This window comes from Papaver somniferum, chromosome 8 (assembly GCF_003573695.1).
Source record: "Papaver somniferum cultivar HN1 chromosome 8, ASM357369v1, whole genome shotgun sequence".
In the NCBI taxonomy this organism is placed as follows: domain Eukaryota; kingdom Viridiplantae; phylum Streptophyta; class Magnoliopsida; order Ranunculales; family Papaveraceae; genus Papaver; species Papaver somniferum.
Window position 1 is genome coordinate 92,772,325 of NC_039365.1, and position 72,089 is coordinate 92,844,413.

The 72,089-nt window shown below is 36.3% G+C and overlaps 2 protein-coding genes and 2 long non-coding RNA genes across 13 annotated transcripts in view; 3 read left to right on the forward strand and 1 right to left on the reverse strand.

Moving 5' to 3' along the window:
• Positions 1 to 2,133, forward strand: part of LOC113302075 — a 3,602-nt gene extending 1,469 nt beyond the window's left edge. For 3 of the 4 annotated variants that reach the window (XR_003336643.1, XR_003336642.1, XR_003336641.1), the window contains 8 exons: position 1; positions 96 to 194; positions 338 to 400; positions 669 to 740; positions 993 to 1,263; positions 1,433 to 1,489; positions 1,627 to 1,683; positions 1,911 to 2,133. The exon at position 1 is cut by the window's left edge and continues 95 nt beyond it. This is a non-coding gene — a long non-coding RNA (uncharacterized LOC113302075). Of the gene's footprint in view, positions 2 to 95; positions 195 to 337; positions 401 to 668; positions 741 to 768; positions 886 to 992; positions 1,264 to 1,432; positions 1,490 to 1,626; positions 1,684 to 1,910 lie in introns of all 4 variants that reach the window. The other variant, XR_003336644.1, reaches the window with a different exon arrangement.
• A 23,833-nt stretch (positions 2,134 to 25,966) lies between these two features.
• LOC113303804 lies at positions 25,967 to 27,132 on the forward strand. The gene is made up of 3 exons (XR_003337774.1): positions 25,967 to 26,106; positions 26,222 to 26,296; positions 26,827 to 27,132. It is a non-coding gene; the product is annotated as an uncharacterized LOC113303804 (long non-coding RNA).
• Positions 27,133 to 28,026: 894 nt separating this feature from the next.
• LOC113302076 (two-component response regulator-like APRR2) lies at positions 28,027 to 33,222 on the reverse strand. 7 transcript variants are annotated; one of them, XM_026550920.1, is made up of 13 exons: positions 32,956 to 33,222; positions 32,764 to 32,806; positions 32,042 to 32,257; positions 31,584 to 31,663; positions 31,246 to 31,312; positions 31,023 to 31,069; positions 30,843 to 30,938; positions 30,131 to 30,688; positions 29,882 to 30,022; positions 29,450 to 29,719; positions 29,247 to 29,315; positions 29,074 to 29,166; positions 28,027 to 28,806 (listed from the first exon to the last, which is right to left on the reverse strand). In XM_026550920.1, exons 3-13 carry the CDS (start codon positions 32,169 to 32,171, stop codon positions 28,642 to 28,644), a joined length of 1,716 nt encoding a protein of 571 aa, XP_026406705.1. In that variant the 5' UTR covers positions 32,172 to 32,257; positions 32,764 to 32,806; positions 32,956 to 33,222; the 3' UTR covers positions 28,027 to 28,641. The 7 variants fall into 7 exon arrangements, with proteins under 7 accessions (XP_026406705.1, XP_026406703.1, XP_026406706.1 ...); XM_026550918.1 differs by lacking the exon at positions 32,764 to 32,806; XM_026550921.1 differs by lacking the exon at positions 32,764 to 32,806 and having other exon boundaries at positions 30,843 to 30,920; positions 32,956 to 33,220.
• Positions 33,223 to 52,741: 19,519 nt separating this feature from the next.
• LOC113303756 (glutathione S-transferase T3-like) lies at positions 52,742 to 53,330 on the forward strand. Its single transcript, XM_026552833.1, has 2 exons — positions 52,742 to 53,078; positions 53,163 to 53,330. Exons 1-2 carry the CDS (start codon positions 52,803 to 52,805, stop codon positions 53,313 to 53,315), a joined length of 429 nt encoding a protein of 142 aa, XP_026408618.1. The 5' UTR covers positions 52,742 to 52,802; the 3' UTR covers positions 53,316 to 53,330.
• The last annotated feature ends 18,759 nt before the right edge of the window (positions 53,331 to 72,089 follow it).

A 72,089-nucleotide genomic window follows, 5' to 3' on the forward strand; every position in this document is an offset into this window, starting at 1 on the left:
GGTCGGTCACTTCTCCTTGCGTTTTTAAATCTAAATTCAATGTTGTTTGTATTATTAACATATATACTTACAGATGAATTACTTTTGTTGTGCAGAAGGGGAAACTAACTGACATGTTAGGACCCGAGTGGAGCAAGGAAGAGCTTAAATGCTTCTACGAACCATTTCGAAAGTATGGGAAAGACTGGAAAAAGGTTTGTTGGATTCTAAAAGTTGTATATATACAGTCTAATGAATTTCTTAAAATATTTGTATTCTTAACTTTTGCCTTTTTGCCAGCTTGTTCTATGTTTTTGATCATTATGTCTTACTGATTACGGTTCATTGGGGTTTTTAGGTAGCTGGTGTGGTGGGTAACATATCCACAAAAATGGTGGAAGCACTTTACGATATAAACAGGGTAAGCTTGATTCTTTACCGTAACTTGAACAATAGTCTGGTATCCTTCAATTTTGTGTTTTATAGGTTCCGGTTTTCATGAATGGCTTAAGGTGTGCTTGATTTTACATTGATTCAACTAGGATCATGTACCATTGTTTTCCTAGTAGGACACATAATACTACTCTCACTCAATCATGCTTCTTATTTCATCAGTCCAAAGTTTCATTGATTCAAATAAAATCCCATGGTCTCCTGCTATCTAATTTACTTAATTGTTGTGCTCGCAGTTGAAAAGTTTACTATTGATGGTGTTAATAAGATTGGAGTTATGGAGCTATTTTTGATTTAACTAAGCTAAGGTAAACTTACCCCTGCTTCTCTCTGCAGCTTGCTGAAGTTCCCTTTCATGCTTGTTAGAGCAACTGTTTTGTGATCCTCTCATCGCCGCATCTGCCACAAAGCAGTTTAAAGTTCAAACTTTCTTGTTTGAGTCACCATGGCATGGTGATTAACCAGTGTTTGTTTGCTGAAGTATACATTATAGATTGTGGCTCGGATGTCTTCTTTGAACTGAATCTCTATAGGTAGCTCATTGGTGTTGTTTTCTGCAGGGGGTATAACCATGCATCTCACTCCGGTTGCATCAGTCGTGGATTCACCAAGTTTATACATTTGGACTTGCTGGGATATATAGTCGAGGATTTTGGAATCTTTTCTTAAAAATTGTTTTTGTACAACAAGTTCGTTCTTATATCTGAATTATTTTTCTGTTTGTTTGTCTCAGTTTAGGTACATTATTCAAATGTTGCGTTTGTCTCGTGCAATGATGTTGCAACTTAGTGGTCAGGGAGTGAAACTTGTCCTTACTCTCGGCTCTGTAAGGTAAAATTCTGAAAATTCAAAATTCTAGTTTTTGTCCTATCCTACTCTGTCGCATGGATGATAATTTATCTCTGTGTGTTCTTTTGGCTTTGCATATATACATTGTTATAACTACCGAGTCTGATATAATTTATCAATCTAATCTGCAAACCTTTGTCCTTGGATACAGGTTATGAAAGGTACTCATCCAACAATCCAGTCAGCAGCACAAACATCACATCAGCAGGTGATTGTTTTTGATATCATAGTACAGAACCAATATAGTCTGGTGAATCTTAGAAAATCACCTTGCTTGTTTTGTTCTTCCTTCATTTTTCATATTCATCAAAACTTGGGTTAAGCCAATCATTTATCCTTGTGCAGTATGCAAAGAGATGCATACTACTGGTCTGGGCAAATGCAGTACAATGGAGCTCTAAGGTCTGTTTTATTTTTATGAACTAAACACACTTCATAACGTTAAAGTTAGATCTGTCCCAGGACTTATAACGATTACTTGCATTAATTTATGACGCAATCCAAATTTCTGAATTAACTGAACCTGCTCAGCTAATATAGTCTACATGCTTATCGTTTACATGCTTTTTGGTTTACATGCTTCTTGGTTTTATAGTGGTTGTGATGTTAAGAACTTATTTTTGCTGCAGGTACACCATTCTAAAAGTATGGCTTAAGTTCATCATCATCCGGAAGTTTATTGTTTTGCTGTTTAATCAATCGATTATTAGTTTATCATTTTGTAACCGAGTCTTAGAACTTAATTACTTTTCTGGTTGTAAGAACTTAAATTGGTCTGAAGTTAAGATTTTATACCTTTTATGTGTAATTTGAACCTATTGAATGTTGAATTGAAAGACCATTTGTGTGCAATTTGAATTTGGTTCTCATTTGATTTAGATTTGGCTTCTCATTTGAATTTAATTTGGTTTCATTTGACCAGTCAGATTCAGTCAGCCAATCTGAATCCTTTTTTTTTTAATTATATTGAAAGTATATTATGACCGATGAGGATCAGTCCTAATCTATTGACCGTTGGAATCGGTCATTGATATAAGTGATTCAGCGACCCGCATAGCCACGTCATAGATGAAAAAGACGCTCAAACAAACGACCCTTTCCCGGACCGCCAAAGCGAGTCTTTATCTCGTATCTCTGACTTGCTTTGACGGTCGCGAAACTGCTATTTTCCACTAGTGCAACCGAGCTAGCTCTAACATTTTTACACTGTAATTGGGTCAGGCAACTGTGGTACATGTTTATCAGCTCATTGCAGGTGTCATTTTTTATGATGAGGGTTGTCAACGAGTTATGACTAAGTTGGAATGTCAGCAGTGTAACAAGAAGAAGGAAAATAGCGTGGCAACTTCTGACTTTCTCGATCTTCTGGGTGGTTTGGTTGGAGAGAAATAAAAGAGTTCATGGAGGAATATATAAATCTAAAGACGAATTGGAACACACGGTAAAGTTGAATATCTGTTTGTGGAGTATGGATACGCAGATTTTACGTGACTTTTCAAAGAATCAAATCCTTCACAACTGGGCTGGAGTTATTTTATGTAATTGAGGTTTTTTCTTTTTCTTTTCTGGGTTAGATCTTCTGATCATGTTGAATGGTCACCTGTAAATACACTTTTTTCTTTTTAATATATCCTTTTTTCCTCAAAAAAAAAAATCTCTGTTTGTTGATATATAGGTGACTAACTGCTCAATGCCCTTTGCAGTTAGTTGATTCATGACGGTCGCAGTTGATATTTTCAATTGTTAACCAGATCGGCTTGGTTGGATCAAAACAAACTAAAAAGACGAGGGTACCCAAATATACCTCAATCTAAAACTTTTCTTACCTATAAGTTCTTTCTTCGAAAGTGATTGTCTATGGACTGAGTCGAGACAATACAACTGATCGTCTATGGATACGAGATCGAGACAATATAACAACGAAGTATGTTTACTTGATAAAAATGTTCGGACTTAACCAAACACAATAGGAATTAACGTTTGTGTGATTTACTTTAATTATAATAAGACAATTATAATGCGGAAAATAAAAGTAAATGACACAACAAGATTTTGTTAACGAGGAAACCGTAAATGCAGAAAAACCCGAGGACCTTGTCCAGAATTGAATAGTCTCAGGATTAAGCCGCTACACAAAATTACACCAACTTCGTATAGTTGAGTCCAAGCAACCAAACCTATAGTTCACCTAGTTCCGTCTGTATTCCCACGCCTCCAACTTATAAATAAGTCACGTACTTGGATCAATTCCTTAGGTTCGTATTCCAAACAGTAAAGGAACAACAAATATGTTTGGTATCAACTCTCTTCAACCAAGTGGTATGAGTCGGACAAAGGCTCTTCTGTTTATCTTAACATGAACTCCTTCGTCAGGTCCTTAGATCTATCTTATGTTCAATTACCAAAGTAATCGTTAAGATTTTGCGATCAACACTCCTAATCCAAAGAATTGTGTTGATGCCGATCTACTCAATTAATCAATCCAATTCTATCACAAGGATAAAACCGATTATTAATTGGATGCTCTTTTTACCGAAACAAGTATTGTGCACACCAAAGATTATGAACTCACAAATAAGAAATCTTCAATATCTTCTTCGTCTTCAAATCTTCTTAAATCTTCAGTAAACACCTACAGACAATCACTTGAATCTCTTTTGATCAATCACGCATAAAACGGAGTCTATTAACAATGGATTATCACTAGATCGTCTTTAGAACTAACAACAGTCTAAAGATCACTATCGAAACTCTGAACTAGTTTGAGTGAATCTTATATCATAAGAGAGGATTCTCAAGCATAAACAAACTAGGTGCAATCAAAGTTCAACCACCATTAGTCAATCAAATCAATGAAAACAAAAGATAAACCGCAATTATCTACTTTCCCACCAACGGTACTGACTAGAGCTTCTCAATCCCAGAGAATACTTTAAACCGAGCGGCCATAAGAGATTTTTCCTAATTAGGTTACTCTCCTCTCCGAATAGGAGGGTTCATCAGTAGCAGCACAACAAGAGGTAGTTTGCTGTTAAGAATGATTAGTTTGCTAGAAATGCAAACTTCAGTATTCATAGACTAGGAAGTTTGGACACCAAGGAATTTCCAAAACCGAAAATATTCTCAAGATATTCAGTAAAGCACAAATTCGGTTTCCATAATTCCTGGAAATGCTCTGTCCAAAAATAATGATCGAAATCTCTCAAAAAATATTTAATTAGTAAATGCACATTACTAATTCTTATTTTCCTAAAATGAAATTAATAACCTTAATTAAAAGATTCTTAACTTATTTATGTTTCGATCCTGGGATTCTCTTCCCTTAACTATTAAGGAATAACTTTGAACAATTAAATAATAAACATTCACAGCACGTGTTCAAAGTATGTTGACATCCTAACTTTGTAAGTTCTCTTTCATACTTACAACCTTGAAACCGATTTGCCACACTTCCAAACAAGTTTACAATTGGTTCATCTAACTTTCAAGAACTATGCGATTGATCAAATAACATTCAATCATAAATCATGGTTTTAACGGTTCTACCAAAAAAAAAATTCAGTTCTACTTCCATGTGAGTACTGTGCATAGTTACACTAGCTTTCCAAAATTCGGTTGACTAGGTACTAGGATCGGTTCGCCACATATATATGGTATCTAACTTGAATGTGTTGCAAATGTCCATATGATCGGTTCCCCTTTTCCTAAAAACGTGTTGCACATTCCATAGGATCGGTTCCCCTTTGCTATAAACTTGCTGCACATCATACAAGGATCGGTTCCCTTTGTGATTTACTGCACCTCTTACTAGCATCGACTCCCTTTTCCTAGTTTTGGTCAGACATAAAATCATAAACCCGATCATACTATCTCAGGTGATTACTTAAGATCAGTTTCACTAATAAAAGTCATACCAATACATAAGTCAGGCCTTTGTGAATAGTTTTACCAAGAACACAAACAAGTTATGAACGGTTCTACTAAATCACACATATTAGATGTTCACAAGATATGCAATGTTTAACAATCCCAATAACGCCTGGCAATTTCCTTTTCGATTCACAAACAAGTTTATGAACTTAGTTCCTTAAAACACATGTAAACATTGTTCCTTAGGATGAAATCCTCACCTCATACCCATACATAATCACAATAGCATTCAAATGATTATGGCGATGTCTTATCTACAAAGTTTAATGGTTAAGAAATAAACCTCGTATTATATTCCTTAATACTATGTCTATCTAGAGTTCAAATATGCTTCGCAGTTTTGTTTTTAATATGCACGACTTGAAAGATACGTCAGTGAATGAAACAATTCAAGTCAAATATCACTAACCTCAAGTGGAAGGATGATTGTTGTCTTTGTAGCTCCTTGCTTATTTATATCTTCAAGTCTTCGCAACATTTGTAATGTCTCATATCCTAATACTTTCAAACTAACCTATACGAAGTTGACTCTAGTACATAATCAAACGACTTTTAACATGAGTTTTGATTCACTAAAATATGACAACCAAACTTGACATACCAACGCTTGGTGTGTTCAACCGATCTATACTCTAACACAAACTTAGTAAATTCAAAAGATATTTTGCAAAGCATATCACGACACTCATAGTCGCCTACCTTCAGCTATGGAAATAAGGAACGTGCTTTGATGATGCTTATTTATTAATTAATGCTATTTTCTTTTCATGTTATTTGGTGTGCTAACCCGCTTAATTAGTCATATGTATCTACATATAGCGTCTGTTGTTATTCTAAATGAAGAGTTATATGTGCATGCGTCTATAAATAAAGGTCTTAGTAGGGTGGTTTTTTTTTTTACTTCTATAAATTTTATCCCTCTTCGTAGCACAAACCCTGGGAATACTGTTAGAGCACTGCTCGGTCGAACTCAGAAGTATTGCTATCTCAAGCTTGTTGTCTTATTTAGTTGACAAAACTATATCTTAATTTCTAGTCTACAATTAGTTAAGTCTTGGTCTAGGATAGTGTAGTTGAGAAACAAACCAGTCATCATTTGCATTCTACCGTTTGAAGGCGAAGATCAACCGAAGATTTTGGAGAACTTCATCAACAAAAGGTAAGTGAAGACTGAACCACCTATTTCTCAAGTTATATTTACTTTTCTATCCTTGAGACGTTTGTCGCATAACTAACTAGACTAGCTTGCATAGATAAGAATTTCGAGTCGAGAACTAATTATTTAGTTTACGAATTTCTCGGAATATAATGACTAAGCTTAATGAACATTTATTCATACTTGATCAATTTCGGTTGAGAACAATTTATTTGTTCAGAACCAAATATTGATTCAAGTTTATCATTCGAAAATAGCCTGGAACAGTGATATGTGGCATTGATCTTATTCAGGAATGTTTCGAATTAATTTAGAGAAATATAGAACTACTATATTCGCAATACAACATAGTGTTATCAGTCTTATGAACTGAGAAATCTGTTATATGTCTGAAGCCGTATCACATGTACTCGTACACGTAGCGGAGTAGCTATATATCGACTTTCAGATTTGTGTGATACGAATATTCGTATGCATATCATGGGAAAATCTGTTTGTTTCGTGATACATATAGGTATCCATATTCCTATGCAAACCATTTTGGAACTGTGGTAAGGGAACCAGGTTAAAGTGTGAATACCAGTATTCTGTGGAGCACGTGTGGCGGTTTCAGTGGTCGCATACAAGATAATTGTATAACCCTCGCTATAGAGAGAAATCTGAGTAGTAGAAGAGACCTTCGCGCATCTATTGTATCTTATCCCAAGAACAGATACCTCGACGGCCAAGATAGAAAAGTAAAGCCTAGTCTAGAGAGAGGCATCTGGCGAAGGGACATAGGTGGATGACATATGATCATCATGGTCCAATCAAATACGATCAGGATTCGGCAAGAAGATCTTGGCAGAGTAAGGGATGACGGTTAACCCATCCTTGTCAATCTCCTCCAGCAAACGAAGGCTATTGTGTTCCCTGATCTGCATAGCAGTAACATGAATGCGGCGCGGACCAACATTCTAAGGAAGAAGATTACTTTTCTGCATGACGTCAGCATAGGTAGCATTGAAGTTGGCAGGGGTGTAATCCTCCTGCTTAGACCTCCCAGCAGCAAAGGAGTCATAAGAATTCAGGGTAGTCTTACCCTTTCTACAGTACCAGCGCTCACGAATAACGCCAAAAGTTACCAGTGTATTGCATGATCCCTCGGACCTGAGTCTTGGTCACCGGGCCATCCCTAGTAGACAAAACATCATAGTAGAAAGGATCATTTCTACTAAACAAAGGCAGGAGCATACCTGCGGCCAACTAGCCAACACTAATCAAGAGGTTGTTCTCATCGTAAGGAAAGTCCCGGATTAGGGATTCAGTGAGAACATCAGGGCCATTGACGAAATAGATATCAAACTTATGCAGACGGAAGGACTTGGATATCTCAGCCAAAGACAAGTTAGTATAACTATCTTTGTCACTCAACTGCAACCTTTGGAGCTCATAATGAGGTGAATGAGGAAGATCTTAGACATCAACCTTTTCTACCTCAGCATTCACAGCCATTTCAGGGCCCACAACCATCTCAGTTTCCATAGGTACCTCAGTATCTTCAGGAGGTGGAGAAGGTGTAGCATCGGGATGATCCATCCGCGGAGGTGGCTATGTAGACGATCTAAGCTTCGGATCTCTACGCACAGGCTTTTTCGGGAGTCTCATGATTCCTAACATCAGCAAGAAGAACAGTCCATCAACAATGGCGGAACAAAATTACAGTCGACTCAACAACAGTCGACAGAAGAGAAAACGAAAAGTCTCAGAGACGGGGATGGAAAGCGACAGTTCGAGAGGAAAAAATGAAGTTAGTAAGATTCTTTATTCTATTTTCTCTTATAGGCGGCTAGAGAATCCAAAAATTTGGATGTCCCGAAATTCAATGGGAAGTTATTGCATGAAAGAACATTTGGGGACCACCCAACCGGTACGTGCAAAAATGACAACATTACGAAGTTTTTTTCCTCCAATCCTACCACACGGTAGAATATGAAAAAAAAAAAGGGCAAACTGTGAATACCAATATTCTGTGGAGCACGTGTCGCGGTTTCAGTGGTCGCATACAAGATAACTGTATAACCCTCGTTATACAGATAAACCTGAGTAGCAGAAGATACCTTCACATATTTACTGTATCTTATCCCAAGAAGAGATACCTCGACGGCCAAGATAGAAAAGTATAGCCTAGTCTAGAGAGAGGCAGCTGGCAAAGGGACATATGTGGATGACATATCTAATCAGCGTTAAATGCACAAATCTCTTATCTACACGCATAATCAAAGCACATGGAGAGAGATGATGTGGAAGAGTTTGACTGGCAAAGGTTAGCGGTGAACAAACGTATAATCTGTACTGAGGCTGGGAAGTTCCCGAAGGAACGTGGGCCAGCTGAGGTGGCAGAGTCCGACTGGAGAAAGCATGCGGTGAACGAAGGGACAATTTTTACGGAAGGTATATCAGGGAACTATGGACCCAAAGACAGCGAACAGTTTAAGGTTAATCCACTGTTAGAGAAGATTATGAGTGTAACAAAGAGAGAATTGTAATCGTTTTCTTGTTCATAATCTAGAGAAGATATATTTCTTCGGATCTGGTTTCTAGTGTGTTCTGTTTTCTAGTTTTCGTCTATTATTATTTTGAATTCACCTTTATAGTAATAGTTACCAAGGTACAGAGATCAATATGTATCAAGTTGGTATCAGAGCAAGGTTAGTTTTTAGGGTAAATCCATGTGGTTTATGGTTTTCACTTGATCTCTCTACATAAAGCTTGGTGAGGTACTCGAGAAGCTAGAAGACGTTAAGAAAACAAGGGGATCAAGGATGACAAAGTCAGATGATGATCCTAAAGAAGGCGAACCACAAACTATGGAAGAAAAGGTGGCTACGCTGCAAATAGAAATGAAGTCAATTCAAGTTACCCTTCAGGAGCTGAGTGAATGTATTCGTTTTCATACACCCAAGACGAAGACGAAGAAAAATATTACACCTTCACCTGAAGCTTCGGAAAAAGACGATTCGGAAGAAGAAGAAGAAGAAGAGGATGGAGAAAAGAAGAAAAGTGAGTTTCTTAAAAGTCCTACATCAACTAAACCTCATGGTAAGAATCTGAAAATTGATTTTCGTGTTGATATTCCACTTTACGATGGGAGTGTCGATGTAGAAAAATTGGATGATTGGATTGAACATCTAGAGACGTATTTTTCTTTCTTTGAATATGGTTCAAAGGAAAATATTGCTTTCGCTGCACTGAAGCTACAAAAGCATGCTTTAACCTGGTGGAAAGCTTATCGACAAAACCTAGGTAAGGGAGTATTGTCGTGGAAAACATTCAAGGCAGTTGTAAGGAAACAATTTTATTCGGTTGGCTACCTTGAGGAGAAACGGTTCAAGTGGTACAACTTGAAGCAGACCTACAACCAAACCGTGCAAGAATATACTTCGAAATTTCAGAATCAAGCTATGGTTTTGAATTTGGACTTGGAAAATCATGTTATCTATATGAAGTATATATCCGGGTTCCATGAGTATATACGGAAGGAGTTGAAGATATTTCGGTGGATACTATCTCCGAAGCAAGCATAAAATCTAATGCCATTGAAGGCAGGCTGAAGAAAACTGATGTTGAGGGAAACGTCAAGGGAAAGTCTGGAAGTTTCGTCGCTAAAGGAGATGAAAGGAGCAAAGAGAAAGGGAAGTCTAACGACCAAGAAGGTTTAGTTTGTAAACATTGCAAACAAAGAGGTCATGTTGTTGATAAGTGTTGGATGAAGTATCCTAATCTAAAACCAAAAGGGTTGCAGAAGGAAGAAGCCATGATGGCAACACTAGTCGCACATGTTCCAAAAGAAGTCAAGGGACTAACAGACACTACAACAAAACATGGCTTTTCCAACAAAGAACAATGTCACAAATATTTGATTTTGTGTCACAAATATTTGATTTTGTGTCACAAATATATATTTTTGACACTTATTCATTGTCGTCCAATACATCATAAAAAGAAGTGTTGCAAATAATTCTTCCAATGCCGAAAACATCATTTATGCCAAGTGGCTTTTATAGCATAATTTTATATCACAATCTTATTTGTGGCGTCACAAATAAGTTATCAAGGCAACAAAGATTTTTTCCATAATTAATAAAATTATTTATTTATTTTTGGAATTATTCGACAATATTTTTGTATAGTAATAATGCATTCCGATAATTTATTGATATTTACAGAAATTTTTAGTTCCTGCAAAAACAATTGAGAAATCTTCAATAAAAAAAAATTGAGTAATTTTTTTATTCCAATAATTATTGTTAAGGTCATGAGCAGACACTATATGTGGAACATTAATAAGAAACGAATCATATTATTTCCAATAAACATATATTACAATTTAAAAATTACAAACAAAGCAATAGAGTTTGTACAAATTCCATCGAAAATAAAATGATACAAGGAATACCAAATACATCCAAATGTTGTTGTTAGAGCATTGCTCAGTCGAACTCGCATGCGTCGCTATCTCAAGCATGTTTGTCAATGTTAGTGATAAAAACCATAAGTCTTGATTTCTAGTCTACTATAGCTAAGTCTCGGACTAGGATAGAAAGTGTAGTTGAGCTCAAGAACTCCATGGCGGATCATCATACAAGACGAAGAACTACTCAAGGAACTGGTGGAACTTCATCGACAAATATAGAGACTTGAACTTATCTATCACTCAAAAGTCTATCTACTCTCTCTTCTATCTTGAGAAAAAAGTTGTTTTGCTATATAGACTTTGATTATACACATTTGGTATTTCGAGCCGAGTTTAACTCGCTTATCTATTTTTCGAAATGTGTGTTGGTAAGCGTTCGCTTTGGCCAAGTTCATCTTTACCTAGTGACGAAAATCATGTTATGTTTCAATCACCTTGAAAATTGCTCTGACGAAAAATGGTTTGTGAATAACAACTATATAACGTCCTCTGAGAATGTTTCAATGATTGAAACGAGAGTTTAGATTATATAACCAATGATGGATATAAGCATTATCGTGGAAACACATATATGTATAAGTCCTTATTCCTTGACATAAGTTTGCGAACTTTGTTGATCAAGAGAACCGGAACAAGAGCCGTGAACTAAGTCCGCGAACTGGCGAAAGTTCTCGACCCGAGAAAATCTGGTGGAGTTTGAGAACTCCTTCCGGGAACTTAAGTCCGCGAACTTGAGTTAGGTTATATGTAAAGACGGTTATTTGTGAACTCATGATTATATAAACTAAGGAATGCTAATTGAAAACCGAGGCAATAAAGTTCATAAACCGATTCGAGTGAATCAAATCTTTTTTGCTTCGATTGTGTCTTGTGTAGTTACATAAGATTTCCTTGCAATTGAACAACTCTCTGACTAGTTCATTTGAGTCAATTGAACTAGTTATGGTGAAGAAGAATATGGTTGATATGACAATGCTCATATGGCTAACCATTTGGTTAACTATTGTTGAACTAACAAATGTACAAGTTTGGGTACGGTTACACAAACCTAAAACATGCATTTCATTTGTGTGTAACAAGCTAAGTTTTCGATCCAACGGTTGAAAGATATTAGATTGAATCTAATCAGTTTTTCATCTAACGATGAATATTGAATGCTTTGTTACCAAGCTAACATTGCTTGCAAACCCTAATTTGAAAGACTATACAAGGGAGAATTCTAGCAACTGGGAAACGCAATCCCCACACCTTACGCGTGATACTAGTTGTGTAAGCTAGAGTCGATTCTCCTTTAACCTTTGGTTTCTTCTTATAAACCAGGTTAACGATTTAAAGACTTCATTGGGATTGTGAAGCCAGTCTGATACTACTTTCTCGTAGTTGTGTGATCTGATCTTGCATATTCTATCGTACGAGTACAATCGCAAAGATTGGCTTGAGATTGATATCTCCGATAGGCAAGATATAAAAGTATTCACAAACATCTTCGTCTCATCGTTTTTTATTCCAGAATATCTTCTTTCGCTGCGTCGATTAAGATTATTGTGAGGTGATTGATAATACTAGGTTGTTCTTCGGGAAAATAAGTCCAGGTTATCAATTGGTTCCTGTTCACCTTGATTTATCAAAATACGGAACAAAACTTGTAGGTATATCTGTGGGAGACGGATTTATATATCATCATATACTTTTCTGTGTGATACATATTTGTTTATTAAAGTCTTCGACTTTGGGTCGTAGCAACTCTTAGTTGTGGGTGAGATCAGCTGAGGGAATAAAGTGTGTAGCATCCTGCTGGGATCAGAGACGTAGAAGCATAACTGTACCTTGGATCAGTGTGGGATTGATTGGGGTTCAACTACAGTCCAGACCGAAGTTAGTTTGTAGTAGGCTAGTGTCTGTAGCGGCTTAATACAGTGTGTGTTCAATCTGGACTAGGTCCCGGGGTTTTCTGCATTTGCGGTTTCCTCGTTAACAAAATTCTGGTGTCTGTGTTATTTCTATTTCAGCATTATATTGTTTATCTTTATAATTAAAATATCACAGGTTATGCGTTAGGTTCAATCAATTAGAATATCCGACCTTTTGGTTGTTGATTTAAATTGATTGACACTTGGATATTGGTCTTTAGTACCATCCAAGTTATCTCTCTAGTATTTGATAAAGACTCGCAGATTTCTATTTGCTTGAGTACATATCAAATCGAGAGACTGAGATATAAACTCTTTGATATACTTTTTATGTAGATTGATGAGTCTGACTGTCTAGTTGATTCTCTAGAAAGTATATTGGAGTCTGTCCATACAGATTGCTAAGCGAAATATTGGGTATGGTTGTTGTACCCCCGCTTTTTCAGTTTCATTTTAAATCTAGTGATTTCTCAGTAATTAAAGCGTATTAGCCTGGGACGACCAAATTTTTGATATCATCCTCACACTAGTGATGCTCCTCTGAATATGGAATCGGTTCTTCAGGTTGAAATTATTGCTCTTGGACAATTAGAGGATTAGTAGCCTTTGCTTACCAGTTAAAAGAAATTCCACCTACTGAAAGTAAAAGAAAACAAAATCCCATACAAATAAGTAATGATTTTGATAGATTTAAAGTAACAGATAGAGGGAACATCTACTTGAACATCAATTAGACCTTTAATTTCTTACCCATGAGAGTATTTTTATGTTTAATCCCTTGACTATTTCAGAGATCCAAAAACAAAAACTAAGAAAAATCCCAAAATCGAAAGACTAAATAACAGAGAAACTTAAAAAAGAAAAATCCCTAAACGTATAGAAAAGTTTAAGTAATTGTATCTCTAACTTACCGTGTTGTGTGCTCGTAGTGGCGGCTGATTTTGATTAAATGCCGGATGAGGTTTAGAAGAAGGAAAACCAGATGAAATGAAAAAAAAGAGAAGAAGATGATAAGCCAGTTTTAGGGTTACTCCATATATGAACAGCCAAAAATCTTTTCCTAAACAAATATATGGAAACAACTTTTGAGGGAAGGATTTTTGTTGACCAAAAATTAAAAACGGGACTTTGGAAAGAAAAGTTAAACGTGTAAAGTGTAAACCTATAAATTCACCAAGTCCCTTTGCCAAGTTAAGACGGTTACACACGTTTGTGAGGGATTAGTGGATTTTAAGAAAAGATATCTTATTCGGTGAATTAAAAGGTTACACGGTAACCTTGTGATAAGTTAAGACGGTTGCATAAAAAAAAGAATAGTTTTAACATTATTTTTTTTACTTTTATTTATTTTAATTTTTTTTATTATTTTTTTTTTTTTGAAGGAACATGAGCAAATGCTCCCAATTTCATATATTCATAAAGATTCTTACAAGCATCAAATACATCTTAGTTGAAATACATAGACAAATACAAAATCTATGTATTCTGAAATACAACAAAAGTACTAAATTCATTAGTTCGTCGAGGAAATCGATGCTAATTGAGGGATAGTGTGAAGTTTCTGATTCCACCATTTAAATTGTTGTTCTTCATTGGGAACAAATTTATCTTCTTCTTTAAGATTTGATGCTCCACGTCAAGCCAATGTGAATCGTCCTCGAAGATGTATTTGAAACGATTGTAATAATCGATTGAACTGTCGTGAAGGCTTTATGAAATTGTTATACAAACATATAATAAGAAATTAAGATTGCATACATAATCCATGTGATTGATAAGAAATAAATAAAATAAAAAATCCTAGAAAATTGTTGGAACAACAATTTGTTTTATTAAAATCTATACAAACTAGGGAGACTAACATTGATCTGCCTAGAAGATCCGAAAAATCAGATCAAATCCAGGCAAATCAAGATATAAAACGAAGAAGATGGGAATTTTCCCCCCTCTTTTTTCGGTTTCTGGAGAGGGGAGAGAGAAGAGAGAATTTTATTAATTTTTTTTAACACAAGTGATAACATTGGAAGAGAATTTATTTGTTTTAATTTTTTTCTTTAATTTGAATTCTATTTACCATGCCAACACGAGTATCACAAATTAATATATTAACACTATTCTTGTACTTACCTAACAATATATATGCGCAACACAGAGAATGTCACATATGCATAATATTTACAACACATTTTCAGGTGTTGAAAGTATAATGTCACGAATGCTACTCTTTGTTAATCAAAAGATATCTCTAATGGCAGGAGGCGTAGAAGAACTTATGGAGGACGATCCTAGGAAACGACTCTTCACAGTTAAGATGCAGGTTAAGACAACACTTATAGATGCTGACATAAAACAATAAGGTAAGAATCACTTACTGAGAACAGTGAAAGACGAGAAAGGAAATCAACATAGGTGTCCATGAAGGCCTCCATCTCTTGGATGCTACCCCTGCGGATTTCACCAAAGCTCTAGATAGAGCGAAGGTAGTCTGGGTCAAAGAATAGATCCTTGGTCACACGATACTGAGCAGACAAAACATCTAACTGTGAAGCAACCTCCAAAGAACCATCCAGTTGGTGACGATCAGCCTCAGCAGAAAAGGGACCCTTTGAATCCCGCAGTATGGCTTCAAGTATGGCATCATCAGAACTCCCAAGGCTTAAGTTCTCAGGAAGCTTACCCTTCTCGGATCAGTAACAACCCCACCAATCGCTTGAGGACGAGCATAGGGCACAAGTACTGAACCATCACCACGACGAAGAGACAGCATGGTGGACGAGCTGGTAACCGAAGAAAAAGATTGACTAGGAGCACCACCTAAGTCCATATCACCAACGGAATGAAGATTGCCCAATACGGTCCAATATGGTGACGAAGGTGGAGGTCCAACAACCTTGCTAACACGGGCAGTAGAAACAGACCGAGCGCTCCCTAATGAGGTGGGAGTAGCATTGAAGAATAATCTGGCCAGTGAAATCACAACCTTCTTCTTCGGCTGAGAGTCTGAGCTACTAACCCAAGCCACCGGAGTAACATCCTTCGGCAGGAGATGATGGAAGACTCTTGGAAGATATCACTACAGCATTGGTAGTAGCCGAGATAACAGGTTGCATATCACCAGGAGCAGAAAACGAAGGTACCTTTGGAAACGAAGAAGGAGTTGCAGCTTGAACACTAACTGGGCTCACCAACGAAGTATCACCGCCAACTGGGAGATTTTCACCCTCCACAGAGCCAGCACGGATAAGACTGGGACTATTCTTGGAAAATCTTCCTCAATATCATCCAAATGAGGACTAAGGGCAGTTTCCTCGACATCCTCCATGTCTTCTTCATATGGCTCCTCCTCACCAGCTTTGGGTTCCTCATCAGACTCTTCAACATCGATTACAGCCTTTAACTTTCCTTTGGAAGACTGTATAAAAGCACATGTGCAAGCTAAGTATTAGGGGCAAAATACTAAGGAATACACAAACACTAAGCAGATGTATAATCCTTACCTCCGCAAGTGCAAATTTAGTTGCTTCAATCGAAGCTTTTCTTTTCCTTGTCCGAGCAGCCACGGAGTTACCAGCAGATCCCGGAGCAGTCCCAGCAGAAGAAGTAGGGGCAAGCTACAAAGGAGGTATCGAAAAAACTTAGCATGGTCCAAGAACAAATATGGCCGAAAATAAAAATATGAAGCTTACAACAGACGAATCCTACCTTATGAGAAACAACAGGGTGGAAAACCCAAGGTTGATATCCATCATACTTAGCAGGTAGAGACAAAGCGGGACGAGGAATATTGGGATCTGCGGTAGTAAACCAGCGGGCCCATGGACCCAGAACACGAAGAAGTGTATGCGCCCAACGATCATCATGGTCCGATCGAATACGATCAGGCTTCGGCAAGAAGATCTTGGCAGAGTAATGGATGACGGCTAACCCAGTATTGATAATCTCCTCCAGCAAATGAAGGCTATTTTCTTCCCTGATCTGCATAGCAGTAACATGAATGCGGCGCGGACCAACACTCCAAGGAAAAAGATTACTTTTCTGCATGGCGTCAGCATAGGTAGCATTGAAGTTGGCAGGGGTGTAATCCTTCTGCTTAGACCTCCCAGCAGCAAAGGGGTCATAAGAATTCAGGGTAGTCTTACCCTTGCTACGGTACCAGCACTCACGAAGGGAGGCCAAAAGTTACCAGTGTATTGCATGATCACTCGGACCTGAGTCTTGTTCATCGGGTCATCCCTGGTAGACAAAAAATCATAGCAGAAAGGATCGTTTCTACTAAACAAAAGAAGGAGCATACCTGTGGCCAACTGGCCAACACTAATCAAGAAGTTGTTCTCATCGTAAGAAAAGTCCCGGATTAGGGATTCAGTGAGAACATCAGGGCCATTGACGAAAGAGATGTCAAACTTATGCAGACGGAAGGGCTTGGAGATCTCATCCAAAGACAAGTTAGTATAACTATCTTTGTCACGCATCCACAACCTTTGGAGCTCATAATGAGGTGGAGGAGGAGGAAGATCTTCGACAGCAACCTCTTCTACCTCAGCATCCACAGCCATCTCAGGGCCCACAACCATCTCAGTTTCCAGAGGTACCTCAGTATCTTCAGGAGGTGGATAAGGTGTAGCATAGGGATGATCCATCCGCGGAGGTGGCTCAGTAGACGACCTAGGCTTCGGATCTCTACGCACAGACTTCTTCGGGAATCTCATGATTCCTAAAATCAGCAGGAAGAATAGTCCATCAACAATGGCGGACCAAAATTACAGTCGACTCAAAAAAAATTGGGGCAAAAATAAACACACTTTGGGCATGGGTTTTCCTAAAATAACCAAAGGAAACAACATAATTCGTCTATGGAACGAAACGGAGGATCATTGACCATAATGATCAAAATAGCAGACAATGAAGAATCATAACATATACATGGTGAAATCACGAAATTGAGAGTAACCCATGCTTTCAAATAACATAAGGGAGCATAAAAAACAGAAATCGATGCATGCAGAGATGAGAGTAACATCAACAGCCAAAAAAAAAACCTAAGCATGGAGAATACGAAAAGCAACAGTAAAAGGGAAACCAATGTTTACTAACTTGTTGATGGCGAACGAGCAAGAGATTTTGGGAGTCAACGGAATATCAAAAACAGTCGACAAAAGATGAGACGAAAAATCTCAGAGAAGGGGATGGAGAGCGACAGTTCGAGAGGAAAAGAGGAAGTTAGTAAGATTCTTTATTCTATTTTCTATTATAGGCGGCTAGAGAATCCAAAAATTTGGATGTCCCGAAATTTAATGGGAAGTTATTGCATGAAAGAACATTTGGGGACCACCCAACCGGTACGTGTAAAAATGACAGCATTACGAAGTTTTTTTCCTCCAATCCTACCACACGGTAGAATATGAAAGAAAAGGGGCAAACTGTGAATACCAATATTCTGTGGAGCACGTGTCGCGGTTTCAGTGGTCGCATACAAGATAACTGTATAACCCTCGTTATACAGATAAACCTGAGTAGCAGAAGATACCTTCACATATCTACGGTATCTTATCCCAAGAAGAGATACCTCGACCACCAAGATAGAAAAGTAAAGCCTAGTCTAGAGAGAGGCAGCTGGCAAAGGGACAGATGTGGATGACATATCTAATCAACATTAAATGCACAAATCTCTTATCTACACGCATAATCAAAGCACCTGGAGAGAGATGATGTGGCATATTTTGACTGGCAAAGGTTAGCGGTAAACAAACGTACAATATGTACTGAGGCTGGGAAGTTCCTGAAGGAACGTGGGTCAGCTGAGGTGGCAGAGTCCGACTGGAGAAAGCATGCGGTGAATGAAGGTACCATTTGTACGGAAGGTATATCAGGGAACGATGGATCCAAAGACAGCAAAGATATACCTGGAGCATAAGGGGCTATAAATACCAAGCTTCACCAAAAAATCAAGGGCATTCAATACCTAGGAGAAGATGATCTAGTCTTAAGCTTATACCTCTTTAATATTTAGAACTTAAGTATTTACTTCAACTTGAGTTCTCTTTATTACTTTGGGAAGCATTTAAGATCTTCTGTAACCACCAAAACTTAATACAAACAATCACTCATTACCCCGTGGACGTAAACGAAAGTCGAACCACGTAACCTCTTGTGTCTCATGATAACTTAGTTCCATTTACATTATATTTTTGTTCTTCATTATTATTGTGATCTTGAATACCTTTTATAACTTAACATTATCAGTTCAACAGAGGTATTAATACTACATAGTATCCGATTCTCCGGGTTGTATACATTACGTAGACTATGGGAAAATTAATAGTCACATAAAGTATTCAAACCAGTATGCGAACCAATATACTTTTATATTCTAGAACCAGTTTAGTACCCAAACCGTTATGCAAGCTGAAAAGGTTCTGTGAACTCCGGAACCGGTAAAAGTCTTAAGTTTGCAAACCGGTACGTGAACTGAAAAAGTTCTGTCAACTCCGGAACTTAGTGTTGCACATAAGTTTGCAAACCGGTACGTGAAATTAAAATTTTCTGTAAACTCCGGAACTCGGATTTGCTTATAAGTTTGCAAACCGGTTCGCGTACCTTGACTCGGGCGTTTCACGAACTACTCAAGTATTTGTACTTTGTACATTTACCAACTATGTCGATTATGGTTCAATTTCGATTAAATTATTTCTCTGAGATAACTTGCATTTGATCAATTTTCTATAATACACTAGACTTATTTGATCACATGATTGTAACTCAAGAACAGTGTGTTTGTATTCATGAAAATGATTGTTAAGCTTTTAAGTTCAAACCGGCTAGTTTCGGCTAACCATGTTGGATATAGTATTTGTACACGGTTCGGTTACGGTTTACCTAACCAAAGTGTACATCTTGTTTATATTAATAAGATTCAAAGTTTTCATCTAAGGTGAATATTGTTTGCTTGGTTCCAAAGCTATCTTAGCTTAAACCTAAAGCAACCTATGCTTTGAATGTCTATATAAGGGGAACTCTTGGCAACTGGGATCTTTGAATTTTGACACTACTTTTTGGTGTGTCCTAGTTGTATCTAGAGTCGTTCTCTCCAGAAACCCTTTTAGGGTTTAGCGACTATCAAAGACTTCATTGGGATTCGTGAAGCCAAGTCCAGTTATCTTTTATCTTGATAACTTGAGTATCCTGATCTAGTTCGATAGTTGATTTATCACTTGAACAAGATACATAGAAATCACAGAGTTCTCTTCGTCTCAACCTTTGTGATTTCGCAAGTTTTATACTTGTGGGGTGAATAATAATCTAGGCTGCACTTCGGGTTGCATAAGTTCGGATTTTGAGGATAGCCAGATTTTTTCAAGTTGCTATCGATTTCCACCACCTTGATCCTACGTTTGATCTGATCATTCGTTTCGTTCGTAAATCAGGAAATCAATTATAGGCTTAATCTGTGGGAGGCAGATTTGGTTTAAAGTCTTCAATTGAGTTGAAGCAACTCTTAGTTGGTCTGACGTCATATAAGAGAATCAATTGCGCGGAGTCCTGCTGGTATTCAAGAGGCGTAAGGAGCGCAATTGTACCTTAATCGGTGGGATACCTTTTAGGGCTCAACTACATTCCAGACTGAAGTTAATTGGTAGTAGGCTAGTGTCTGTAGTGGCTTAATACAGTTTGTTGTACAATCTGGGGTAGGTCCCGGATTTTTTTTGCATTTTCAGTTTCCTCATTAACAAGATTTCCGGTGTCTGTGTTATTTATTTTTCCACATTATATTGTTTATCTTCATAATTGAAATATCACAGGTTGTACGTTGACCTATCACAGTAGATACGTCCGACCTAGTTTGTTGGATACGACTTGATTGATCCTTGGATATTGGTATTTGGTACCGTCCAAGAACTCTCTTTGTAATTAGGTTCACGGATTCAATTCTGTAAACGTTTTAATCACAAGAGAGATAGAGATATAACTCTAGACACTTTCCTTGATTGATTTTTACTCTCCGAGTTCTGTTGAGTTTGTCCATACAGATTGCCTCGAAAAAGTTGGTGGTGTATTTTAGTACCCCCAGTGTTTTCAAATACAGTTATTCTCAAACAATTTTTCTTTTGGGTGCACTTAAAATCCATCGGTTAATCCATGGTGGTACGGGTGATCAAATTTTTCGAATAAGTTTGATTTTCGTTCTTCTCTAGTTTTTACATATAAAAAGAAATAAAATCATTGTAAAATAATTTATAGTTTTTATCCCTTCTATTCCTTTAATGAAGTGTAATCACAAAAATTTTGTGTCATCGCGATTTGATCACTTTACGGTAGTTAATCACGTGCATGGTTCATTAACCTATGACCAATTTATAAGTTTTGTATCTTTGTCCATTACACATTGATCATGTGATTCATACATGGTTTTTAATTTTTTTTTTTTTTTTTTGCAAGAAACCAATAATCAATCATAAAGAGGGTGAACCCTACGAGATGATTAAAGCAACAATTTTTCTTTTTGTCGGTATGATTTTGGAAATTGTACAAACTTATTTTTTTTCCATCAATTCCGCGGAATGAATTGTTAGAGTTGACATTCTAAGAAATTTAACCAATATTATTTGATTTTTTCATCGTTTAAAGATAACTGTTTAAACAAACTTTTTCCATTAAATTTGGTTTTATCTAGTAATAATCCATTGGTTTCTATTCCTAAGGATTCGGGTGGTTTTTTTTTTCTACTGAAATCAAATAACGATGATGATTTTTTTTTATTTTGAAAGAAACATTTTAAGCCAATTAAAATTGGTTTTTCTCTATTGATCCTAGAATTAGATATCGGTTTTATGGTAGATAAACAGTTTGAAATTTTTGAAATAGAAAATTAAAAAGTTGATATTGGATGACGATGTGATGATCGTTGGTGAAACAATAACAATTCGACGGATTATTAATCAGGATACCTGTAAGTAATAAATCATACGCCAATTCATTATCGTCATGATTGAATATTTTAATCCCTAAATCTCAATTTTGGTTAAATTAATTTTAATTGTCGGCTTGTTAGGTTTAACTAGGGGTGTAAATTGGGACAAGCCGAGCAGCTCAGCCCGTTTTCTACAGCAGGCCAGACCAGACAGGCCTCATAATCAGCTACCCAAAAAGCCCGTCAGGCCGGGCAGGCCAGGTAGAAGTACTTATTTTGAGGCCCAAAACTTTCCTAAAGCCCATTATATAAGCAGGCCAAACAGGCTTCGGGTTTTTGAGTTTTCAAAATTCTGTAATAGCTGATCTAACTTCTATTTATGATTTGGAGATTAAATGAATTATAGGTTAAAATAATCTTAAATAATTAATCTTCTAAATGTAAAATAGAAATGAAAATAAGAATTTTAACCTAAAGTATAACCAAAACACAATGAAAATTTGCTCTAACATTAAAACAAAAACCCTTAAAAATTTAAACGGATACCAGGCCGGGCTATTCGGGCAGGTACCAGGCCAGGCTACTAAATTTTAGGGAAAATCCAAGCCCGCCCATTTAAACTAATCAGGTCAGGCCAGGCGGCCCGTGACGAGATGCAACAGGCTTTGGGCTCGTTCGGGTACATGCAGGCTCAGGCGGGTACATGCAGGCCGAGTATTTTCGGGTATTATTTACACCCCTATGTTTAACTTTTCTCGATCTTTCATTTTAGGTTAGAATTTTAGTATTACTCGATTGTTAGTTGTTTTGAGAAATCATATTGACTAATCGGGTATTGAGAAATCTTGTGAAAAATAGTTATTTAATTTGTGTTGGTTTTCATCATTTTTTTTTGTTGGTTTCATCTTTTTTTTTTTGGTGAAACCTTTTTTCCTGTTGGTCTGTTTTTTTCCTGGTTTTGTTGTAACATTTTTTTCTGTTAGTTTCATCGTATTTTATGCTAAAGTCTTTTTTCATGTTCTTTTTGTGTTCATGTTGCAGAAATTTATCCTTTAGCTTATGCTATCCGTTGTGTCATGTTGAAAGGAGAATATTCGTATAATCATGTTGAAAATTACTTTACGGTGAAGTCCTACCGAAAAGCATATTCAAGAGCAACTAATCTAGTTCCCAAAGTTGAAAGGCCAGTTATAGTGTTTCCAAAAATCCATTGTTCTTAGTCTCGATGCTCTGCTACAACTAGGTATTCCAAGTAAGAAGAGGAGAACTTTTAATACATGTTCACTTTCCAAGAAGAATATGAGAACTTGTGGTAGCTGCCATGTTTTGACTACCCATAACCGAAGGACATGCCATGCTCGACAGATGTGAAGCCATTTCGATGATAATTCTTCGAATTTCATTTTTTATATAATTTATACTACATACAATATGTATTTAATATACTTTTCATATTTCATTTTGATGTTTTCGAGTTATTTTTCATTTATTCTCTTTTCTATTCTTTCTATAGCTAAACATGTTAATTTGTTGCAGGTGTGTCATGTTTGTTTCATTTTTAGATTAAGTTTGGCAGAGCGTGCGGGATTTTACTATTTGTTGGAACCAAAGTGTCATCATATTTTTGCTGGAACCCTTTTTGGTTTCATCATATTTTTGCTGAAACCGTTTTTGGTTTCATCATTTTTTACTGCTATTTTTCTTTCGCATCTTGACAAGATAAAAGATAATGTTGTCTACTGTTTGCTAAAGTAAAATTACTAAGTGGTGTTTTCTTGGTGCCGCAGATATATGATACACCATTTATAAATTTTGAAGATCTGCTTACATGCTTATCAAGTGTTACAATATAGTGAATTAGTGAAAATTTGTCCCAGTTTTTTTTTAGTGACCCAATGTTCCCTAAAAAATTAGACATCATAATTTGTAGACATAAGCTGTAAGGGACTACAAACTGAAATAAATTAAATCTTTTTTTATAGAAACTGTAATTTGTCAACTTTACAGTCGGTCGATAACCATTTTACAAGCAGTTTATACTTTAACAAAAACTGAATCTGCCAAATTAAAGTACTGTATTTTAGGCACGGCATACGAGTATTATTCTCTTTTGTCAAGCAGGATCTTACAGGCCAGCTTTGGTCTCACATTTTACAACTTTTATTGTTGATCATCTTGACGGCTTTCGTCTTTTTCTTTAACTCTTCTTCTTTCAATATATTTTCATAGAAAGGTTCGAAAACGCGCCAAAATGGAGATGAAAAAATAGTGCATATGTTATCCCTTCTTTTGTATCAAAGCCTTTATTGCATATGTTTTCGTGCACAAATGATGTAACGGGCATCTATATGGCTCTGTGACTCTTTTTTTCCTTGTTGTGAAACTAAAAGTAAACCATAAGCACCAACAAAATGATGAAACCATAACTGAAAAATGATGAAACCATAACTGTAAATGGTGAAACCAAATCTGGTTACAGCAAACATCAAGTAAACACACCCAACAGAAATATGTAACCATAAGTGGAGATGGTGAAACGAAATATGGTTTCATCAAAAAATTGAAGACAATATAACACACCAACAGAAAATGGTTAAGCATATATAAACCACAAGTGGAAGCGGTGATCAGAAAAACAAGAAATAAAACACACCAACAGAATTTTTTAAAGTTGAACGGTTTCACACTTAGTTGAAAAAAAATGAAACCTAAGCCTAATTAATGGAGTGACACTGATCAGTTTACCAGATTAAACCTAAACCTAACAGGAAACCCAAAAAATCAAGAAAGATTTAAACTAATAATCTTTGTTTCACATTCAATTGAAAAAAAAAATGAAGCATCAACCTAATTAATGGCTACGTTCATGTTTATTTCATCAAAAAAAAGACCAAAAAAATTAACACCATCACCACAGAGTTGGTACGATTCTTACCTTTTGGGGTTTTTTCACTGTTTTCTTTAACTACTCATCTCTCTTTTTCTCAGTTGAGTTTGCTTCTTCACCATTTTGAGGATTTAGAACAGAAAATTGAGACGATTTAGGTCAGAATTGGTTTCATTGGTTGAAGTAAGTAAGCATTGAAGAAGAGAAGAAGGGAAAACTGAAAATCAATGGATGACTTTCGCCACGGATGAAGGCAGATCTGATTTTTTCTTATGTTTCATAGACTAGGAAAGAGAACTAGAAGAAGATAACGATGGAATCGATGAAATGAGTAGGGAAACTTGTTCTGTTAGTTTTGGGCTGGAAAAAACATGGGGTATTTCAGACAGTTCGGGTATTTTGGGATTTTTTTCATATCATTTGTTTTGTTGGACCTTTCTTACATAGATGTTGACAGCCCCGGGACCATAACGCGCATGTTAATTTTCCAATATTATAACTCCGCATTTGCTTATCCACGTGTTACATCAAAAAAAATTTGTTGCTTCTAATTGGAGCTGCCATTAGGACCAAGCAACCGAAAAAGCAAGAGTTCTCAATAACGATGTTCAGATGTTCAGGCAAACATGAGATATTATGGACACGGTAGGGCTTTGTAGCTTTCATATTATGGATGGATATTGTAGCGCCCAATGATTGTTCTGTAGTTCTTTTTCCTATTGATTGCTAAACCGGACCTACTACAATCCAGTGAGCAACTGGACTAGAGACCTCAACAACGAAACACTATAATGTTCTTATGAATAAATATTTTGTTTATAAAAGTATCACATAATATGTCTATGCGTACAATTATAGCTATTCAGCACAACTATAGGGAAGAAAATCAAGCGGCAGATGGGTTATCCAATCACGCGACAGATGGAAGTCAATTGGGAAATTTATCAACTAAAATATGGGACCAGGCAATCCCATCTTTTATTAGTCAAATTATATTCCATGATTTTATGGGTACCACGTACTCACGACAAATTGTAACCTAATGTCCTTCTATTTTTAACATGCTTCAAAAAAAAAGTGTACATTTATAGCTTCCGATTCTAATAATTGGTTTGTGTACATTGATAAAGACTAGGGCTGCACAAGAACCGGTTGGGAGGATCTGGACCGGAGTGGAACCGGAAATACCGAACCGGAACCGGTCTAGCCGGTACAGACACCGGTACTGGAAGTTGATAACCGGTCTAGACCGGTACAGACACCGGTTCTAGGGGGAGTACCGGTAGGAACCGGCCCATATGTACCGTTTAATTTCAGCCGTTAAGATCCTAACTAGTTTTAATCATATCCGTCCAATATAGATAACCCTAATACTAATCGCTAACTCTGGTAACTCTCTCACTCTCAGTTTTCTTTCTTCTTCGTTTTTTCTCTCTCTGAAGCAGTGAAGCTATGAAGAGCAGCCTCTTCATCTCTGAGTAACTACGGCTACCCTCACCAATCAATCAGGAAATCACCAATTCACGATCATCATCAAGTGATTCAAGTCTTACTAGTTAGTAGCTATCAATCAATCAGGTAATCTTTTCGATTTCCTTTCTGTTTCAACAAAAGGAAACCCTAGGAATTGTAAACGATTTTAAGTAGCTATCGCTTGACTAATCAACTAACCCTAGTGTTTATACTCACGCAGGTTAAGTGGTGACTGCCAAGGATACCAATTTTTTCTTCGTCTATCAGATTCAATCTAAACCTTTTTGTTTCCAAGGTACTTTACAGTCTTTACTTATTCTTGTTCTTCTAATTTAGCAATCTATCTTATGAGATTAACCTTGTTGATGTAAATGATTTAGGGTTTGACATTGATTGAGAGTTTGAGATCAATTTAGGGTTTGAGAATTCAGATTGATTGAGCAATACATGTTAATATGTTATAATGAATACATAGATTTATTGTACTCTGTACTACTGTGTGATAAGTGATAACTGATTAACTGTGATTCTATGAATGGTTTTGCAATTAGTTGTATCTTTCTTGTATGAGTATGTATGACAGTATCACTATGTGTATGTCTCACTGGAGGTATTTCCTAACTTGGATTTGTTGATAATATTGAGTCTGTATACTGTATGTTTGCCAAGTACAATAAGTATTGGGGTGTGTATGAGAATATGTAATGTATGGAAATGAATGGACTGAAAATATTCAATCTGCACAAATTCAACTGTAGTTATGAACTTCTTATGTATTTGCTTGCTATTTGTTTTGAACTGGTTGTAAACTTGTAATACACACAGGTTGAGGTTGTCCTATCCAATCAATGGCCTTATTGGAGGGGAAAGTGCAGATTTGTGGCCTAGGATTGCAACTTGCAAGTGCAGGCTGTGCAGCCATCCATTATTTCTTGTCGACTTGTCGTAGACAGACTTATATGGTAGTGGAAATGTTGTTTTTACTTTTTGGCAAACTGAACTTATGAACTTATTTTGGATTGTTGTTTTGAAGTTATGCAAAATGTTGAACTTAAATATGTATGCAACCTGAACTTATTTTGGATTGTTGAACATTGAACTTATGGAAATGTTGTATTATATTTTGTAATATTTTTCAGGTAAAAAACCCGGTACCGGACCGGTACAACTCCAGGTACAAGTACAGGTACCGGTCCTCAAAATGAGGTACCGGTCAACACCAAGTACAGGGACCGGTTCCATAAGAGAACCGGACCGTACCGGAGTATGTGCAGCCCTAATAAAGACCGATTCTAGGTTTTCTATGTCAATTGAAAATACTAAACCCAGAATCGATCTACGAGTGCATAAGCATCAACCAATTCTGGGTTGTGGTTTTCAATAAAAAAAAATCATAATTTTCACATGTTTTGATTGATGATTTAAGATTAGTGGAAATCTAGGTTAGCAAGATTAAACATCAATAAATCACCTGAATTTATACTAGTCAATCAGGGGTAGTTTACTCATTCGGTAATATATATAGTTGGATAAAGGATTTTTCATATTACTTCAAATTATCTTTTTTTATCTTGTTGTGATAGGCCTCGAGTAAAAAAAAACATTGGCCTCAAACTAGGGAGGATCGATTGTTCGGCAGTTTTTTTCTTTTTGATTGTTATACTGAATGCATTCCTATTACAATCCAGTGAGCAACTAGTCTAGAGACCTCAACAATGCTAGAGCCTAATTAGCAATTCGGGGTACGGAAAACGTTTGGAACGGGATACGTACGGGTATTATATGAATTTGTAAAATTCAAATTCGGTCAAAAATTCCATCAACGGTTCGTAATTCGGCAGTAATACGAAACGTCATACGTACGTGTATAATTCGTTTTAGAGATATGAATTCGGCGTATAAAATTAGGCATATATTAACCTGTTAAAAAGTCATTTTTAATAGTTGACATGAACTATATATATGATATATGAATTACAATCAACAAATAATATGTATGTTGGTGGTATTGGAATCATATTGGTGTATGTAAAATTTTGAAAGTCAAAAATAACATACAAAATGATAATTTAGTGATGATGTGGCAAAGTATTACACGGACCGTATGGTTCGGTAATTCGTAAATACACGTATAATTCATTTTGAGCTAGAAATTCACGAATCTAAATCGAGATTCCCAGTTATACGGCTGATACGTATGGATTCGCGAACTTACTAACTAGGTGCCAGAGACCTCAACAACGAAACGCTGTTCAAAAAGTCTACTTGGAAAATTGAGAAAAATAAGTGCGGGATAACTTTCGAACAGTCTGAAGGGTCCTGCCTATTCCTACAATGTTTTTCTCTTTTCAAGCCAACTCACCGTATCTCCCTGCCACGTACAGAATTTTTCGATTCCCGGACAAACAGCATTAGGTCCATCCCACCTCATCCCTCGACATCTCAAACATGAAAGCGACAAAACTGAATTTCTGATCGACTCAGTGGGCCCTTACGACCATTTATTAAGAACCACAAGTTTCAAATCTGGCTGAAAAAGCATATACATGGCTCATCCTCAACGGTAGATAATCTACTGTACTCTAATCTTGTCTACACGCGATGGACAAGATCACGATAAAACTTCACGTGGGTGTCGTATCACTGCCACATCGTGTTAGGGTTTTGAGGAGGAATGATGGAGATGCCCTGTCTTTGTAGCTCGAAAAGAACACTCTCTGTTGATGGAGGTTTCAGACCTAATGGCAAAGGTAGCCATGGCATATCTAATGCTTCCCTCACAGCTTTGTCAATTACTTCCTCCGCCTGTGTAAAATACAATGTAACAATTATCAAGTTAGAGTCGCATGTGCATGCACATCTAAGTAAGCAAAATTATTGTACTACGCAAATAAAATGGTTTAGCACGAAAGAAGAAAAAGTACGTACCAACTAGATTGACAGAAAACCTAAAGGACTAGATTTTAGAATGAAAATAAAAGCAACGATCTATGTTTATGTGGGCCTATATTGTGTCAGCGTGCAGTGTTACTAAAGCCGAACACTAGGTACAAATTTGAAGATGTGGTTTACCAGTTGATTAGATTCAATCATAGCCATGCTGCTGCTATCTTCAAATGTAGTGTCTAGTAAACTTTGATAACCTGCTGAGGCATTGTTCTGCATCTGGTCATCCAACAGATTCGTTAATGATATATATACTATCATCAAACTACATGCATTCATACATGGACATGCATACTTACTTGAGGAATGGTAAAATTAGGATTTTGAGATGGTGGCATCACAGGACAACCCCATGCATCCACATGCATCTGAAACATGAAATGTTCATATCATACTGGTAAAACATCCCTTCTGGTTAAGTTTTGCAACATGATGAATAAATTATACCTGCTTAAACAAAAATATTCGTAAAATATAAAGGTCTCATGCGCAAGAAGTTTACCCCAGGAAATGTTTTCCATTGCCAATTTTCGGGAGTCTGCCACGTGGGAAAGCTAGGATGACCCCACGTTTGAGCTGTAGGAGGAGGTAAGTGACTACTAGGATGGCCCCACACATGACAGATTGGGTGACTTGAAGGAGGATAAGAAGGGTATGCCATGATGGGTTTGTGCTGCTGATAATTGCTCCTCGGTGTGGAATGTCTGTTTGGATGGTGCCATCTCCTATCTTCTTCCTTGGGCAAAATGTGTCTCCTGTTCAATCTATACTTCTACATGAACACATTATATCACATTGAATTGATCAGTTTCGACTGAAAACTTTTATAGTTGTATTTATATGAAGAATGACAGTGACAAAACAGCAGACCAAAGCCAGAGATTTCACACGGCTCCCTCCAGAATTCAAACATAAAAGGAAATATCTTACTAACTTGAAGGTGACTTGCTACATTGTGCCTTGTCAATCCTTCAACTTTCATCAACTCAAGAATACGGGAAGGAATTGCTTGGTCGACGCCTAGTTGCTCAACTGCCTTCACAAACCGCTTATGCAAATCTTGTGTCCAGTCCACCTAAACACGAAATAATCATAGAGTGCACAGAGAAGTTTGACAATTACAATTTTTGGTCAATTATAAGGCATTGAGATCATATATATGAACTTGGTGATAAGTACGTACCTTCATCTTCTTTCTACTAGCTCTGGTGACATATGAATTTTGATGTGAAGTAGAAGCCTTCTTTGGATTTCCTGCCTCTACCTTGGAGTTTATTATGCTGTCATTACTTTTTTGTCTAGGGCGTAAGTGGTTTGCGGACTTGGAACCACTAGTTGGACCTTCTTCTTTGATCGAATCATTAACGAGCATTGATGAACTATCTACCTTAGCTGTAATATTTTCTACTGAGATATTGCAAGAATTTTCGACAGATTTTGCATCCCCGTCATGGTCCATTGGATCTTTCTCTACGGGGCAATTTGGTTGTTCTTGGCACTCGCTCTCTCCTAATAATCTTCCAGATTGCTTCAATTGTGGAGTTGATGGTGCGGGAAATTTATCGCTGGCGGTTGACTGGTCATGATGGAGCTCATGCCTTCTGGTTAAATCCTCTATTTCTACCAACGACGTCTGAACCTTGCTTTCGTCTTTCTCTACTGCAGGTTGAAGAACGGGAGATACGGTTTCTTCGGTGGGATTCAACATTTTTGAGAGAGAATGTTCCCCTGCATTGAAGGCCTGTTCAGCAGTTACCAGCTCAAAAAATAATTAGAAATTTTGGCATATTTGCTTCATGTAGATATATAATATTATAGCATATTAGAGTAAGAGATCAAATTAATCCAATTCAATGTTTACTTAAGAAACCATCATTGAGACTGCTGAAACGAACCTTATGAACAACATGCTGCCATATGTTTCTTAGTTTTTCTTCTGATAGTGGCTTTTGAAGAAACTCAGCTGCACCAAGCTGAAAATTTGAAAAACACTGTGAACTATTAATTAGAATTCATAGAGCTTAGTTTCTAAAAGATTGTGTTGTGTTAGATCCCAAGTAATTAAAGAAACTCACCGCAATGCATTTCATAGTTGTACTTACACAATGAGTGCTTGAAATCACTGCACCAACAGTTTTTTACGTCTACATTAATACATGTATCTCAGCTTCAATTAGTAAATCACATAATTTTGTTCAATTTGATAATCAAATTAAAAATTGAAGAAAAGGGTGAAATGGTTGAAACTGCAGTATACTTTACAAAGAAGGTCCATAACCCAGAGGCATTAACACTTACTGATGGTGGGCAAGTCCTTCGCATTCTCTAAAAACTTGAAACTCCCAAGGTTATTCCCTGTACTGACCTATACAGAAAATGCAGCTTAAATACCACTGACTCGGACTTTTAAAATATGATATTGTTTATTTTTTTGAGATACTTGAGCAAAAAATAGTAAGTTTTTTTTCTACTCAGGAATACACATTTATTCTTTTTCTATGCTTTAAAAATATATATATATATTAAGTATTTTTTGAGTTTTGTGAAGACGTGAGAAAGTACATATATGGATGCCCAGCGTATAATGTGTTTATGTATGATGATGTGTATCTATGTATTTTGCTTGTGTAAATTACCTCGACAATCGCAACATGATAGCTCTCACATTTGTTTGAAAGTGCTTCCATGGCCTCATTTTCGTCGCAGAATGCAGACACTGTGAACACAAAAGATTTGGTAATGATAGTATGTATTTGATAATGAGAAACAAAATGGTTATCAAGAATTTCAAGCTTTAGTGGTGAACTAATTGCTTGAGATAATATGACAAGTAGATCCGTCTAGACTTCTCGTATTTGCACTAATGCATTAATTGATTCTAATAAGTTGTTTACTAAAGATCAACAAAGCAGGAAGTCATAAATTCATTCATAATGCTATACACGGAAGGCATATGAACCGCACTCATGCATCACGTTTTATCTCAGCGGCAGCTAATTCACCTCGTAAACTTGTAATGCTATTTTTCTTATCCTTAAACAAACTTTAAACAAAAACAACCAACTAGTATAGGAATCAGAGGTGTGCTTCTAACCGATATAATCCATTTGTTCAAGCTTTAGTTTTATCTCGGCAGCGGAGTGGATATCTTCATCCAGGAGAAGAATCCTAAGGCCTTTGGGGAAATCTTTCCATTCCAGTAGATCATCAGTTGTACAAACCATATCAGCAGCTGGTTTGGCTTTATCATCCTTTCTCAACACATCGATGATGAACGTGGGAAATCAGCTCTTGCATGCATCGAACTCGACTGATTACGTAAGATCCAAAAACAGAATTATAAATCTTCACCAAAACCAAAAACGTAGATTACCTGAACTTATAATCTAAGATGGTGATAGTAAAGGAGAGACATATCTAGTTTCGATATATAATATCACAGAACTTGATCTAATATTCTCTGAAGTTACTAGAATAAGACCGGGCGACAACAAAATATTAGGTCTTGATTTGAAAATAACTCATGGGAGTTACAGAAAACCAATCCAAGCTTGACGATTGGAAAATAAAACGCTGAGATAAAAACTGATTGAATCACTAGAAGAATAAATCATCGAAAAAGACAAATAAAAGACAAAGCCCTTGATTTTGTATAATTTGGGGAGACAAGTCAAAACCATGTGAAGCAAATATCAACAAACTCTACTGTAAGTTAACTGAAATGGAGCTGCTAAGAACCATATCCAAACAAGATAGTATTAAACAGACAAAGAAACGAAGACAGGAGAAGATTACAAAACCAAGAGATGAAAATACCTCTAAATGGAATATATCTTTTGAGTAACCCAAGATTGAAGCACTAGAATAGATGGAAGAGAGGTTAACTTATGAAGAGCTATTAATATACCGCAAGAAAGATATTTTTTTTCTTCTTCTTATCAATCAATGCAAAATGTAATCATGAAGAAATAGTTACAAATGGAACATTGATACAGACTTTGCTACTACCTTTTGTGCATGAAGACGATCTCCCTTTTCTCTTTAGATCTTTAGTTTAAAATGAAATCATCCAGAGAGAGGGAGAGAGAGAGATTCTAACTTGTAATATAACCATGCACAGTTTACTGTCATTAGCTCTGCACCACATAATCTGGAAAGCTTCTCTCTGAATCTAAAAGGTCAACAAAAACTTTTACACATTTTTCAACGAAGTCCTGATGGAATGCAAATAAAACCATTCTCCTCACCCATAGATTATGGATTCTGGTGCATGATTTTTGAGTTACCCTTCTCTAAGAATTGTAGTAATATTATAGGGGTGACGTTTCTGTTTTTACACCTTATCATTTTTTTATTTTTTTTATGTGTCGGCATAATTAAGCGCAAGCAGTCTCTCTGGTGTCCAAAATATTCTCAATCATGTTAAATGCATAGAATTTATTTTTCATTGAAAATAATTTGGTGCCCGAGAGTTTGTTTGTCTTTTTTATGTGTCGGATAAAAAGATTATATCAAAAAATGATAATATTTAAAAAAAATTAGTAAGCCCCAAAAGAATATACAAACATCATAGAAGACTCCCAAGCGGCAAAAAGATTGGAAAAATACAAACTAGCCAAAAAAAAATCAAATACACAAAATCATGGAGGCAAGAAAAAGAGATCCTTCCATCTAACTATTACGTCATTTGAATTATACCGCACAAAAACTTAAAAATACTCGCCCGATGAAAAGTCCTGTTATAACTTCAGTCACGATCTTATCCACTCGCTTTAACTTGGAATTGAAAGTTCTTGAATTTTCCTTCAATTTCTCTCGATCCAAATGGACCAAAAGTAGTTGGGTGAATTTTTTTTCAAATTTCAGAATCCATTTATGTAAATGGGAAAGGATCCTAGTTTTGTTGACGAGTTTAAGACTCGGATCACTAGTATCATCATCCAGTGACTTTACCACTATACTATATACATCGGCTTTCCCCCAAATACACAGAATTGAAAGTGGTATGGTAACAACAAGAATTATGGTGCCCAAAATTTCCCAATTCCTCTTAAATATAGAGATTGCAAGTGTTATGATAGAGATGTTATAGGAAATTTTGACGGACGGAAGGTTTCTCTATCAAACGTCCAAATCTACAGGAGTTGATAGGAAAAACTTCTATGGTGCCCACTTAAATGAGAAAATTGCAAGTGTCATGGTAAAAGCATCGTGCAATCCAATTCCGCTTAAATGCCAAGAATTGTAAGTGTCATGGTAGAGAATTTATAGGAAACTGTGAGGATAAGGAAGGTTTCTTTTATCAAACGATATAACTCTGCAAGGAAATACCAATTGGTCCTACAAATAATATATTAGAGACAGTCTAGTCCAATGGACCTAGTCAATTGTCTGTTTGGTCCTATTTAGTAATATAAATTATAATTTGGTTCTAAAAATTATGGTTTGGTCCTAGGGTGATGTCATAGATGATGTAAGTGTTACCTTATAGTGGCAGAAATACCCTTTTGGATAAGGACCATATATATAGTCAAAAAGTAAGAGAAAATAAATCATTCTCAGATTTACTTTCTCTCTCATCTTTCCAGATCTAATATCTCTCTCTTTTTCTTTCTTCTTCTTTTTCCTCCTGTTAATGGCGTTTCCATTTTTTTTCTTCTATTTTTCTTCCTGCTGCTGTAAACGATGGTGATGAAGGTGAAAATGGATTTAGATATTTAGATCGGTAGTTGTAGACGATGAATACGATGATGTTGGTATTGTTGAATATGATTTCTTAGGATTATTTTTCTTTTTTCTGCTGCTGTTGACGATGAAGATGATGAAGAAGATGCAAATATGTTGTTGCTGCTGCTGTTGACGATGAAGACGATGGTGTTAATCTTGATTTTGATGATGATGATGAAGAAGATGGAGACGATGGTGTTAATCTTGATTTTCTTTTTTCTGATGCTGTTGACGATGAAGATGGTGAAGAAGATGAAGATATGTTGTTGCTGCTGTTGTTGACGATGAAGACGATGGTGTTAATCTTGATTTTGATGATGAAGAAGATAAAGATCTGCTACTACTACTGTCGTTGATGATGAAGACGGTGGTGTTGTTGAAGACGAAGTTGTTGTTGAAGACGACGAAGATGATGATGCTGCAGTTCATTCCAGAAATGAACTCTGCTTTTATATGGAGTTCATTTCAGAAATGAACTCTGTTTTTATATGGACTTCATTTCTGGAATGAATTCTGTGTTTTTAAGTTTTTGTATGAACTTCATTTCTGGAATGAACTCTGTTTTTTAGGTTTTTGTATGGAGTTCATTTCTGGAATGAAGTCTGTTTATTTAGGTTTTTATATGGAGTTCATTTATGGAATGAAGTCTGTTTATTTAGGTTGTTATATGGACTTCATTTCTGGAATGAAGTCTGTTTTTTTTAGGTTTTTGTATGGACTTCATTTCTGTAATGAACTCTGTTTTTTTAGGTTTTTGTATGGAATTCATTTCTGGAATGGAGTCTGTTTATTTAGGTTTTTATGTGGACATCATTTCTGGAATGAAGTCTGTTTATTTAGGTTGTTATATGGACTTCATTTCTGAAATGAAGTCTGTTTATATGGACTTCATTTCTGGATTGAACTCTGTTTTTTTAGGTTTTTATATGGACTTCATTTCTGGAATGAACTTTTTTTTTAGGTTTTTGTATGGAGTTCATTTATGGAATGAAGTCTGTTTATTTAGGTTTTTATATGGAGTTCATTTCTGGAATGAAGTCTGTTTATTTGGGTTGTTATATGGACTTCATTTCTGGAATGAAGTCTGTTTTTTTTTAGGTTTTTGTATGGACTTCATTTCTGGAATGAACTGCTACAAGAAAATAAATAAAAATTAACACGGAAGGGTATTTTTGTCAGTTTAATATTTTTAAGGGAAAAAACGGTTTAGTCCAAAACCGCGTCAAAAGTTAGGGATTAGTCCATCCCGAGTTACTAGGTACGGTTTAGTCCAAAATTTATTTAAAATATAGAAAATACATATATAACCTTCCTAATTTACAGTTTAGTCCACATATTTACAGTTTAGTCCAAAGTGACTCATGATGATGTCAACAATTTTAAATAATATAAAAATAATTATAAAATTTAGATGATTACCCGTCACACAATCTTCAAATTATTGTTTCCCCATAGAAAAATTTGAAATACGTGTTTGCCCACTTTTCTACATAATATTGCATTTAGTACAGATTATAGGGGTATTTTAGATTTTTTTCTTCATCCTATTTTCCAGTTTTAACCTTCTTAATATAACAACATCCATTCTATATTTATATTAATGTCTTACTGTTAATCAAACTATTTGGTAAATCAATCAAAATATTCCGGTATTTATGGGTTAACATAATACAGTACACGTATATACTAGGTTTATGGAAACTAACGAATATCAAATCTCAAGATTTTGGGTACTTTAATGTACTGTAAATGTGTAAGTTATTTTTGGAAGCATAGAAGTGTGTAACAAAAGTTTATGGAAATTATATTTCTATTAGAGTTCAGAAATGAAATTTTCCACTACATTTTGAGAAAGAAAAAACAAATTCGTTTTTGCTAGTGCAAATAAACCATCCGTTTTTGCAAGACATATATGGTTTTGCGATCAAAAGTCAAATCTGTTTTTGCTAGCAATGTACTTGGCTGCAATAGAGAAACAAATCAAAAAACAAACAAAAAATTGTTTTCGAAATAAAAAATCAAATCTGGTTTTGCTAGCAATATATTACATTAAAAAACAAAACAAAAAAAGGATTCGTTTTTGCTAAGAATATGTTACTAGAATTCACCTAGATTTTAGCAAATTAGTCCATTTTAATTCAAATATCCTAAAAAAAACTCGGTCAAATAAATTCTTCAACAAACCATAGATAATACTAACAAACTTTTTTTTTCCTTTTTATTTCATTATTTTATTTTAGTAAAATGGCAAATTCAGTAAATAGGTAAAAAATTATGGTTGTTTGAATATTCAAATTTGATGACCGTAGTAGAATTTTAAAAATGTGTGTAAACTCCTATTTTGAAAAGATTGATGGGTAAACACTAATTCAAAGATTCTCATTTGTGTAAACACCTAAAACCCCAAAGAATTAAAAAACAATTTATTTTCCGAACCATTTATCCAAAATTCACAAACTTTATATATTCGGAAAGCTCTTTCCGAGAGCTACAAAAAGAGTACCCATATGACTATATAATTCCCACTTTTTGAAAATTTTAGTTTACACTGATATACAAATAGGCGCATTTCTACAAAATTCCAGAAAAATCCAAAGACAAGACAAGGTGCACCAGTTTGTGCACCGCATACAACATGAATCGTCCACCTAAGCACTACTAACAAGCACGCTACTAAAATCTAACACATAGCAAGCATGCTATTAAAATCAGAAAATCCAATAAATCTTCCATCTACAAAAAAATACCCGCTTATTGTTCTTCTCCACTTTCTTAAGCTCCATCGAAAATTACCTGAACTCATAGCAAACATGCTACTAAAAAATCATCTCATGATATCGAAAAACAACAATTGAGGGTCTTATCAGGAATTAGTTTTTTTATATTTTCGAGAGAGCACAATATTGTACAGTTATGTACGAAGCTACAAAAATCTAACATCCATTCCCACAAAACTTATTATACATTACAATAGTGTACAACTATGTGCACGCCTAAAAAATCCAACTAATGCAACATCCATACAAGGAAAAACAGATCATATATATTATTGAGATTGTACAATGGTGTATAATGGTGCACACACCTACAAAAATCCAACAAACCAAATCAAGGACATTTTAGATTTATATTTCAATAACAATCAAACTACAAATAAATGCAGCCAGACTCAAGTCTCAATCTCAGAAAAACAAGGATTAAATGGAAGAACAAAACTAATCTGGAACTAGGAAATCATCAAATTCTTACTACTGAAAAACAATAGCACGGTTCTATCAAGTTCAACTTCACACAACAATATGAACTGGTGGTGCATAATACTATACTCAAGTTCAAATTCACACACGTTGGTGCACACCTACAACACACTTGTGTTAAAAAGTGTACAAAAATGTACACTGGTATTACAAGTGCGCTGTTTTGTACACATATAATTTCTGTCATAACCAACATTCAGTGAATCGTAGCATCAATGATTCGGCATCCAAAAACATGAAAAAAAATTGTTCATGAAATTTGATTAAGAGTCCTAAAATGGGCTATTATGTACACATATAATTTTTGTCACATGTGAATGTACATTATATTATAGGTGTACAAATATGTACACACGTATTTTAGGTTTAATAAGGTAATAAGGTATAGTGATCATGAAGTATATGTAATTATCTTACTTACCCTGTAGTGCCACTTCAATTTAATGCCAGAAATCAACATACTTTATTAAGTGCATTGTGTTGTTTAAGGTTGTAAGGTACACAGCTTCTAACGTCACACGTTTAACTAAAATATATCACATGTGAAATTCCTATATTAAGCGAACACATTTTCTTATGCAACAAATTGAACCAGTTTATCGACACTTAAAGTTAAAGCCAAGAAGAAATATAGGTGAAGAACACTAACCGAGTACCGTGAAACCGGAAACTTTGTTGGGAATTTCCTCAAACAGCTCAAAGGAAGCACCTTCAATCTGCTATAACCCTGCGAACAATACAATAGCCAAATTTCAGTTTTGGAGATTGAATTTCAAATCTTACATTTACCTATAAAAAATCCAACATCTGCACACATTAGTGCTTTTCCTAATTTTTGGTTTGTATACATAAAATATAGTTCCCGCAAGTATACAACCATGTACACCGAGATAATCAATATAACTACGTACACCTAAATAACATAAGATGTGTACAATTATGTACACATTAGTGCTTTCCCTAATTTCTTAGACTTCAAAATGAATTACATGTGTACAACTATGTACACCTAAATAATCAACATGTGTACAAATATGTACACATTAATTATTAAAACAAAAAAGTGCACAAACTAGTAAAGCAAACATCCGGACATTTTATGGTCGCCAACACTTTCAAGTGTACCCCATGGAACACGTGTCATTGCATTAATTGGGAATTACATATGCAATAGTTTACAACACTAAATAAAGCACTAACAATTACAAAAACAAAACTAAAAAATGTTCCTCAACCTGTTTTGATTCCAAATCACATCCCGCTGTTAACTTTTGAAGGCGCTTCTTGATCACTACTGTGCACAAAATAAACATCAAAACAATCAAAACCAAAAGATTAAAAAACAAAATCAAAATCAGAAATGAAAAAACAAAGAAAGATACAAGAATTCAGACCTTTAAAAAAAGTCATGTGAATACTAGTGTTTGCTTCTCCATTTATTATGCCCAGTGACCTCGTTCCCTAATCTCATATGTCATTTCTCAATCTATTCCCTGTGAATTGTATATAGCAGTGAAATTAATATCTTAAAATAAAATCTCACAATATCATCAAAACAACTCTCTAAATCTTCAATTATCTTATGCATTAATACGCTCTTCAAATTTGTTACTAATATCTTTGAAAAGTGTTTTTCCTGCTTCAAGCATCTATAAAACCTAGAGAGAAGAAATTGAACTGAAATGACATATAAACATCTGAATAACAACAAATTAAGGCATAATTATGAACAAACATGCGAAAATGAAGATTACTACTACCTGTTGAGTCAATCGCTCAAATTTTTCAAGAATTCCGTTGATAAGCTTTTCCATCTCTTTAGATCCTCCTACAGAGTTTCAGCTTCTCCCATTACTAAACTTTCTTCATTTTTCCTCCTCTTCTGCCATCTAGTCCCTAAAATTAAGAACTAGAATAAGAAAATCTAACTAAGATTCAGTGTTTCAAAAATTGTTGAAACGCTTCAAATAATCCAGCTGAATCGTCAATTGAGATGACCAACTAAACCTAAATACTCGTCTTCGTTTCAGATATCGATCACCTAGAATAGAAAAATCTAGCTAAGACTTCATACGCCAAATGTTGTCGAAAGCTTCGAATAATTGGTGTACAAGCATATACACCACGTATACCAAGCACAAAAAAAGGTGCACTTTTATGTGCACCCATATATGGTGTACAAGAAAATACACCGTTAATTTTTACTTTCGGGATCAAGTGCAAATGGCCTATGGAAAGGAAACTGTATAATAAAATGCAGAATGGTCAATCGCGACTACATACAACCTGAGATCAATTGCAACTCTAGATATCACTATTACCAGAGAACTTTTAACTTTGAATAATATATAATCGTCTACTTCCGACCCAAGCCAACCAGTAAAATCAAACATATAATCGCATCATTTCCGAATATGCGAAATATATTTATGTGTACGACCAAACAAAGAACTGGCACTATCTTTTTATCGTATGAATTTATATTTATTACACTTACCAGCAAAATAAACCTTGTTTATTCTCAACCATGAATAGAAATACGTACACTATATGTAAGACGTGACATAACCCACACGACCATATCTCATGGATCTAAAAGATACGCTATTCTGACATCAAGTCGGGGATCAATATTATTAGCTTCATAGACTAGACCAGATGAGTCTAACCTACTGAAGATACAACGAGCTATGCCAAAAAATGTATCAAACATTTCGAACGTGCTACAAATAATTCTACCGAAACAAACTCAACCAAAATAAGATTTAAAACAAAATAGAGTAAAACACCATTCATCTTCCTAACTCCCTTGCTTCAAAAGAATCTTTATAACTCCCATACATAATATAACCACCAAGCAACAATCAAGCGTTATCAACATAAGCATGCACTTTTGCTTGTATACATACATGCATCACATGTTTACAACATACCATTTAGATTTTCTAAGACTAGCTAAGTTTGTTCACCATCACATTAATTCGATACCAACTTTTTATCCGAACGAAAAGTCTAAAGAAAACTTAACTGAATAGTTTGTACACCAGCAGCAAGTACTTAAGTTTCAAATTGCAACAAAATCAATCCAAAAGACCTAAATAGATCAAACTTCAAAAACATATCTTCTCTTATTTCCTCTAGTGAAAGTTAAATAACTCTCTAAACTTTTCCCTAATTTTTTTTGGCAGTTTTATTTTTATAATCTTAACCTTACACATAAAAATGTAGACTAGCTAGTTCAACAAAGATTATTATAAAATAAATTAAAAGAAGAAATACCTTGGGTTTGGGAACCGAACCATACTATATATGGTTCTCTTATCGGATTTACGTCTCATAGAGGTCGACATGACTCGCTGCAGGGAGATCAATAAAAATTTAACTTTCATAAATCTGGAAGAAAATTGTGGTGATGCTTCTAATAATTAGGATGAACGACAATGGTTTACGAGCTCCGACACGCCTGCTGCCGGAAGTTTAAAACATCGTCAAATCCAAACAAAACATAAAAAATCTCAACTTACAACTTACCTTACCAAACACCTTTGATTTCCCCATAACTTCCACCAACTAAAACTCTTTTTTGAGCATCCTCGCTATCGTAAATACACACGCTTCGTAAGCCAAAATTTTATTCCAATTACTCTAAAACTCCTCCCTACTCATGAAATTCTGAAATCTTCCTTCCTTTAATAAAACCAACACCCACAATGTCCTATACTAACACTCTAAACTTAATAATCAGACATAATTCAGCATTAATCAAATGATGAAATATTAAACTATCAAAACCCTAGTTTAGCCAGAATTGAAGATAAAAAAGGGAAATCGACAACAAATTCAGTGTAGAACAAGTAAAAGTGTACCTAAAACTAACACAAAACCACATCAATTAAGCAAAAAGAACTCTAATTTGACCGATTTTTTTTTGAAATTAGGTTAGGCAGTGATGTTAAAAAGAAAAGTCAATTAGATAATTACCTCTAGAATTAGGATCATTACGGTGATCTTCAAGACGATTTAAATAATGAGATTTCTGTCGAACTTGAAGGTGAAGATCGTGAACAACGTAATATTTTCTAAGATCTAAACCTGGTTTATGCTTAGCAGTCATGGCATAACACTTGTTTCTACCTGCTTCCCTTATGCTTCTACTGCCTCCATCAAAGGTTAAGAGATTTTGGTTTCGTTTCAATGGAGTTCAGATATTGTTCTTCTTTCTCAAATTTCTTCTTTGTAAATCGTCGTCTCTCCAAAAAAAAATCTAAGCCTGAAATGAATACGAAAAAATGAAAAGGATAGTTATGGTAAAAACAAAAAAGGGTAATTTCTAGATCGGCTGAAATCTGAACTGACTCGTATAATTATGGACTAAATTAGTTTGAAAATTAGGATTAGTTAGTACTAGGCCTTAGAGGCCAGGACTAGAGCGTCCAAAGCCCAGTACAAATGGGATTAAACGTCAATTTCTACTACTTTTAAATAATTATGGACCAAACAGTAAAGGCGTTTGACCAAATGACCAAACAGACATGGACCCGCCTAAAAAAGGAACAAACGATATTTTTGCCATAACTCTATAAGAGTGCTAAGGATAATTTCCCTAACGCAAACTGAGGTTTTGGCCTAAGAGGGTACTTAGTAATATCAGACCAATACCGAATACATATCTATATAAGAAATATTTGTTTGTCATTTTCATTTTACGCTCCTCTAGTATTCTATCTTAAGCGCTCTTTTAATCTGTAACGGTCATATCTTAGTTTGATCTCAATAGAGGATGAATCTCATCTTCTTCTTTCTTAGTTTCTTCACCAACTTCATTAACCTTTGAGGGATCATGCGTTGTACCCTATCAGGACACGCTTTAACGTGCTCAACAAAATCAAATCATAGTTGGTGGTACGCTATTGTATTTTTCAGATTCGAATAATGAGCAGTGGGCAAGTTGACTGTCATATATACTAGACCGGGAAAAACTGCAGCTCGTTCTTCTTCCAAACTTTCATGCTTAGAGCAAATCTTATGGGTAATGTAACCCTTTCATTTTGAAAGAGTGACTACCAATTTGGTCTAATTAGAGGCTGCTATGGGTAGTCTTTATCCCATTTTTCTCCCAAATCCTTCCAGACACTCGTTCAGATGAACGAGTGGTTGGGAGTTTCACACTAGACGGGGGACTATCCACCGTTAAATTTTTTTTTTTTCGTTTTTCTATTTTGACGGGGGATTATCCCCCATCTATGAAGTTTTTTTTTAGATTTTTTCTTTGACGGGAGATTGTCCCATGTCTAAGAAGATTTTATTTTATTTTATTTTATTTGGACGGGGGACAGTTCCCCGTCTGGTCCAAAATCCATTTTTTTTAACTAAACGGGAGACTGTCTCCTGTGTAGTGTCTTTTTTTTGTATTTGCCCATATTAACTTCACTCGTTCATATGGACGAGTAGTTTTTCATATGAAAGAGTTAGTTTCCATTTGGAGACTATCCATAGCCTTTGCTCTTACAAATCATGTCTTGTACAATAAGACGACATTTCATTATCATATTCAAGTCACGTTTTTTTCAATATCATGATCCTGCAATCCTTAAAAAATAAAGCACTCCAAAAGCACTCAAACATTTTTTTTTCATATGAAAGAGTTAGCCTTTCCTCTTAGACATTTGATGCTCGTTGAATCCTTGCACTGTCTTGGATGTTCCATGTTACCTAAGAAGCTCGTGCGATTGCCGAGAATTGTAATTAAATACCATAGGATATAGAATAATCCATGTGGTATTGGTGTCAATTGATGATATATAATCACGGCCGTTGAGCATGTCGCCAAAAAGGCACAACGTTATTTGACAGGGAATTCTAATATAACATAATATAACATGCCAACAACATACATCATATGATGCCACCACCTTTAACACTATAGTACTAACCTTGATATCACGCTACCAGGTGTTGACTAGACAAAACGATTTGCTGGTTTTTTAGGAAAGTGAAGAGACGACCGTGCGGACGGGGCTCCTCGAACGAGCAAATTGCTTAACCTCAAACAGATGCACTGCACGAAGTGCTTTGAGTTCGAGAGATTAATCTGTAGGACTCCGGCCTAAACCAAGACCATGGTCGTTCCCGAGTCAATTCGGTTACAAAGAGGGAAGAGGGTCGATCTGTAGGAGGGAAGCTGAGAAGTGTGTGAGATCAATGGTGATCAAGGATCGTGAATGTGTTGTAGGTTTTTTGCAAATGAACTGCTGGGTTCGAATAAGTTTGAATTCTGCTCAGTTGAGAGTGATTGTTCACATGAGAATTCTTGTGATAATTCTGTCTATCTGAGATTGATGGATTCTTAGATTGTCCTTCAATCGTGAATTCAGAGACTTATTTATATTTCCGGAATATTGATCTCCAGTAAGTGTGACGGTTGCTCGAGTGAAAGAGTGGGAAAGTGAAAATTGTGGTTAAACCAGTTCCAGGTCGTGCGGAGACATGGTTGATTGTCCACCCATTACTTTTCTAACTCCCTAAACTGCTTGCACGACTTACTCACATTTCTCATCACGTGCCGTAGGCCGCCAGACCAAAACCCTAATTAATATACCCCCATGTGACATGATTGATGTCTCATGATTATGGATTCTGCAAGGCAGACGTGTATTTATTTAGTCAGTTGTTGACTTGATTAGACAATGAGTCTAAGAATTGTCGAGCATGATTTAAGAATGCTCTATGATTCATGGATTAAACATGTCTGCGGGAACATATGTATAGTTCTCGAATGCATGTTGATAATTGAATCAACATGATGAATATTGATAGACTAAGCAAATATTGCTTGCTTGAGCAAATATTGCTCGATTAATGAAGTATCAAACATTGGTTATTGAATAATATTACTAGTTCCGTTTGAGCAAATATTGCTCATTTGATGGATTATTGAATATTGATAGTTGAATAAATATTGGTAGTCTGAGCAAATATTGCTCGTCTGAACAATTATTGGTAGCGTGACCAAATAAAATAAAATTTTAATTTAAAATATTGGTAGCTGGGCCGAATATTATATAACTAATCAAGATATTGATTGCTGGATCAACATAAAATTATTAATTAGTGCTTAAACTTGCTGATCAGAATTATGATTTGCGAAGCATTCAGTTCAAAACCCTAATTTTGATCGATTGTTGATCAATTGATGATTTACTGAAAATCAATCACTGAGTGAGAGAGGGACCGACTACATGGGATGATGGCCGACCATATAACGCCCAGGTGCTCGAGTGAGCATGCACCAAAGTCCTTTATAGACCAGTTGGTAAAAAGATGATTAAATGCTGGTTTAATCATTTATTAAAATAGTGCTCGCTTGAGCATTAAGCAGTAAAGCCTAGTTATGGAGAGATGAGACGCCGACCAATGGATATGAAACCGGACCTTGGTGGTCGTGGGACCAGCTGGTGGTCGATTGAACAAGTTCCAAGTTGGTTGGGAAGAGTTTGAATCTAATATGAACTCTAGAAGATTAACTAGGTCAAAATTGTTAAAATATGTGGGATCGGATCCTTGCAAGCCTAAGGGACGACCTTGGTCGGTCAAGGTGGCATGCCCGTGCCACCATACTGTCCGTGTCTCAATTCTGAGAATTTTGATAATTTCTGACGCGCGTTCGAGCAATATTTTGGGTTTTCAGAAGAGTTTGATCTTGACTGAAACTCTTGATTTTGCTCGAATGAGCAAGTAGAACTTTGCTCGTGCGATCAATATTTTAACAATATTAAAATAATATTATTTTAATATTATCCGTGAGGAACCTAGTCGGTCATGTGACCATTTGACTTTTTGGCCTTTTGACTGTTTGAGCAATGTGGGATGAAAGATAGCTAACTTACCTAAAAAGAGAGGAGGACTTGGTATTAAGAAGCTGGGACCGATAAACAAAGCATTGTATGATAAGTGGACATAGAGATATGACAAGGAGGAGAATGCCCTATGGAGGAAGGTGGTTAATCAAAAGTTTGGAAGAAACCTAAAAACTTTTTATAGGAAAAGTTTATGGTACGGGTTTTGTGGCTGAATTGAATTCAACAATTTAGGTGAATAGTGGCAATAGGTGTCTCTTTTGATAGGACAAATGGATTAATGGGCAAGCTTTGCAGACTCTTTTCCCGACTCTTTATAAAACCAGTAGGAGGAAGGATGCTATTATTCAAGAGATGATGGCCATCAATAATGATAATAGTTAGAATTTTGTATTTTTTAGGGCGTTAAAAGATGAAGAACTAGATGATATAACACATCTTATTAATCTACTTCCAAGTATTGTTGTGGATGGTGATGATGATCAAAGAGTGTGGCAAGCAGGTAAACAATTTACCGTACGTTGATTGTTGGAAGATGATGGATTACTGAGGTTTCCACACAGAAGCGTTTGGAATCCTAAAATTCCTCAAAAGGCAATCTTCTTTGTGTGGACTCTTTGTTATAATGCGGCACCAACTTTTGGTTCTTATAGAAATGTCACAACGGTAAATGGTTGGTTGCTTTAAAGCACCAGAATCAAACCAACATATTTTCTTACATTGTGAAACTACAAGGGATGTTTGGCACTACTTTTTGAACTTTTATAAGTTGCAGTGGGTTTTTCAAGAATGTGTTAGAAGCACAATATGGGAGTGGAATAAGAAAAAAGATAAATCTACGTCAATTAGAAGAAGAATGTGGGATATTTATCATTTTGCTATTTGGTGGGCAATGTGGATTGAAAGGAACGCGAGATTGTTCAATGGGAAGTATAAACCCGTGAGTTCTATTTTTAATAACGTCAAGATTTTTATCTTCAACTGGTGCGCTGATACGGATATTTTTAATGAGTTTTCGTTGAACACTGTTTTGCATAATTGTGATGTTGTAATGCGTTAGTTTTTTTCAGAGCCCTACTGTAATTGAGCTTGTATGTTCCTTTATTGGCAAATTATCACCATCTTAATGGTAGTTTGTCTTTTTCTAATAATATCGTCATTTCTGAGTAAAAAAAGAAAGAAAATAAATGAGTTCATGCCAAAAGAAAATTGGTGGTGGTGTCCATGGCAGGACAAAATTGGTAGTGAGACTACACATAACCCTTACTTTTAGAGAAGTAGGGAGGATAAAAGATAGTTATCCCACCCGCCTCAAGGTGGATTGAATCATAATTATGGTGTCGCCGAAGATTTCAATTTGGTATCTCCTGAAACACTAACGAGAAGCGATACACTTACCGGCACTATCCCGCAAAGAAAAAATCCCGATAAGAAAATCAATGGAAGAGATAAAGCTTCTCAACATCGGGATATGTAAAGGGCGTATGTGGGTCCCATTTGTTATTAAATGCGGGATAAAAATCGGGAAGTTTATTAGGTAAACATATCATTTCTTATTACTAATAGGGATGAGCCTCTATTTAGTAATTCTAGGAATCATTCCCGAATGATTCACGACCGTATCCGAACTGACCGAATCCGAATGATATTTTCGAATTATTTGAATTCCGAACCTAGTTCGCGGATTATATGGACCTCACGAATGATTCGCGAACGTATGCGAACTGACCGAATCCGAATGATATTTCCGAATTAGAACTCCCATAGATAACTCTCCGACAAGAATTCTGTTGATTGGTTTTTGTTTGATTTTGTATATACTTTATATTTAAATATAATTATTCAGTTAAAATTTTATATTGGTAGTTGTTTAACCAGTGTTTTATGTGTTGATTTTTGTTTAAAATTCTATAAACTCATTTTATAATACACTAATGCGATTAAATTGTTTACTTCTTGTTAAATAATCATGCTAAATTTATTTATTTTCATCTTATAAATCATATACACATAAAATTAGTCTCGTAATAAGGTCATAATATTTATCAATTTATCATATATGTAAGACGAATTTTAAGTGCCGAACTCACATTTATAAAACGATTATGCACGTACGAATGGCGTTTCGAACTACTATCCGAACAACGAACCGTTGACCAGATTTTTGACCGAATCCGATCTATCTGAACCGTATAATTCTCATATTATGCCGTCCCTAGCTACTGCCCGTACCCCGAATTAGGGGTGGCAGGACCCACCCCTATTAGTGTTTTTTGAGAAACCAAAGTGAACTCTTCCACCAACCTAGAACTGCGCTTGGCTAGCCTCTTTTCAGTGTCAAATTAATGGCTGCGGTGTTAGCTAGCCTCCTAATAGGACTGCCAGTATCAAATTCAAGTTGCTAAAGATGAACCAACGTGACTGTACGGATTCTGAAATGTTCATCTTTTATCAGTTTATCCATTATTGATTCACAATAAATGGGAAAAACAAGTCAAAACTCAAAAGACTGAAAAAGAAACTCACGGGCGACGCGAGTGAGAGGATAGTAGGAGCTGGAGCTAAGTCTCACGGGAATATTTAGGTCAAGACATTGGCCCCCTCCCGTGTCAGACATACTTCTTTTCAGTTCAGATATAATTGGTATCACACGTCTCTCCCTTTTCTCTCTATGCATAGTTAAGAGATTTGAATAATGATGTTTTTTTTTTGGAAGTACTGTGGTTGTCATTGGAATTTCTTTTTCCCTCCATCAATTTCATGTATTTAGCTTGGATTTCAAAAGGACGAAGGTTTCTCCAAAATGATTTTTATTCATGATGGTGTAGGAAGAAAAACATGTTTGGCGAGAACCAGAACCGTTACCATCATGTTTCTGGTTCTTACCTCGAAAAATAACTTATGATGTGATGGAATTAACTGTGACATCCTAATGTTGTAGGCACTAGGGAGCAATCGGAAGACTTGACCCGATCAAGTCTTCGACCTGATGATGCTTTCCCTGAGAATACAAATCCCATTCCCATACCATGAGCTGTTAAAGCAGTGTTGGAGAAGGTAAAAAATTTCATAGACATGTGGGTCAGGTCGTGACATGAACCAAAACCAAAGAACATGTGTCTTGTGGTAAAATGGAAGAACAGGATAAGAATATCATTTGTTCAAGTTTCAACAGGAGCATGGAGATCGTAAAAGACACGTTAATATTTTTCCCTCCTAAACATGTAAATAAACAAATGTAAATGTTGGAGTGTTTATGTTGTCAGAATTTTTTCTGGTATACATGAGAGGACATATCCGATGAGATAACCAAAATCACCGCATTTGATTATTATTATGAAAAATGGTTCATTTATCCAAATATTTTTAAAACATGGTTTAAATGGGCGCGTATAAATTAGTATGGATGAAATGGACACCAAAAAAATAGCAAGGATGAAACTGGATTTAAGCATCCCGCTATTTTTACATTTTTGTTCATTTAAACAGTATCAAAATTTAAATGTCCTTTTCATCCGGGAATTGTTGATTTTGGTCTTTTCAATCAATTTTGTGTTGTTATTACTCCACAGTAAATAACGAAACCGCTAATTTGATCATTAAGGGTAAATATATGACTTCTCGGCTCTCTTGTCCGACTGGCCAGGTCTTTGCCGTTGGCAACTTGGCTGCTCAGTGATGACATGCCCGCTAACGAATATTGCTAATATTAGCTCAATCTAACACCAGTTGCTCTACAGCATGTTTTTTGTTTCCCGTAGCAAGAAAATCACTAGGAAAACATATTCTGCGTCAATTGCTTTATAAAAGTTGAGAGTATCTCTTCACCTAGGTCTGTCAATGGGCATTCGGAACCGGTTGATTCGTGTTTAGTTGTGTCCTATAATTAGACTCATTAGCAATTTTAATTTGAAAATACCTTTACTTTTCAAACCATAATCGGTTCTATCCAGTATATATGTTAATTCAGAAATTTTTAGCCAGATATGTTGGTCTAGTTTTAGAACTTTCTGAAATTTAATCCTATATTACAAATTACAACATTATTAATAAAAAAATTACAACATATTTGATAGAATTTTATGAAATTACAACATATTTCATTAAAATTAAATGACAACAAATTCAAAGCTAATATTTTCGGGATATATGTTTCTTTCATTAATGATCAACGAAAATTTGAACATATTTTAAATACCCAGGAGGTATCTACAATTACCAGTCTAGTTTCGGCATAAAAGGGTTGGCACAGGTGGTTCTGTGAGATACAATGCAAGTAGCAGGTCGCGGGATCAATTCTTCCCTCTCGCGTCTGTTTTAACCATCAGGGGTTAGCCCAGTTGGTCAGGAGCCTGACTCTCAAGTATGAGGTCAGTGGATTGAGTCTTCGCTCACGAGTTTGGAGATCTCAGGAAATACTCCCGATATGTAAAATTTAGTTTAAGTTCTTAGTGTAATGTATCTTCTTTCCTATGACAAAAAAAATCTAGTTTCGGTTGTAACTACTTTACTCATAGGAGAAAACCTTGGTAAGGGAACTCGATTCTTAAAACAGGATTTTACAATTCCAACGCATCATTTCAACAGGCATCCCTTAGACTGGGTCTAATGGTCCTCCAGGATTCAAGCTGAATCCTGGAACCACGTCAGCAAAACTCTTTACCTAGCCGCAGTGGTAATCCAGGATCCGGCATTGGAACGCCTTTAGAATTGGCGCGGCACGCCATTAGAAATGGCGTATCATTGAAATAAGAGCACGCTCCATTAGGAATGGCGTATTGACTTCGTTGACCGGTCCACACGTCATTTGTAATGGCGTGTCAGGGTTAAATCCTGAAACACGCAGTGACTCTTCTTTTCTTCTCCTCTTCTCTTCTTCTCTTCTGTATGTTTAGTTCTTTCAACAAAAAATAAGAAACGGGTTAAGAAGATTCAATGGTGTGTCGTAACAAATTGGTGGGTGTTTAGGTATAATCTCAATAGGGTTTGTTCCAGCCGGTAAGAGGAAGCTTTGGGTGGTATTTTTGTTGATTTTCATCAACAAATCAAAACTAGGTAACAAATTTTAATTTTGATTGATTTTCTTTATTTGTTGTTCATGATAGTTACTCATAATCGGATCATTGAATTGCTTATATTGTCATGGAATAGTAGCACAAAGTTTTAATTGATTTGAAAATTATTCCTTTGAAATTAGGGTTTTGGATATTTGGGTTAATTTAGGTGAAACACAAATTATTTGATTGGTTGAAGTTGAATCCTCCAATGGCGTTATTTGATTGATTGTAGTTGAATTGGGCATATATAATGTGTGGAAGATTACATGGGTGAATATGATGTTGACAATATGATTTTGTTTGATGTTTTCATACGGGGGTTGTTCATACGTAATGTGAATTTGATTGTGTATAGATAATACCGGTGGATGTTTGTTTGTTATTAAAATTTTGATTGTGGTTATTGTTTGTTTTAGGCAATTATGGATCATATCGATTTGTCTATGTTTGAGAAGTTATCTGAAACATCTCAGAATAATGTCCGTTTATAGCATAAATGTGAGAACTTGATGCATAGACGTTTTAAATTTAGGGGTAGCTGGACCACGGTAAATGATTTTTACCAGATTGTGGTTGCTAATAACCCTCGTGCACTGCTCTTGCTTCATATGTGTGGTTTTTCTTCCGTGTTTCAATTTAAATTTAAGTATGCGGATAATGGATTAATTGAAGCTTTACTTGAGAGGTGGTGGAAGAAGACTAGAACCTTTCATTTCCGTGAGTTTGAGATAGGTTTGACCCCTCTAGATTTCTATCGGTTGACCGGTATTCCAATTGGAGGAGGTAAACCAATCCCACAATTACCAATCGAAACACCCACGTCTGAAGAAATTATAGCTATGGATGATCGGTTGACCGGTATTCTAATGATCCAGACGTATTAACCGTCGAGAAATCTAACGAGTTTTGGATGTCTGTTGCGCAACAGTTTACCGATATAATTGGAAATCACAACCTTCGTACTTGGAAATCCTTACAATCACGTCTATTCGCAATAAATAAGGAGGTGAATTATTTTGTTGCAATCCAGATACCACTATATCGCAATGTTCCCGAAGGATGGTCCGTAGATAAGATTGTAGGTTCACCGGCGTGAGTGCCAACATGCTTTTGAAGTTTTTGGTTTCCATAAATAACAATTATCATTACAACATGTTTATGTTCTGCAGGAGACTAATGCGGGACAGTTGTACCTACAAAGGAAGGGAAAGAGATTTTTGTATCACAATTGCTACCTCATCATGAGGCATCACTTTTCCTATATGAACCCCCATTTTTTAGCCAGTCGCGAAGCGTGACGACATCATAAAATCGGGTCTTGTGGGTATATCTTTATGTAATCACATGTCACACGATTACAATAACATCTTTTTTTCTTCATATTTATGTAATTTTTCCCTTCTTTTTAATTTCATAGCTTTGTTATTATGTATTGGTTTGGGTGGTAAAAGTCAGTAAGATAGTTGGTTGGATACTTAATGCAGATGTGTCATGTGAGTAGGAAATTTTTCCCTTGGATTCCCATGCATTATTAATTTTTTTTTGTTGTGTTATCTTTTTTGTCCAAACATAATTATGTTAATATTGCACCCGTCCACACATCTTGATACGAATCTCCATACTTTTGGAGATATCTTTTTTCTTTACTTGGTATCCCCACCCACGTGATTCAATCAACCACCTAAATAGAGTATCGTCCCTAGATATCTTGTATGCAAAACAGTTACCACCCCTTCATAAATGTGGTGCTCTATTTTAGAGCAGTGATTGTCTTTAAAATCATTGAAGGGTTTTTTTGGGGCATTTGCATGAGGCAAGGGAAGCCACCTAACACATCTCATAAAATCTATAAGTATTGTGTGTTTTATGTCTAACAGAAACACCTCCAATATTCTTACTTTCCCCATCTCCTTTTTTATTCTATCATACCAAGTTCTTCTTAGTTTTCATACAACAATATGGCTGGATTTTCAAATGAAGAGGATGTCGCGTTAATTCGTGCTTATTGTGGCGTTGCTAGAGAATCTATTATCGACATAAACATTAATGCGACTAGTTTTTGGCAGCGAATACTTGGACATTTTAGAAGTGAGATTAACAACGAGAATGCAAGAAACATAAAGCCAATACAGTGTAGAGTGACCATGTTGAAAAAACATGTTAAGAGATATGTCGGCTTTGTGAAACAGAGTATCCGGGGAATGGCTGATGGGGGATATGACGTTGCCACGGCTGTAAGTTTTATTACAACTATTTGCATTTACGTTATTTTTTCACACATTAACCGTATACTAACACCAAAAATGAATTTTACGCAGTACCAACTGGGAAAAAATGCATATGAGGCGGAGGGTAGATTGTGGACACATGGAACGGTGTATGAAATATTTAAGAATACATTTGCTGATGAATATGATACTGCGGAGATTCCTCCTCCGTTTCTGGGAAATCTAAATGGAGAAGAGGCTTAAGACATTACAACATCATCAAAAGTTATTGTGGGTCAAATCTGTATTTTAACCCTCACGAGACTAATTAATTATGTTGTTCTAATGTACTATTAAGTTTAAAATAAAAGTAGTTATTTCAAAAGTTGTGCGTTACTTGTTGCAATAAGTAAGAAAACACATAACATCATAAACATTTTACGATTTCGAACAAACAATATTAACCACGCATAAACATCTCAAGAGAACAAGATTTTAATTTATATGTGAGTACCAAAAAAATAATTGGCCACGAAATGTTTGAAATTCCCTAATTCTGCCTCATACATGGCCATCGCCTGGGCACGATTACCATTTGCAAGAACCCGATACTGCCTAAAACGACCACAAATCCTTTTTAGCATGCTAACGCGGTGTTGGATACGTATAGCAGAATACCAAACGCTTCCATTCTCAATTTGAATCAACAAGTCTTCCCTCACTCGACACCAAAACACCATACCTGCCTGAGGATTTTCTGTATCATGATCCATATCTACAACCTTACAATAACTTATGACTAGAGCGTTATCTTCATGCATTGTAAATCGTGGCATCGTGAGTGATTATTGTGGTGGAAATAAAATAGGTGACTTTGAAAAATTGGGAGGGAAAATACTTTATCTGTTGGTTGAGTTTAGAGAGCACTAAACCTCCAGAGATAATTGAATTGTGACGCGTTCTTCAAAGATTTATAATAAAATTCTACAATGGGTTTAAACGTAATTTTGAAATCCTACAAAGGAATAGATTTGAAATAAGGGGAACTTGCAAGCAAGAGGTGTCATCACTTGTCGGCCATTATTTTGCATGCCATTTTATGTTGCGTGATTTATTTCTGTTATCTGGCAGATAAAGACTGATACATAGTACAACAGATTAGATGTGGAATAGTAGTGTCTCTGACATCTTCAATCATCACCCGTCACAGTGTGTTTTCAAATCACACCCGATGGAGTTGTCCACCACTTGGATGTCAGACAACAATGTATAGATGAGCATTGAATTATGCAGTTTTCCCTTTTGATTTGTTATCATACACGTGGAATGGAATAAAGTGGTTTGGGATCTCGTGGTTGGGGAGTTTGACGACTTAGGTGCAAATATTCACCGAAGGAAATGTGTTTACCAACACGTTGGTCGCTGGATGAAAAGGAGGTTTTAAATAACACAAACATAAAGAAACTCAAATAAACGTTAACATACATAAAAAACGTAAATAGCACACAATATATAAATCATAAACATTACAGCAGACCGGGCGTCATTGACCCGAATAAAACACACGATTAAACATTACATCATAAACACAAAATATAACACCATAAATCAAAGAGCAAACTCAAATGTACTTACTCGGCCCATTCCACCAAATGACAGCTAGGACATTCCCAGAAATGTGCATCATAGGTGTTCTTATCTTTAGAACGATGCAGTTTCATAAAAAACCTACATCCAGTGACTGGGCATGACGCCCCCTTTTCATGTTCAACCTTAATCATCCCTTTTTGTTTGAAGTTTTTGCAAAGTTCGTTAATCTTTTTATCATCTCTGGACTTGATTGCATCCTCCAACCACTGAGCTTCTTCACGACAATTGTCGAATTGGCAACGAAGGTACCTACTCTGTTCAGGTCCCGATTCTAGTAACAATTTGATGCCAGCACAACCCTTTTGCGGGCACTTGGAATACATCCAAGGGCATTGCATGGCTGAATGGTCATCAAGGAAACAGAGCGGACAAATTTGGTTTGCTTCTACACACACAATTTGTTTTCCCTTGTGATTAGAATCCATTTTTAATCGGGTAGACAAGAAGGATTGCCACTAATTTTATGGTGTATTTCTTTGAGTGGTTGATGGAGTGTATTTATAGGAAATAATTGTTATTATTTATAAATGAAATCCCCTTTTACAGAATCTTGCTGTTACAGTGTGTTGATAAGGATAACGAGATTTTTATCCGAAGTTGTGGTGAAAAACAGTGTGTAGATGACTTAATGATAACAGCTTAAATTGATTGGTCTGAGTGCTTTCAACTACTAAATTGGGATATGAGAAAGTATACGTAAATAACTCATCGTTTAACATTACCGTGTAAACCGGTGTAGGAACCTGGTAGAAAGTATACGCACATAGTTTGTCGTATAACCTGCGGGTGTAAACAGGGTGTTAGAGAAAAAAGGTTAAATAAGTATAAATACGACGCACCATTTGTAATGGCGTTACCAGTGGACGCCTATTGAAATACCGTGCCGCGCCTTTTCTAACGACGTACGAGGGAACAAAATTTTCGAATATGCTACAACACGCCTTTTGTAATGGCGTATAGCACTTTTTGGGTGCGCCATTTCTAATGGCGTGCCTGGATTGCCCCCAGATTAGATCCAAACAATCGCTTGGATCAATTGGGAATCTCCGTAACAGTGACATATTAGACCACGCTTTTTTTTTTCCAAATCCTGGATCTTGGAGTACCATTAGACTAAGTCTAGACCACATCATTTCTAGTGTTTCCCCATTGTAAATTGTTTTACATTTTTACTCCAAACTTTCTGGAGTTGGAAAGGAAGTGGGATACATGACTTTGATGTAAACTTGGCTCAATAAGCAAAGCCTTAAAAGATATCTTTTATCGGTGTGATTATTCGACCAAACTAAATGGAGATCTACTACAACCTTCCTTTGTTCAGAAAAAAAAAAGGATAAATGGAGATTTGTTTTTATGCGTAATTGGAGAAGCCATTGTTTTTGGGCAGTACCCTGTTTTCCAGTCTTCATTTGTTGTTTTCATGATTCAAACTCGAAATAATTCAAGTGCTCTATCACTTTCAGCGGAATAAGGGGATTCTTATCTTATTCACAACTTCCAAAATATGTCCCCTCAGATCTAGGTCTACCTATCTGCCTTTTGTCTATACGTAAAAAAGTGATTCTACACGTACCGTCCCAAAACCTCTCTCAAAACTGTCATGTGAGTGGGACGGGTGGGCCCCACCCTATGAGAACTTGCAGAGTCCCTTTAAAGATGAGTGGGGGTCATATTTTTGTGTCGCAACGGTTTTGGGGGTGTTTTTGGTTGCGGTACTTTAAGATTTTTTGTTTCCATATATACCTTGAATTTATAAAAAAAAAAATGGTATCTTAGTTTTCTTTTTAACCATTAAGAAATTTTAAATACTTTTGATAAAACCATTAAGCTGTCCTAATAACTGTATATTCATCATTTTTGTAACTTTGTCTACGAATGTCTACTAATTCACTCTAGGATGTCATTGCACTTGGTTTTACTCATGATCTTAAACATTAGTCGAGCTGTTTTGGTTAGATGCCATAGTTTGCTGCAAGGATCTCTAGTAAACTCTGTAGGGGTACTGCGAGACATCTATTACGAGAGTAGTTGATTTGATTTTGTTTCTTTGCCGGAAAAATTGGTGTTAGGCTAAGTCCTATGGGCTAGATATCTAGCTGCTAAATTGGCTATCCACGTCAGGTAGGGCAATCTCCTAAGTCCTATGGGATGGCTAATCTAGCAGCTAGATTAGAATATCATGTTAGTGGGACCACCATCTACCGTTGAACGGTTCAGCGTTTTAAATCTCAGCCGTTAGATCAGAAAATTTTCTCTCAGCGTTTTGGTTACTTTTTGAACGCTGAACGGTTGAGCTTTTGAAACTAGCTGCTAATTGAACTGCGAGTAAATGTTAGGAGAGAAAAATAGCAGGTACATGTGTTAACCTTTTTCCCACACTTATTTTTTAATTTGCAACACATTTTGGCCAATCTAACAGCTCAATCTAGTCCATAGGACTTAGCCTTAGACCTAGGTTCTCGGGATTATGTGAATACATACCAACGGTGTTGATCGTGAATGCTTGGTAATTCAATTAAGGTTTGTTTTATCTGGAAAAATGATCTAGTAGTGTGGGGTTTTATAACGCAATACACGGCCGTTATGATTAGTAGTTAACCGGGTGCGGTGGGGGAGTCGACCAACAATTCGATCCGATTAAATTCTAACTAGAATACTTATTTATGCTGTGGTATCATTCCGTTACAGTTATAAGTGTTCTTACAAGATTTTGTCATACAATACACATCATGGTTTTGTGGTTTTGTCTTATACCACGGGTTTTCAATTCTGTTTTCATCTGAATCAAATTTAAGACGAAATACGTCGTATTTATATGATTTGAGAAAGCTTAAATATAATCGGGGACCCTGTCTTTGATTATCAACAAATTTTAGAAAATAATGAACGATTACGAATCAATTTGTCTTTTTTTTTTATGGAAAAGGATATTTTATTAACTAGCAAATATAATACATGAGATTTCCAATTTCATATGAATTAAAAACATTAGAGTGAATACTAGTCTTTGGAACCTTTTGTTGTAATTTGGAGGACAAGATTTTTTATCCTTGCTTCTTTAGCTATGTAGTCTGTTGCTGAGTTGTATTTTCTTTGTATAAATTTTACCTGTGCTTGAAGAAGATCGTGCAAAATTACCTTGATTTCCTGTGTAGTGTTTTCGGCTGACCAAGATATGATATCGCTCATCATGTTAATGTTATCAACTAGAATTTTGCAATCCGAGACTATTGAAACGCTTGACAATAAATTTTCTTTCAGCCAATCGACCGCCTTTAATAATGCTATTGATTCCGCATGTATAGCTGAGGAAGCTTTTTCCGAACCCGCCGACAAGTGCATAAAGGATTCGTGGTCTACGGAATAAAGGATAAAGGCGGAGCCCATAGACAGGTCTTCTTTTTTAAAAGAGGCATCTATGAATATTATCCAATCCGAGTTTAAGTCAGACCACTTGTAGTTAACCGGCTTCACCTTGTTGAGATTAATTCCTTGTTGAATTGTTTTTGATGGAATAGATTGTAGGAATCTGTTTATCTGGTTGATCAGATCAATTGGGTTATGATATATCTTCTCAAAAAGCACTGAGCATCTGTATTTCCAAATGAATCAAAGAATGGTGGTTATTTTTCCTACTAGGTTAATTGTGTCGTTGACCGATATCCACCCTTTAACCCAGTTACCCATAGTATCAGTGGCTCCTACTGAATTAATCCTGTCAAGAGAAAAACCAAACCAGATAGCTCTGGCAAATGGGCAGGATCTGAACAGGTGATTGTCCGTTTCATGAATTTGTGCATCACACAGTTGGCAGACAAGATTGATCTCTTTTTTGTGGGCTCCAAGTCTTGCCGCGGTTGGAAGAGCTTTCCGAATTAATTTCCAGATGAATAATTTGATTCTTGGAATCGCCTGGATTTTCCATATTTTTTCCTAAGGGAAATCCACTGAAGTATTGTTATCTTGAACTTGATCAATTAGGAAGTTGTAGATGTTTTTTGCAGAGAAAGTTCCAGTGTGATGATGTTTCCATCTCATTTTGTCATGTTCCTGAATTCTTGGACTAATTGCTAGTATTTTGCTTTTGTCTTCTGGAGTGAAGAATTTTTTCACTTTTTCCTGATCCCAATTATTGTCTTCCGTTATCAACTCTTGCACACTTTCTGGGGCTTGTTCTTGAAGATCTGTGGGATGAGTGATAATTTCTGAGTTAGGTATCCATCCGTCTTCCCAAATTCTCACTGATTTACCGTCCTTAACTTGCCAGACAAAGTTTCCTCTAATAAGATCTAAGCCTTTTTGTATACTTGTCCATATCCATGATAAATTGGAGGATCTAGTAGCTTCTAAAGGATGAGAGTTTGGAAAGTATTTAGCTCGAAGGAGTTTAACCCATAGATGATCTTGATCTGAGATAAGTCGGCTGGCAAGCTTTGTGAGAAGAACAATGTTGAAGCTATGAGAGTTTTTAATTCCTAGACCTTGATGTAGTTTTTACAGTGATAGGTAGGGAATTCGTTTCTCGGACTTGGGAAGATTGTGATTTTAGACTTGATAAAAGAAAATATTAAAACTAACAAAAATATGGAAAAGAAGGTAACAAGAGTAAGAGCTACTGGGACTTAGGATTTCAGTGTTTTTCATACTCATGTGGTTGAGAAATTAATCCTATGATAATTATGGATCAAATAAAATTTATTAACTCTTAATATTTGCCAAGATACATTTTTTAAAAGCAATGACTGTAAATCTAAAGCATAGGTCATCAAATCATTTAATCTAAGCATGACCCATCAATTGAAATAACAATCATTAAATAAAAATCATAAAACAATTAATAAACATTGCAAAAAGTAAATAAGAATTAATTCAAGTTACCACATATATGAAATGAAGATTTCTCCTTTGTCCCAGTGATGGGGTTTGGCTCATCATGATAAAAACACACTCAAAACAATATTTCATAGCTCTAAAAGGTGTTTTTATTGAAGAAATTATATAAGATAGAGATTTTGCAACGCTGTAATGGTGTTACAGACGTCACTGTTACAAGCAGGCTGTTGCAATTTAAACCTAATTGTTACAAAGATACTGTCGCAGACACTGTTCAACAACGACAGTTATTTTCTGTTTGTTCTTCGTGTTCTTCAGAACGACACTTGTGCAATGTCGTCTGCAACTTTTCCTTCTTCTTCACCTGCTGCTTCTGCAACTCCTCCTGCAACGTGATTTTCTGCCTCTACTCTACCCCAAACTCTCGATAGCCCTTCTATATGCTCCCACTGGCCTTTTTATAGTCAACAGGAGAAGAAATCTTCCCATTAACTTCAAAATATTCCGCCATAACTTCTCGGATTTTTGCGGGAAATAATTTCCTTTTCTTGCTCTTTCACGCGATCTGGTTGCTGTCAAGTATCCTTATTTTTCTTCTACACGCTTCTGCTACAGGTTCTGCTGCAGCTTATCACACTCCAAACCCAAACATTACACATCGAAATCGTGTGCAATCCCGTGAATATATTTCCCAAAAACACGTACTCCCCTGTTCCTTTCCAATTGATGATACATCCAGATTATTTTGAATACGGAGGACTTACCAGTCCTGTTTAGCTCAAACAAGTCTAGCCCGATTAATTCCAGCGATTAAGTTGCATCAAATCCATATAAAACTTCTCGGAACCAAGTATCCCGAGACTGATATTTTTCAATTGGAGATTATCCAACCCATTTTAAACGAATCTGAGACCATTATCAACCCTTTCTAGCCACTATTGAACCCTAACTTTCCCGGTGACTGCAACCATTTTTTTTCGATTATCCAGCCAATTCCATTCGAATCAAACACCATTACCATCTATGTTAAGCTCATGGAAGTAGACCAACAAAATTTCAGCCGTTGAATCTCAGTATAACACCTTCAAATCTTCAACCCTAAATCTGTTGCCTTAAAACCAAATTTTCCCGCCTTTTTCTAAATTCAAATTGTTGAAGAAGGTCACCCCTTATCTGAGCTGCTTGGGTGTCGATGGCAATCAGAGTGCCTCTTATCCACTGGACGCCCCTTATTCAAAATGGGGGTCCGAATAGCAAATGTCCTCGAGCAATTTTATCCTAGAAAATAAAATCCTAACTCACTGTCGCAGGCATCGTGATTGCACTTAGCATGTGCAACAAGCCTTTGAACCCCTAGGTGGCCCTAGTGGTCGAGTTATAGTCTCGGGAGGGCTTACCAGAGGTATACTCACAAAACCTTTACTCCAGACCCTAGCTATCTACGCGGAACCTTGGAAGGCACTAAAGAATCTCCTTGGTTGGCATACTTATTGACTACAGAAGGAAGTACCCTGATGCGAAATTCCAATTACTCTACACGATTTTGCACTCAAGCATACTCAAATTCATATATAAGTGACAGAGCTCTAATCAGATAGTTTCTGAACATCATACCGGAGTCAACCAATCACATGGATAGATTAAGAAGATGGATATAGAGAAAAACGTAGATGATTTTGATGTTGACTAAGGTGAACGGTGTTTCCCATATCTGTCTGAAGGACACTACTAGGATGAACCTATCCTAATGGACTGAGATACCAGTCTGACTAATATCAACACAGCTGGCATATACAAGGCACCAATGGTCGACTTTATTGAATTTATTCCGGTTGGTCTGACGGTCTGGTCTTAATTCTTTTTTATTTTTTTTTGGTATCTCAATCACTCTATCTCAACCTAGCAGTGGTAACAACTTGATTCGTGTGCCCAACAAATCACTTAGAAACATATTTAAAAGAAAATAAAATAAAAATAGAAGGTGAAAAGGATTCAACGAGATATGGCGAAACTACCACGTTTTTTTCTCTAACACCTGAGCTCTGTGCTTTTATGAATAGACTCTTTAGATGTTTCCATCTAATCAGATTGGTTCTTCAACTCCTACAATCAAGATGCTTCCATCCACTTAGCTTTGTTAGTGTCATCCTTAATAAGCATAAATTTCTAGGCTCTGAAGTTTATTTATTGCAACTAACAAAAAGTTTCTCCCATACCCCCAAACTTAAATCTAACATTGTCCTCAATGTTCTAAAGATAAAATTAAAACATGAACAAGGAGAAACAGTTATCATTTGAAGCAAAAGAGTTTAAGGAAAGATATTACTGTGTTGCATGAGTATGGGTTACCTCCCAAGAAGTGCTAAGTTTGAAGTCTTCAGCTAGACCTCAAATACCACAAAATGGTGAATTACCTTTTCAAATCATATATATATATATATATATATATAGTCGAAACAATTGTGGATCAACAATACCAAATAAAACTGCCACAATTATGAGACAACTGCACCGGATTAGAAAAATGAACAGACAGAGCACAACCTGATCTAAAATTTCTTGCAAGACAACTGGGTTTAACTGTAGCACCCACTTGGGCTTCATGTGAGTGTGTTGACTAATAGATCCATTCGCACTACAGGTCTCTAATAGATGGATTTGCTCCTGGACAGTATCAGGAGGATCGGGTTGATGAAATCGGGAGAGACTCAAGTAATACCTCACGTATACTAGGCTCTAGTCCCAAATTAGGGACTTCTAATGGGGTACTTGGCCATCACTACCCCCAAACTTAGGGTCGTCAGTATTCTCGGACATACCTCTAACTATTGCTTGAATTTCCGGATCCCCGGAGTCTTTAAAATACTCAAGAGCTTCTTTTAGATCATTACCCTCAAACTTAGGATCAACACTACTCTCCGTAAGGCCTAGCACTATGGCTTGAACATCAGGGTACGTAGAGTCTTTAAAATACTCGAGAGCTTCTTCTAGTTTAACAGTTTGGTCACCTAACTGACTTAACAGAATCTCATCAAATTCATCCAAAGAATCATCCAATAAAGTGTCGTCCCAATTATCCTGAACTATATCATGAACTAAAGTGCTAATCATATTCACTTCCTCTAAATCATTAGAAGGTTGTCTAGTAACATTAAATACATTTAGTTCAATAGTCATATTACCAAAGGATATGTTCATAAGTCCGATCCTGCAGTTGATGAAAGCATTAGATGTGCTAAAAATGGGCGACCTAAAATCACCAGTATTTGAGCACTAGGGTCCTGAACATGTCGAGTGTCTAGAAAAACAAAATCCACTGGATAAATAAATTTATCAACCTCAATCAGTACATCCTCTATGACACCACGAGGGACTTTGACAGACCTATCAGCTAATTGTAGTGTCATTTTTGTCGGTTTCAACTCACCAAGACCTAGCTGGGTGTACACATGGTACATGAGTAAGTTAACACTAGCTCCTGAGTCAAGTAATGCCTTATCAACCATGTGATTGACAATCGTACAAGATATGGTGGGGCATCCAGGGTCTTTATTCTTAGGGGTTGTTTGGTTCAGAAGGACTGAACTTACCTGACCAGCTAAAAAGGCTTTCTTATGGACATTAAGCTTACGCTTTCGAGTACAAAGATCCTTAAGGAACTTGGCATAAGCATACATTTGCCTGATTGCTTCCAGTAATGGAATGTTAATGTTTACTTCTTTAAATATTTCCATTATTTCGTTGAAAGTTGATTCCCTCTTGGTTGGAGCTAACAACTGTGGATATGAGGCTCTAGGAACAAAGTGACACCTATCAGGGACCGCATTGGACTCTTTAGGGACTTTATCAGTCTCTTCGGATATGGGATCTTCTTCGGAAGTAGAGGGTGGAACTACACTATTTCCATTATCATGCATGACTACCTTATTGTCCACCGTTTTACCACTTCTAAGGGTTGTTATAGAGTTCACGTGATCAAACTCTTTCTCTCTAGAGGATAGTTCGTGAATTCCTTTGGGATTGGGTAGTGGTTGATTGGGGGACTTTCCCTTTTCTCTTTCGCTCAAAAAATATGCAATTATACTAACCTGATTTTTTAGCTCTGAAATAGCCCGAGATTTTTCCTGTAAACCTTTCTCAACCGTTTGCTTAAACTCTGCACTGTTATGAGATAAGATGGTGAGAGACTCTTCTAAGCTCTTGATTTTTTTTATCCGACAGGTTCTGATACTGATATGGCCCTAAATGGTTCTTAGTATACCCAAAACCCGAGAGAGACTGAGAACTACTAGGATAACCTTGACTCTGGCCCTTAGACCAAGAAAAATTAGGATGGTTCCTCCAACCAGGGTGTAGATGGTGGATTATCGACAAAGGATAAAATCGTAAAACCATAATTTTACATATTCCTGATCCAGCAATCAGATGAGTATTGAGGCTCATGTCTATTATCGAAGCATGAAATCTCATGCCACAAGAGTCTCGGACTGAGTATACTTCTCTCAGAGCGTACATGAATATGCAGTCTCTCAACTGAGGCAACGACATATTTCATGAATACTGAGCAATTTCAGTAATCACTTTTATATATAATAGAACGATTATACGGCTCCTAGACAGCTTGCCTTCTAGTATAGAGCGATAACGTCTTCAGGATGTAACAATGTTCTCCCTGACTATATAAAAGACATGTGTATAGAATCTTAATGATTGAACGGCTCCTAGACAGCTTGCCTGCTAGTATAGAGAAATAACGTCTTCAGGATGCAACAAGGTTTTCCCTGACTACATAAAAGAGATATGACGTTTCAACAAGATCATATCTCTCAATTCTCAGATAATTAATGCTCCTAGATAGCATGACTGCTAGTATAGAGCCATCAATTAATTATCTCTAATCGTTAACTGAATTTTCAGCAATATTCTACGATTCTTCGTAATACTTCGTCACTCCAATTTGTGGTTCTTCCCAGCAGAATTCCACGGGTTAGTGATAAATATTCAATGTGCGGGCATCTGAGCCGATATCGAGTAAGCCCCGACCAAAATGGTGCAAGTGTACTCAGCAATAACGCACAAACGAGCACCTGAATGCACGAACGAGCATTCTAAAACATGAAGGAACGATGAACCTATGCAAAATAGGAAGAAAATAATAAATAATAAAATATTAATTGAGGCACTGGGGGACTGGGCCCACCGTCCGGCCGGTCGTGCCGTGGCCAGTCCCACGCCCAATTTTATGTTTTATCATATTTTTATTATTTTCCTTGATCCCATGAAAATCTCTTCATTTGAGCAAATATCCTCCGTTTTATGAAAACTCCTTAAATTCATGAAATTTCCCTCAAGTCATGAAAAATAATATAAAATTAGGAAAACTCGTGGGACCGGGCCAAGCCGTCCGGTCATGTCCCAGCCGGTCCCACATGCCCCTTATTTTATTATTATTATTTTTTATGTTTCCCTCATCATGGAAACTCCTTGATTTCAACAAACTCCTTGGTTTCAACAAACTCCTTGGTTTTGTGATATTTCCCTAAAATCATGAAAAATATTATAAAATTAGGGAAAGTGCCTCGGGTCCGGGCTCCTTGGCCATAGCCGGTCCCACACTTCATGGTTCCCTATTTTATTATTATTATTTCCATAATCTCATGGAAATTCCCTAACCTCATGAAATTCCTCAGTTTCATGGTATTTCCTTCACATTAGGGAAAATACATAAAATTGGGAAAGGTGCTGCGGGACCAAGCTTGCTAGCTGGCCGGCCATGCCCTGGTCGTGGCCGGTCCCACACCTTACAATCCCCTATTTTATTATATTTCATCATCTCATGAAGATTCCCAAGTTTCAGCAAGACCCTGAATCCTTCATATTTTCTCAAAATATTGCTCAAACGCGCATCAGAAAATATCGAAACTCTCAGGACTGACTCACGAACATTATGGTGACACGGGCATGTCTCCTTGACCGACCAAGTCCGGCCCTGGGCTTGTAAATAGCCGGTCCCGCATGTTTTAATAATTTTTTACCTAATTTGCTCAATTGCTCATATTAGGTCCAAACTCTTCTCAAACAACTGGGAGTTTGCTCAAACGACCATCAGATGGTCCCACGACCACCAAGAGCCGGTCCCATGACCCCTTGGTCGGTCCCTCATCTCTCCATAATCAGGTTTTACTACCTAACGCTCACACGAGCATTATTTCAATAAATGATTAAACCAGCATTTAATCATCCTTTCACCAACTGGTCTTCACGGGACTTTGGTATTTTGCACATCTGAGCATATGGGCGTTACATGGTCGATTCGTCATCCCATCTAGCCGGTCCCTCCTTCAATTGATTTTCAATAAATCATCAACTGATCAAAAATTAGGGTTTCGAATCCAGAGCTTTGCAAAACATAATTCTGAGCAGATTCAAATACTAATAATTTTATGATGATCCCGTGATCAACACTTTTATTATTATGCTCGGCCTAGCTGCCAGTATATTAAATTAATATTTTATTTTATCTGGTCCTGACACCAACAATTCATCAGACGAGCAACACTTGCTCAAACGAGCAATATTTGCTCAGACTAAGGAATATTGGTTCAACTATCAATATTCAACAATTCAACAACATTTTCTCACCTTAAGTTATCAACATTTATTCGACAAATATACTTTTGTCTCAGCAGACATGTTGAAAATTTTCAAATCACGTTCGACTCAACAACACAAGGACTCATCGCCTCATAAAGTCAGCAACTGACTCCACAATCACGAGATGTCAATCGTGTCACATGGGGGATATTAACTAGGATTTTGGTCTGGCGGTCTACGACACGTGTGTTCATACACACGATGAGAATGTGAGAAAGTCGTGCAATCAGTTGGAGGAGTTAGCAAAGTAGTGGGTGGAAAATTAACCAAGTCTCCGCACGATGAGCAACTGGTTTTGACACGATTTCCCACTTCCCCACTCTTTGACTCCAGCAACTGTCACACTTCATGGGATCAAGGTGTTTACAATTATGGAAATATAAATAAGTCTCTGAATCATGATTGAAAGGAAAAGACAATCTCTCGTCAAGCAAACAACACGAGATTAACAACTCAACATCTGAGCAATTACTCTCAACAGAGCAAATTCAATCAATCAGAACTTATTTTATTTCTTCACGCAGAATACCCAATACATCTATAATTTTTGATCACCATTGATCTCACACATTTCTCAACTTCTCTCCTACAGATTGACCCATCCTCTCCTGTGACCGAAGTGACTCTGGAACGACCATTGTCTTGGTTTAGGACGGAGTCTTACATATTGATCTATCGAACTTAAAGCACTCCCTTCTTTCAGTGCATCTGTGTGAGGTTGAGCATTTGCTCGGTTAAAGGAGTCTCCTCCGCACGACCGTCTCCTTAATTCCATAAAAACCAGCAAATCATTTTTCCCCATCTACACAGGGTTATAGGTATCTGAATATGGATCAAATCTCTGACGGTTTTCAAACCTAGAGTTGTTATAAAGAGCATGGGCTTGCTTTTCGTGTCTAGCATGGTGTGATCTTTGATTCATTTCTAAGGCCTCTAGACGCCTAAGAATATCAGACCCATAATCAACTTTATCAACCTTATGGATATGATTTATAGGTATTTCTGGTTCTCTCATTGAAGCCCTTGCCTAGTTTTCTCAGCTAACTCAATGAACTCGTCAAAACAAGCATCTGGGTCCTGATGGGTGAGTTCTCCACCACTAATTGTTTCTACCTGCATACGGGTTTCACTATCAAGGCTCTCATACAAAATTTGGGCCAAGTGGGTTTTTTCAAAGCCGTGATGTGGGCACTGGTATAACAATTCACTAAACCTTTTTACATAATCATGAAGCTTTTTACCTAATTTCTGCTTGAAGGCTTGGATAGACTGCCAAAAAACAATAGTCTTATAGTGTGGGTAGAACTTTTTAACAAATACCTCTACAAGACCATCCCACGTGGTAATTGTTTTAGAAGGGATGTAATGATACTACTCTTTGGCTTTATAATCGAGAGAGAAGTGAAACAAACATAACCTAAGCACATCTTTGGATACATTCGGATAATTCATCGTGTCGCAAATCATTTCAAAGTCTCTTATATGGGTATACGGTTTCTCATTCTCTAACCCCCTAAAAGTACGAAGCATGCCAATTGTCTCGGGTCTAATATCAAATTGGACCGTAGAAGCTAGTATAACTATACATGGGTCACGCATTACTCTAGACAGGTTCAACCGATCCCTAAGGAATTTTACCGGGACCTCATTATCATTTTCATTAACCATATCGGAAAACTTAGAAGTACCACCTTAATCTGTGTAGCGGGTCAGACTCAAATTGAAGAGTTCGTTATCCTCAAGTCTATCTCCTACCCGTTTCCAACGGCGCATACACAAGTAGAACCGCTAGTGGTAACCAAAAAATTGTGCACATGCAAATGCTGGGGTTCACTAATTTAGGTAAGTTCGGGTTACCTTTAGCAATATATACCAACAGTCAGAGACTGGTCAATGGTACGAGGCTAAGGTTTGTGGTTTTTCGGATGATAACGCCCAGAGGGTTCACCATACTAAACCACGTGGTTTCCTAAAATCGGTGCCAGACGAAAATGCAATTGGTATGTGCACAGTATTTTTTTAATTAATAAAAATAAAATAAAAGAATGAAATAAAATATTTACAAAGAAAGAAATAAATTAATTATGTACAAATAAATAAAAGCTAAAAAATAATACTACCTTATTTACAAAAATAAAATCTTGAGTACGCTACTTACCTTTTTTGCAGGCAAGTCCACAATAAATGTGAAATATAACCTGCACAACAAAGACAAGACTATACCCGAAGTAAAATCAAAGAAAATAAAAATAAAATAAAATACAAATATAAAACTAACCTAAAGGTCAGTCCCTGGCAGCGGCGCCAAAAACTGATGTAGTTTTTACAGTGATAAGTAGGGAATTCGTTTCTCGGACTTGGGAAGATTGTGATTTTATACCTGATAAAAGAAAATATTAATACTAACAAAAATATGAAAAAGAGTGTAACAAGAGTAAGAGCTACTGGGACTTAAGATTTTACTGTTTTTCATACTCATGCGGTTCAGAAATTAATCTTATGATAATTATGGATCAAATAAAATTTATTAACTCTTAATATTTGCCATGATAGATTTTTTAAAAGTAATGAATGTAAGTCTAAAGCATAGGTCATCAAATCATTTAATCTAAGCATGGCCCATCATTTGAAATAACAATCATTCAATAAAAATCATAAAATAATTAATAAACAATGCAAAAAATAAATAAGAATTAATTCAAGTTACCACATAGATGAAATGCATCTTCCTCCTTTGTCCCAGTGATGGGTTTTAGCTCATCATGATAAAAACACACTCAAACACTATTTCATAGCTCTAAAAGGTGTTTTTATTGAAGAAATTGTATAAGACAGAGATTTGCAACGTTGTAATGGTGTTACAGACGTCACTGTTACAAGCAGGCTATTGCAATTTAAACCTAACTGTTACAAAGATACTGTCGTAGACACTGTTCAACAGCGACAGTTATTTTCTGTTTGTTTTTCCCGTTCTTCAGAACGACACTTGTGCGATGTCGTCTGCAACTTTTCCTTCTTCTTCACCTGCTACTGCTGCAACTCCTCCTGCAGCGTGATTTTCTGCCTCTACTCTACCCCAAACTCTCGATAGCCCTTCTATATGCTCCCACTGGCCTCTTATAGTCTTGGCGAAGAAATCTTCCCATTAACTTCAAAATATTCCACCATAACTTCTCGGATTTTTGCGGGAAATAATTTATTTTTCTTGCTCTTTCACGCGATCTGGTTGCTGTCAAGTATCCTTATTTTTTTTCTACACGCTTCTGCTGCAGCTTATCACACTCCAAACACAAACATTACACGTCGAAATCGTGTGCAATCCCGTAAATATATCCCATAAAACACGTACTCCCATGTTCCTTTCCAATCGATGATACAACCAGATTATTTTGAATATGAAGGACTTACCAGTCCTGTTTAGCTCAAACAAGTCCAGACCGATTAATTCCAGCGATTAAGTTGCATCAAATCCATTCCAAAATCCATATAAAACTTCCCAGAACCAAGTAAACCTGAGACTGATATTTGTTCAATTGGAGATTATCCAACCCATTCTAAACGAATCTGAGATCATTGTCAGCCCTTTCTATCCATTAAGAAGAAACTCAATTAATTTGATCGATCGAGTCTGCCTCTAACAACTCCAAATATTGAACCTTAAATTTCCCGGTGATTGCAACCATTTGTTTCGATTAGCCAGGAAATTCCATACGATCCAAAACACCATTACTATCTCTGTTAAGCTCAAGGAAGTAGACCCACAAAATTTCAGCCATTGAATCTCAGTAGAACACCTTCAAATCTTCAACCCTAAATCTGTTGCCTTAAAACCAAAATTTTCCGCCTTTTTATAAATTTGAACTGTTGAAGAGGGCCACCCCTTATCCGAGCTGCTTGGGTATAGATAGCAATCAGAGTGCCCCTTATCCACTGGACACCCCTTATCAAAATAGGGGTCCGAATATCAAATGTCCTATGGGTGGGCTTTTATCAACTTTTCGAGCCGATTTTTCCAAAAATGTTTGTTTTCCAAAAATACCTACAAACACACAAAACACCATAATAAGTACAAAATCGAGTACCAGCAATACAAAAATTGAAGACAAAATTAGACACAAAAATGTGTCTATCAGACCTCCTTGAGATATAGGCTTACATATACTTCCCCAGGCTGTGATAAAACCCCCTTGTCTCTTCCGCCCTTCTTTTTTCCACCAGAAGTTTCTCTGAATTCGATCCATTTGATCAAGACTCTCTTTTGGAAAAGCAATTACTTGCATTTGATATGTTGGAAAAGATTGCAGAATAGATTTAATTAAAACTGTTCTACCTGCCTGAGAAAGAAGTTTCAATTTCCAGCCTTGCAAAGTGGAGTAGTATTTCTGAAGAAGTGGCTCAAAATTTGCTTTTCTATTCTTGTTAAAGAAAAGTGGGGTTCCCTGGTATCTGTCATTTTTCGTCATCAAGGGGACTTTTAGAATCTTAGCTATGACTTTCCCGTGTTTGGGATGTATCTGAGGACTGAAATACACACTAGATTTTTGGAGATTAACCATTTTCCCAGTGATCTCTTCGATAGCGAAAGAATATTTAGCAGATTTTTGGCCTCCACTAAATTGGCTTTTGTGAATAGAAGGCAATCGTCGGCAAAGAATAGTTGGGAGATGTTTGGGGCATGTTTATTGATTTTGAGCCTAGAGATTTTCCTATCAACAATAGCTTTGTCCAGGAGTCATGATAATATTTCCATGCATATGAGAAAAATGTAAGGAGACAGTAGGTCACCCTGTCTTAAACCTCTCGAAGTATGGAATTTTGGGCCAGGAGATCCATTTAGAAGAATTGAGAAGAAAGTTGTAGAAATGCATTGGAAAATGAGATGAACCCACTTCTCACTAAAGCCAAAACCAAGAAGCGCCTTTGAGATGAAGGCCCACTCCACTCTATCAAAGGCCTTAGAGTGGTCTAATTTAAGAGCCATAAAACCCCTTTTTTTTTTTTTTTTTTCCTTAGAGGTTTTCATGGAGTGGATGAGTTCATGAAAGATTATAATGTTATCGGTAATTTGAAAACCTGGGAGAAAGATTGATTGATTTGGGGAGATTATTTTATTAAGAATAGGCTTTAGTCTGTTCGCCAAAATTTTAGCGATTAATTTGTAAACCGTATTGCTTAAGCTGATGGGCCTAAAATCGCTTGGAGTTTGTGGGGTAGATATTTTAGGTATAAGGGTGATGAAAGAATAATTGAGGTCCGGGTTGACAACGCCGAATTTAAAAAAATCCTGGACTGTGTTGGTGATGTCAATACCAAAAGTTTCCCAGTTTGATTTAAAGAAACCAGGTTGGAACAATGAGTTGATTGTCTGAATAATGAAAAACTTGCTGCTAGAGCTCGCTTTATTCTCCCCTTGATTTTCGTCTGGGTCTAGAATAACATTTAAGTCTCCAATCAGAATCCACGGTTTGTCGACTTCTTGAGCTATGCCCGAAATGTGGGTCCATTGTTCAATTTTATTGCCGACTTCAATGGCTCCATATACACATGTAATCAGAATTTCAATGTCATTTATTTTTTATTCAAAATGGCAAACATTAAATCTGGATGAAATAAGTTTCATGTGAATGTTATTATGCCAGGCAATAACTAGTCCTTTGGCAATCCCAACTGAGGGGACTATGAACCAGTCATGGAAACTTGAGTTTTTAAAGAAAAAGTCCATCCGAGACAACAGAGCTTTTGGCTCAGGAAGGAAAACTATGTCAGGGTTGTAGTATTGGCACATGTAATTAAAAAATTAGATTGTACCATGTTTTTCCAAGTTTAAAAAAATTTAAAAAAATTTTAAAAAAAAGAATGTACCATGTTTTTCCAAGTTTTTGTTTTGAAGTGATTCAGTAC

Bases quoted from the DNA above. Each gene is read 5' to 3' on its own strand.
- LOC113302076 (XM_026550918.1), bottom strand. From the start codon at position 32,171: ATGGTTTGTACAACTGATGATCTACTGGAATGGAAAGATTTCCCCAAA. The intron at 30,939-31,022 runs GTGAGTTTCTTT...AATAGTTCACAG, and splicing joins CAACTATGAAATGCATTGCG to TGTTTTTCAAATTTTCAGCT. The intron at 29,316-29,449 runs GTAAACTTCTTG...TTCATGTTTCAG, and splicing joins AATGGAAAACATTTCCTGGG to ATGCATGTGGATGCATGGGG.
- LOC113303756 (XM_026552833.1), top strand. From the start codon at position 52,803: ATGGCTGGATTTTCAAATGAAGAGGATGTCGCGTTAATTCGTGCTTAT. The intron at 53,079-53,162 runs GTAAGTTTTATT...AATTTTACGCAG, and splicing joins GATATGACGTTGCCACGGCT to TACCAACTGGGAAAAAATGC.